This window comes from Siphateles boraxobius, unplaced genomic scaffold (genome assembly GCF_051911475.1).
Source record: "Siphateles boraxobius isolate OS27281-9 unplaced genomic scaffold, OSU_SipBor_1 5, whole genome shotgun sequence".
Classification (NCBI taxonomy): domain Eukaryota; kingdom Metazoa; phylum Chordata; class Actinopteri; order Cypriniformes; family Leuciscidae; genus Siphateles; species Siphateles boraxobius.
Window position 1 is genome coordinate 10,411,380 of NW_027509141.1, and position 72,089 is coordinate 10,483,468.

General features: G+C 43.1%; 2 protein-coding genes across 2 annotated transcripts; both read right to left on the bottom strand.

Annotated features, from left to right (window-relative positions):
* Positions 1 to 6,837: 6,837 nt before the first annotated feature.
* Positions 6,838 to 12,169, bottom strand: ifi30b (IFI30 lysosomal thiol reductase b). Its single transcript, XM_077204253.1, has 7 exons — positions 11,940 to 12,169; positions 10,540 to 10,728; positions 10,382 to 10,450; positions 8,309 to 8,398; positions 7,941 to 8,093; positions 7,764 to 7,832; positions 6,838 to 7,416 (listed from the first exon to the last, which is right to left on the bottom strand). Exons 1-7 carry the CDS (start codon positions 12,078 to 12,080, stop codon positions 7,357 to 7,359), a joined length of 771 nt encoding a protein of 256 aa, XP_077060368.1. The 5' UTR covers positions 12,081 to 12,169; the 3' UTR covers positions 6,838 to 7,356.
* A 21,302-nt stretch (positions 12,170 to 33,471) lies between these two features.
* Positions 33,472 to 51,459, bottom strand: vtg3 (vitellogenin 3, phosvitinless). Its single transcript, XM_077202769.1, has 28 exons — positions 51,384 to 51,459; positions 51,232 to 51,252; positions 50,884 to 51,035; positions 50,479 to 50,730; positions 50,221 to 50,382; positions 49,996 to 50,144; positions 49,761 to 49,911; positions 49,512 to 49,669; positions 49,269 to 49,434; positions 49,065 to 49,190; positions 48,721 to 48,939; positions 40,255 to 40,472; positions 40,068 to 40,165; positions 39,678 to 39,799; positions 39,514 to 39,597; positions 39,310 to 39,429; positions 38,951 to 39,140; positions 38,744 to 38,831; positions 35,873 to 36,058; positions 35,644 to 35,782; positions 35,401 to 35,560; positions 35,209 to 35,315; positions 35,032 to 35,097; positions 34,377 to 34,586; positions 34,153 to 34,298; positions 33,908 to 34,046; positions 33,698 to 33,781; positions 33,472 to 33,615 (listed from the first exon to the last, which is right to left on the bottom strand). The coding sequence occupies exons 1-27, from the start codon at positions 51,421 to 51,423 to the stop codon at positions 33,701 to 33,703; spliced, it is 3,750 nt and encodes a 1,249-aa protein (XP_077058884.1). The 5' UTR covers positions 51,424 to 51,459; the 3' UTR covers positions 33,472 to 33,615; positions 33,698 to 33,700.
* Between the last annotated feature and the right edge of the window lie 20,630 nt (positions 51,460 to 72,089).

Consider the following 72,089-nt stretch of genomic DNA (forward strand, 5'->3'; position numbering starts at 1 on the left):
GCTTCCAAGATCGACTTGTCGACCGCAGTCGACGGGTTGATGATTCCTGTAACGTTACTGTTTTACGGTCAATGACAAGAGTACTAATCATGCACATTTGTGCTAATCCAGCACATTTATCCCCACATAGCAAAGCCATAACAGCGAGGGAGAAGAACTAAGTTACATGAAACAATCCAACTACATATTTTACACCACTGACAAAGGAAAAGACACTACTCACGGTGTTTATGGCTAGCTTCTAGCTTTCTGCTGCTTCTCTTTCAAGGTAGTGAGGAAAAGCGCTGTTTGTTCGCGTTCGGCTACGGTAGAAACATGACGTCACAATATGTCGACCTTCATAGAAGGGGGTGCCTGCGGTTATGTAGATATAAATGTCTCATTCTAAGGTAATAAAAACATTATGGTTTATTAAGTAAGTTCTTTATACACAACTGAAAACATAGCTATGGATGTCATATTGCATTTCTGTTAATAGATACTCAAAATTTTTACACATTGCACCTTTAAGAAACAGTTTTTTTACTTGAGTACAAGTATAAGTAAAATAATATGACTCAAGTAAGAGTATATAAGTAGTTTTTTGAAAATCTACTCAAGTTACTAGGTTACAAAGTACTTTTTTGTTTTTTTGTTTACCCAAAATGAGGCGATGTTAGTAATAGGGAGCACTAATCACTCTCAAATAATTTCTGTTCCATTCATATTGAAAGCCAGAGGGCACCCTCGCGCAAAAAGGAAGATTCATAGACGCTGTGTTTTCACACATAGACGATAGACGAGTGTTTTCACTTCTGGCTCCTAAACTCTGGAATAGCCTTCCTGATCATGTTCAGGGCTCAGCCCAGCTAGAAATTTTACGTTCCCAGAACGTTCTGAGAACGTCCCCGCTGGTGTCAAGGACGTTGCCTCGTAACGTTCCCACAACGTTCCCAGACAGACACGATGTGGAGTTCTTTAAAGGGTTTGGCGACGTTATTTGGAGGACCTTCAGGGAACATTCAGGACATTCTGGGAACGTTTAGAGGACAATATTTAATTCAGAAATCCAATGTTCCCAGAACATTCTGAGAACGTCCCCGCTGGTGTCAAGGACGTCGCCTGGTAACTTTCCCACAACGTTTCCAGACAGACACGATGTGGAGTTATTTAAAGGGTTTGGGGACATTATTTGGAGGACCTTCAGGGAATATTCAGGATGTTCTGGGAACGTTTAGAGGACAATATTTAATTCAGAAATCCAATGTTCACAGAACATTCTGAGAACGTCCCCGCTGGTGTCAAGGACGTCACCTGGTAACGTTCCTACAACGTTCCCAGACAGACACGATGTGGAGTTCCTTAAAGGGATTGGGGATGTTATTTGGAGGACCTTCAGGGAACATTCGGGATGTTCTGGGAACGTTTAGAGGACAATATTTAATTCAGAAATCCAATGTTCCCAGAACATTCTGAGAACGTCCCCGCTGGTGTCAAGGACGTCGCCTGGTAACGTTCCCACAACGTTCCCAGACAGACACGATGTGGAGTTCTTTAAAGGGTTTGGGGACGTTATTTGGAGGACCTTCAGGGAACATTCAGGATGTTCTGGGAACGTTTAGAGGACAATATTTAATTCAGAAATCCAATGTTTCCAAAACATTCTGAGAACGTCCCGCTGGTGTCAGGAACGTCGCTTGATAATTGTAATGATGCAGCGGACGAGGAGAGATCCATTTGCAGGCTTTATTAAATAACAGGGTCAGACAGGCAAGGGTCGAATACCAGCGATATAAGGAGAGCAAACTACACACAATCAGAGTCTAAGAACAGGCAAAGGGTCGGGGCAGGCGGCGAAACAATCAGAGTACAGAGTCCAGGCAGAGAGTAAGGCAGCCAGCAGACAACGAGAGGTAAGGTCCAGATAAAGTCGTAACAGGTAAACACACACAGGGTACAAAAGCTCAGAATAGTTCACTGGGAAAGCAATACTTTGCACCGAGTGAATGTGAAAACCAGGTATTTATGGTGTGAGAGAAACAAGGTGATAAGACACAGGTGAATGAAATGAGTGCTGATGAATCCGGGCAGTGAGTTATGGGAAATGTAGTTTGTGAGGAAGTGATCATAGTCTATTGTGGAGCGCCCTCTGGTGGCTCTCGAGGGCACTCCAGCTGGTGATCGTTACAGTAATGTTCCCACAACGTTCCCAGACAGTCACGATGTGGAGTTCTTTAAAGGATTTGGGGACGTTATTTGGAGGACCTTCAGGGAACATTCAGGACATTCTGGGAACGTTTAGAAGACCATATTTAATTCAGAAACCCAATGTTTCCAAAACATTCTAAGAACGTCCTGCAGAACTTTTAGGGACCAACTTAGAATATTATTTTTTTGTCCTATTAAGGTCTTCTGATATATTTAAAGAATAAGAAGCTGATGCTTCTCCGCTTCAACCTGATCTGCAGGCTCTGTGTGTGTGACAGGAGATTTTTTTTAATATACTGTGTACATTTTGCTGCCATTGTTGCTGAGCTTAAAACGTCTGCATTCTTGATTTTATAATAACAATTGTAAAAGACTGTTTTACATCAACGAGCCAAATAGCGGGATCACCACAACTTTTTTCCCATGGAAAAGTGGTGTAGCCTTTACCAAATAATAGGAAAAAATGACAATAAAAGAAAAGGGACAAAAATAATACAAACATATTCTAAAAACCCTCGCATTGAACTTTATGCCGCTTAAATTTCGTGAGGAGACCCTGCAGGCTATGTAAACAAGAGTTAAAATAAGCATATTGGAATAGGCCTGGCGCTTACGTTAGCTTGTTTATCAAAAAAAAAGCCAATATAGCCTGACCATCTACACGAGAATGGTTCATTAAAACAACTTTACATGATAATCACATTGGCTTTTTCTGGCTCGCTGTCGGTGAAGGAAACAGGAAAAAGACAGCCGTCAGGTGTCTGTCCGAGAAGGGTCCAGCCCACAGACAAACCAGATAAACGTGACAGAAGTTGACGGAAGTTGAACCTCGGTTCGTCCCACGTCACCGCGCACAAAACGGGATGTATATGAGAATGTTCTCATTAAGTTAGTCACAAAACGTTCTCATATGGTCAACAGAGAACCATATGGGAACGTCCTTATTATGTCCTCTTTGTAATGTTGCTATGTGACCATAAAATAACCAATATGGAACGTTCCCCTAAAGTCACATAAAGAACGTCTTGTATGACCAACTTAGAACCATATGAGAACGTTTTGATTACGTCCTCTTTGTAACGTTGTTATGTGACCATAAGATTACCATTACGGAACGTCTCCCTAAAGTCCTATAAGGAACGTTATAATAGGACCAACTTAGACCCATATGCGAACGTTTTGATTACGTCCTCTTTGTAACGTTGTTATGTGACCATAAGATTACCATTACGGAACGTCCCCCTAAAGTCCTATAAGAAACGTTATAATAGGACCAACTTAGACCCATATGAGAACGTTTTGATTACGTCCTCTTTGCAACATTGTTATGTGAGCATAAGACTACCATTAGGGAATGTCTCCCTAAAGTCCTATAAGGAATGTTATAATAGGACCAACTTAGACCCATATGGGACCGTTTTGATTACGTCTTCTTTGTAACTTTGTTATGTGACCATAAGGTTACCATTACGGAACGTCTCCCTAAAGTCCTATAAGGAACGTTATAATATGACCAACTTAGACCCATATGAGAACGTTTTGATTTCATCCTCTTTGTAACGTTGTTATGTGACCATAAGATTACCATTACGGAACGTCTCCCTAAAGTAATTTAAGTAACGTTATAATAGGACCAACTTAGACCCATATGCGAACGTTTTGATTACGTCCTCTTTGTAACGTTTTTATGTGACCATAAGATTACCATTACGGAACGTCCCCCTAAAGTCCTATAAGGAACGTTATAATAGGACCAACTTAGACCCATATGAGAACGTTTTGATTACATCCTCTTTGTAACGTTGTTATGTGACCATAAGATTACCATTACGGAACGTCCCCCTAAAGTCCTATAAGGAACGTTATAATATGACCAACTTAGACCCATATGAGAACGTTTTGATTACGTCCTCTTTGTAACGTTGTTATGTGACCATAAGATTACCATTACGGAACGTCCCCCTAAAGTCCTATAAGGAACGTTATAATATTACCAATTTAGACCCACATGAGAACGTTTTGATTATGTCCTCTTTGTAACGTTGTTATGTGACCATAAGATTACCATTACGGAACGTCTCCCTAAAGTAATTCAAGGAACGTTATAATATGACCAACCTAGACCTATATGAGAACGTTTTGATTATGTCCTCTTTGTAACGTTGTTATGTGCCCATAAGATTACCATTACGGAACGTCCCCTAAAGTCCTATAAGGAAAGTTATAATATGACCAATTTAGACCCATATGAGAACGTTTTGATTACGTCCTCTTTGTAACGTTGTTATGTGACCATAAGATTACCATTACGGAACCTCTCCCTAAAGTAATTTAAGGAACGTTATAATATGACCAACTTAGACCCATATGAGAACGTTTTGATTACGTCCTCTTTGTAACGTTGTTATGTGTCCATAAGATTACCATTACGGAACTTCCCCCTAAAGTCCTATAAGGAACGTTATAATAGGACCAACTTAGACCCATATGAGAACGTTTTGATTTCATCCTCTTTGTAACGTTGTTATGTGACCATAAGATTACCATTACGGAACGTCTCCCTAAAGTAATTTAAGTAACGTTATAATAGGACCAACTTAGACCCATATGCGAACGTTTTGATTACGTCCTCTTTGTAACGTTGTTATGTGACCATAAGATTACCATTACGGAACGTCCCCCTAAAGTCCTATGAGGAACGTTATAATAGGACCAACTTAGACCCATATGAGAACGTTTTGATTACATCCTCTTTGTAACGTTTTTATGTGACCATAAGATTACCATTACGGAACGTCCCCCTAAAGTCCTATAAGGAACGTTATAATATGACCAACTTAGACCCATATGAGAACGTTTTGATTACGTCCTCTTTGTAACGTTGTTATGTGACCATAAGATTACCATTACGGAACGTCCCCCTAAAGTCCTATAAGGAACGTTATAATATTACCAATTTAGACCCACATGAGAACGTTTTGATTATGTCCTCTTTGTAACGTTGTTATGTGACCATAAGATTACCATTACGGAACGTCTCCCTAAAGTAATTCAAGGAACGTTATAATATGACCAACCTAGACCTATATGAGAACGTTTTGATTATGTCCTCTTTGTAACGTTGTTATGTGCCCTTAAGATTACCATTACGGAACGTCCCCTAAAGTCCTATAAGGAACGTTATAATATGACCAATTTAGACCCATATGAGAACGTTTTGATTACGTCCTCTTTGTAACGTTGTTATGTGACCATAAGATTACCATTACGGAACCTCTCCCTAAAGTAATTTAAGGAACGTTATAATATGACCAACTTAGACCCATATGAGAACGTTTTGATTACGTCCTCTTTGTAACGTTGTTATGTGACCATAAGATTACCATTACGGAACTTCCCCCTAAAGTCCTATAAGGAACGTTATAATAGGACCAACTTAGACCCATATGAGAACGTTTTGATTACATCCTCTTTGTAACGTTGTTATGTGACCATAAGATTACCATTACGAAACGTCCCCCTAAAGTCATTTAAGGAACGTTGAACTGCAGCACTTTCATTACCAAAAGAGGACGTTTCAGGAACGTCCCTAATGTTCTGTAAAGGTTCTGAATGTTCGTCACCTTTAGAGAACTTTTAGGAAACGTTACCCATGGTCGCGGGAAAGTCACCTTCTACCTGGGAGACTCACTCTCCCAGTTTGATCATGTTCAGGGCTCAGACTCACTCTCGCAGTTTAAATCTAGATTAAAGACACATCTCTTTAGCCAAGCATTCATTTAATGCATCTCATAACCTTATACTCCAGTTATATCAGATCAAATGCACATGACTATCCTTGCTTAATGTTATGAAGAACAGCTACGCTAATTATTTTCTGAATTAATTATTTGCTGTTTTAATTATTTGTTTTATCCTGAGGTAACTAAAGAGTAGGCTATGTCAGCTCCAGCTTGGATCAATCCTATTCTGAAAACTTCAGATGACCCACCTGTGAAGAGACACTGCCAACTCCTGCGAAGGACTTCAGAAGTCGCAAACTCTGAATCAACACGCACCAATGCTACAAACACTTATTAATTACTTCAATGAGCGCAATGTTTCTGCCTTAAATTATTACGTTGTTTAAATTCTATGGAACGTTTGATTGGTAATAATATATTTTATAATATTTAAAAAAAAAATATATATAGTAGGCCTACACTATTTTCTTAGCAGAAGCTCAAAATAATCTGCAAATACAGTAAACACTATTTACAAATATCGGTAACGTTTCCTTTTACAGTACGTTAACTTACATGTACTTACAGTGTGCTTACCTAAGAAAGTACTGGGTAATAATGCTTTATTTTACAGTACGTTAACTTGCGTGTACTTACAGTGTACTTACCTAAGAAAGTACTGGGTAATATAAGGTAAGTACATAAGTACATTAAGGTTAGGTTTAGCGGTAGGTTCAGGGTTAGTACCTGGTTATTACCCAATTATTGTAATTACTATAAGTGCATAGTATGTACATGGGGAACAGTACTGTAAAAGGAAGCGTTACCCAAATATCATAAAAAGTAAATGTTTATTATTACCAGTACCAACTTTGTTCAGTAGGTAGCCTACCTTAAGTACCATGTCCAATAAAAGTAGCCTAACATATTTTTTTAGACAGTTAAAGCTTTATTTTATTTAAGGAAGGGTATTTGATTAATCAAGACCCCCAGATATGTCAGTATTTTCATGCATAAGGTCTTCATCATGATGCAAGAAAAAAAGAATGTCTGTTACCCAAGATTAAGTGTATTATGTTTGTCACAGAAATAAAAGTCTAAGCCTTCCATTTAGTTTTTCTGTTGACACAGGCTTTTGAAGGCCTTTCTTTTTGTTGAGGAAAAAATTATCTGACACTGTCCTCTGCTGGTGAAAAGAGGCATGTTGCAGTAATTGAAAATATTGGAAAAGAACGGCCCACTAGGAATGTGCTGAGCTGAGCTGAGCCTTAGAGTTAAATAAATGTCTACATGCCTTTAGATATAGATTTAAACATGATGTGATTTAGATCAAATGTGTGATTTCAGATAAAGACAGTCAATATTATAATATTTTTTGTTTTACCACAAACAGCAAAGAGCATCATATACTGTATAAATCTGTATTGTGTAACACTCCTCCCTTCCACTAGCAAAAGCTTCGGTCCAGTTTTTTCAGAGCTCCAGTGCAGACTGGTGGCATGATTCCCTGTAAGAGAAGTACACAAGATTTGTAATTAAGCCTAGTTGGTGAGCATGTGAAGTACTTCAGCAATCCTCCACTGAATTGGCTCTATCACTCTCTCTCCTTTCCACCTGTAGCTGGTGTGTGGTGAGCGCACTGGCGCCGTTGTACTGTGACTGCCGTCGCATCATCCTAGTGGATGCTGCACATTTTGAGGTGGTTGAGGAGAGATTCCCTGATATGATTGTAAAGTGCTTAGGGTGTACAGTAGTACATACGTGCTATTTAAATGCTTCATTCATTCATTCATTCATTCATTCATTCATTCATTCAATCAGAAATGGTAAATGTGAAAAAACACATTAGCATACTTTGTACAAGCTGCATACAAGGTTGAAGAGATTGGACATAGCCTTATCTTCCCATTCACTAGTATATTCCTGAGGAAGAAAACACATTTAGTTCAAACACATCAAAAACTCAAAACGACACATTAGTGTCTTTTATTACAAAGATTAGTGCAAATGCTCTGCTCTAGAAGGCCTCACCCCATTGAAGGTGATCCAGGGCACATGGGTATTTGCAGGTTTAAGTTCTTGCGTCTTCACTCCATTCTGATGCATCAAACTGTGTCCAAGCTCACCTCTGGTACAGGACTCTATGGTCTCCCATTTAACAAATGGTGCATAGAGCTGCAAACACTGGCAACAAAAATAAAATTATATATATATATATATATATATATATATATATATATATATATATATATATATATATATATATATATATATATATATATAGAGAGAGAGAGAGAGAGAGAGAGAGAGAGAGAGAGAGAGACCATTTAAAATGTCTCTCCGTTGTTCAAAGAGAATGCTGTGATGAGGGACAGTAATGTTGGCTCAGAGATTCTTACAGGCTTAGCAGATTTGAGTACATCTGCAGACGACTCCATGCAGTAAATGACAGGAAATGCTGCATGACTGGCTGAATATAAAACACATGCCTATGAAAAAGAGAAGAAAATTAAACAAGGTGTATTGTGTAACTTTGATATTTTTAAATCTTTATTTATTCATTTATTCACAAACAAAACCAAGCCTTGCTGTCTCTGCTGCCTTCACATGGAGTATTATTGATGTTAGCATGTTGCTAAGCTAACAACCCAATACTCCAAGCATAATACACAAAACACACAAATTTGGGTAAAATATTTATTAGACCAATACTTTTTATTAGACCAAACTATTTTAATCAGTGAAATACATGGTGTTAATGGTGAAATACGAGGTATCTGCAGAGATTCAAATTTAAGACTTAGGCTAAGACCTGCACACACACGTCTGGTGCCAGAGAGAAGCTACAATATTTTATATTGAATTATATGCCTGATACAGTTTATTATGTAACCAAAATACCAATTAATTTCTAGGAAAAAAGTTATGCATAATGCAGGACTTTTAATTATTGAAAAGCCCGAAATACACCAGGACTCTTATTGTTAAATGTCTTTACTTTACTATATCTAGCTGCTCAATCAAAAAGTTAAGAGAAAATAGGCATTTCTTCAACCACATACAACAAATTACAATACAAACACCATCATGTAAACCCTTTCATAATTCATTAACCATAGATCATAAATAAATCACTTGGCATAAATGTGCAGTATTGATTGCAAACTGCTTTGAAACGGCGCATTCTACAGAATTGCAACAGCGTTTTGACTTTGAACATGCAACGCTCACTAGGGGTTGAACGACTTCAGATTTTTTAAAGTCGACATTTATGTGATGAAAGTCGAGTCGACGTTGACTAGTCATTGATAATGTCATTAATGACCAAATAGCCTAAGGGTACATTTACATGACAATGATATGCTTAAAGGGTCTCGATATGCTTAAACTCAAGTCACGCAGTACCACAACATCCAATAGGAAAATTAAAATGCAGTAGCCACCATTCAACCTGAAGAGGGCAGCACTCAGACGTTTTTACACAATATATTGTAGGATTAAAACGCTTTATACCCAAATGTCAAAAAATGTACACAAAATCAATGAACAGCATTAATAAAGCCCCAGTCTTACAGATCATTAACTAAAAAAAGTTGTTTTAGGGTTTAGATACCCTTTAAGATGACACGTATGACACATCAAAATTATTCCCATTCACACGGATCCGCGAAAAATGACTAAAAACGCTGTATTCACTGCCAGGCCATTAGATGGTGATGACACACTATAGATTGAACACGTAATATGCATGTGCATGACGTCATCATTTTCAGAGATTCACGTTTTTGTTGTTTACAAGGAGACTGTTTTCAAAAACTTGCACTTTGAAACATGTTTTCAAAAGTTTGGTTTTCAGGCACCTAAATCGCTGTTGTCATCTAAATGAACGGCCAAAACGCTTTAAAAGTTTTACGTTTTTAGTTGAAAACGGTGTCGTGTAAACAGCCCCTAAGCCCGAAGCTTGAGCTGAGACTCGAATGCGGGTCAAGGCTGATTTATACTTCTGCGTCGGACCTACGCCGGAGCCTCTATGCCGTAGACTACGCTTTGATTTTAATTCATACTTCTGCGTCGTTGTCCGCGTTGACGCACGCAGAGGGAGCATATGAAACCCGAGGGAGTGGTTTGAGCAGACCAATCACAGCGCTTGCGTCTGCGTAGAATTGACGCGTTGTTACATTTTTGGAGAGGTGCACATCAGGGTACGCCGAAGGCTACGCGTGCTACGCACAGCCTACGACGTAGCTACGGCGTAAGTTCGATGCAGAAGTACAGTATAAATTGGGCTTTACCTTGTGCACAGCTATGACTATATGACACAGCGCTGTCCATAAGACTATTGCTCCTACATAACAGTTTATATTTTTATCAGCTCTTTTGTCTTTGTGTCGTTATATTTCATCAGCTCACTTTTATCAGCTCATTTGCAGCTCACTAGGTTTTGGGGCATCTGTATTATCTCACAAACTCACCTCAACCATATTAGCAAAGCACTCTGGTTCTCCATGTTGACATGAGAATGAATTCTCTTCAGGAAGCTCCTAAAATGTCAAGTTAACAATCATAATCAAATTCAAGTAGCATCACAACATCTTTATTACAACGCACACACACTCTTATGAAAGTTTACCTTAGCATTGCCAAAAGGCACCAGGTTGACATTCATTATATCTTTCAGTAAAATCCAAGTTGGGAAGAGATGTTCTGTTAGGAACACTCTGCAGCCTGGACACAGGCTCTCGTAGTAGAGAGAGATCTCTACAGGAGGAACCACTGGGTCTAGCCGGGTCGCGTTCAGTTCCATGCATTGTTTCTGCACCTACCACAAACAATACATCGCAAATCATGGAAAAGAATGGAAAAGAAACATGGTGTAGCAACATTAAAGAAAAAAAATCTTCACATTGTCACATTATACCAAGGCTACATTCATGCAATGTGACTTTAGTGTGAACAATCAAGTCACAAAACTACATGCATTTTGTCGGTTAAACCCCTGATAGCACACAATTGTCACCCAGATTCACCTCAGTCAATTTCACAGTTTCCCAAACTGGGATTTCCCCCAGGGCTTCTTGAGTTGATAAAAAGCTAATTAATAATTAAATGATTTTAAAAGAAAATACAACAACAAGTGAAATAATAAATTATTTGTTTATCTGCATGTCATGTAGCAATTAACCACAATCACAGAACCGTAAACATGCAAATGTGGGTATTTTAATTTGGAATATGTCACTAAAGTGTTCCTTGTTGGACAACATTAAGAATTTGTTTTCACAACCTGCTGTCAGATAAAAAAAAGTCATAAATGCATACTTTTTTTACTCTTTGCACGAATCCTAAATTGATTTAGGAATTATACTAAATTTAGTGTTACATGCAAAGGTGGAAAAGAGTAGAGTGTTTTACGCATAAGGGTCACATTTAAAATGTCACATGACCAATGTCACTGCATGGAAGTCATTAATTATGATCATAGTCTGTGACATACCTGTATGTATTCTGTAAAGCCCACCTTTTAGACTAATTATTTACTGGATGAACTTCTGACACTGTACACTGAGTAGGAAGATACAGTTGAAGACATAAGGAGGTTCATCAAATGATGCAAACCGGGAAACCTTGTGGCCCATTTAATTGGAAGCTGTTTGTTCAAAAGCATGACACTAATTTACAGCCACAAAGAAGTCTTTGAAAGTGATGCTGAACACATGTTCTTTATAAGACCAGTTTATTCTGTGCCATATTGCATAAAAAAGTCAATATTCTAAACAGTCATCAAACTGCATATAAATACCAGCAATTATATTGCAAGTTAAAACAGATTAATAATTTAGTATTGTAAGTCACCTTAAACATTTATAAGCAAAAAGATGACCATGCCTTGAGATCCATCAACATTATGTTCAGTAGAATTTGAGTAATTAACAAGCCACAAATGATATTGGGCTGCAGAAATGTCTGTATCATTTAAAGTTGAGGAAAAAAAAGTTTCAAGACTTAAATCAACATTTTCAACAGACTTACCCCACATTCTATGGCGATCTCCAGAGACCTGCACCATTGGGATGGAGGGTATCCACATGAAGGCTTTGGGTGAGATTTACTCTGGATTTCATAAACACTAAGGAATATGACATGAAATACACAAAGCATCCGAGTGTTCATTTTGTGAGTATTTAGAGTCACTGAGCTTTCTTTGAGTGGTATGAGAGCTTATTTGCACTCTCCTCCCATCAAAATAACCTCAGAGCTCCAATTATGTGTGAGCAGCTGCAGCTGAAAAGACACAATGCTCACTGACCTCAGATCAGCAACGAGAAGCTGCTCAGTGATCAAAGAGGGCTCAGAACTGAGATCAGTGATGTGCCTTTGTAAATATTGCAATAAAAAAATAACTATACTATCTAAATAAAATCTCTGAATATCACTTCAGTTTATACCAAAATAAATACCTAAAACTCCAACAGTTAATTTTGTCTAAAAAAGTATTTCACAAACAAATTATATTTTTAAGATATACTTAATATTTGTGTTAAATTTCAATTACTACTCAACTCAATGTCATTAATTTTCATTTTTGTGATGTAGCATAGTGCATCACCGAGTCCATAAATAGACGCCAGAAGTGCACATCGACAAATTCAATTTGTCTGAAGAAGATACACAGGCCTATGCAGGCCTACACAGGCCGGGACATGGAAATGTGACGCAGCGGCAAGGATCAGCCTGTTTCAGCACAAACATCCTGTAAAGGTGGGGTTAGGGAATAAATCTGAAGTTATCATTTTTGGGCCAATTGAGGCTGATAGTGATTTAAAAGATGAAGTAGGTCACCAAATGTGTATTCTCTAGGGGTGTAACGATACACGTATTCGTATTGAACCGTTCGGTACGAGGCTTTCGGTTCGGTTTTCGGTACGCATGTTTGAACCGAACGGTTCGTTGGACCATTTTTCCTGCCGACCAAAATTTCGTTATTTCAAATGTAGGCGCGTCGCGCGTGGCAAGCGCGCTCATAATGTGAGAGACGCTGGCGTGACCACAACATTGCTCAACATCAAATGGCAAATGTAATGTAAGCGGAACGAAACTGAGCTACTCGTTTATTGTGTGGTTGACGGACCGTTTATCAGTCTGGACCAATGCAGCGCGAGCCGATCTTATTCAAGCAGCACTGTTACTACACAGCGCTGAGACATCCAGTAAAGAAAGCATTTGACTTCGCCACTGAAGTAATAACATCGCTGCGAGATCTAGTGAGAAACATTCGCATTTCTCCGTTATTAACGGATCAAACAGCGCTGACGTGGAAACCAGGAAGAAACATTGTGCCATGAATGAACTATCCAGTGTCCACAGATCAGCAATATTCACCATGGATTTACTTTAGTAACACTACTTACTGTAACCATGGAAGTTTGGCAGGAATAGTAGGCTATAATGCTTTCAAGTAACATCACGTCGGTTTTATTTTGACATTATGAATACAATTGCTGCCCTCAAATGTTAATCTGAACTAAAATAAACCTACTACAATATTACATTTAATTTTGTCCAAGGAGCTGTTTTGTTTTAAATGCTCCTAAGAAAAGTCAAGTATAGCTCCAACACTGCTCAAAGTTAAAAAATATCATACTTTATGATGTTAGTTTTAATAAAAATATAATAAAAAAAATTAAATCAAGGAAATTTCTCTGGCATTTCTTTCTTTTTGCTGTATCGGAAACGTACCGAACCGTACCGAACCGAACCGTGACACAAGTGTATCGTATCGAACCGAACCGTGAATTTTGTGAACCGTTACACCCCTAGTATTCTCATATAAGAAATCTGGGTGTAATTTTTGATTCAGCACTTACATTTGATGCTTAGATCAAGTAGGCCTATGTGGTGAAAAGCGGCCTTTTCCAGTTAAGTATTTTTGCAAAAAGGATTTTTTTTATGTCAGATGTTGATCTTAAGACAGTTTCCTCCTACCTGAGTTACTGTAATGCACTTTATTCGGGAGTAACCCAGACTCTTATCAAGATTGCAATTGGTCCAGATTACGGCCGCGAGGCTCCTTACTGGTACAAAGAAAATGGAGCATATTACACCGGTTTTGCCTCTCGATTAAATGTTGGATTCAGTATAAGGTGTTGCTATATGTTTCTAAAGCTGACCATGGAATGCCCCCAGGTTATATTATGAAATAATTCACATGAATTCAAGTAGAACTCAAAGAGCAGTAAACGTCTACGGTTACGTATGTAACCCTCGTTCCCTGAGTAGGGAACGGAGACGTTACGTCGGATGACGACGAATGGGGTTTCGCTTAGAAAGCCTATCAACTTCGAGTATTACAAAACGAGCCAATGGCAAAGAAATGCCATGGGTCTGCGGAATTTGCATGGCGTAACTCCGCCCCACCTCGTGGGTATAAAAGGAGGAAGCCGGCAGCAAGCAGATATGTTTCTTCGCTGAGGAGCCAAGACTGAGCTCAGGCGATCCCCGCGGTACAGCGGAAAGTGGCAGGCAGACGTAACGTCTCCGTTCCCTACTCAGGGAACGAGGGTTACATACGTAACCGTAGACGTTCCCTTTCGTTGTCACTCCGAGTTACGTCGGATGACGACGAATGGGGTTACCAGTCTAATCACGCCACCTTCTCAGCTGTCTTCCAGTGCCCTGCGTAAATCGAGATCCCTGTCAGCCTGGACAAAGGACTCCATATAACACAGGAATACCAAGGTACACTGGGAAGCATATCCCAAGCTAGGGGAAGTATGCAATTAATGCCAGCCCGGAGGGGGGGGACTTAGAGAATACACATATGACCCGAAGGAAGCATATGGGAAACACTGGGGTGTCCAGCCGCAGGTGGAATATTTCAACCCCAGGGGTGGCAAGGTGGCTTGCCAAGGGAAAGACACACGCTCAGAGAGGCTTACAGTGGAAATACACATGTGGGGGTCGCTCAGAGGAGGGACCATGCACACGGGAGGCACCTAGCCGACGCACAGGCAATAGACACTGGCGCCGACGTCAGGAGTGCTGGAGGAGCTCAGGGCTTTCGGAGAAGCTCACCTGAGAAAAATATCGCACGTATCCAGTCCGTGGAGTGGAATGGCGAGCAAGCGAAGACACCTGAGCGGGTCCGGTACTAGCTGGTTGAAGCGAGTACACGAGAGGACACAGGCTCCACTCGGAGATTATAGAATCTGGCGAATGTGTTAGGTGTCGCCCAGCCTGCAGCTCTGCAGATGTCTGTTAGCGAGGCGCCATGCGCTAGAGCCCAAGAGGACGCCACACTCCGGGTGGAGTGGGCAGTCACACCAAGGGGGCACGGTCGACCTTGCTGCTGGTAAGCCAAGGCAATGGTGTCCACTATCCAGTGAGACAACCTTTGCTTGGAGAGAGCCTTTCCCTTCAGCTTCCCACCATAACAGACAAAGAGCTGGTCTGAGGTCCTGAAACACTGCGTTCTGTCTACATAGGCGCGGAGAGCGCGTACTGGACAGAGCAGTGCCAAGGCTGGGTCTGCCTCCTCCGAGGGCAGCGCTTGCAGGTTCACCACCTGGTCCCGGAAGGGAGTGGTAGGAACCTTGGGCACATATCCAGGCCGGGGTCTCAGGATCACGTGAGAGTAAGCCGGCCCAAATTCCAGGCACGCTTCGTCAACGGAGAATGCGTGCAGGTCCCCAACCCTCTTGATGGAGGCCAGTGCAACCAGAAGCGCTGTCTTCATCGACAGGAACTTAAGCTCAACTGATTGCAGGGGCTCAAAGGGAGCACTCTTCAGGGCAGTTAGAACCACTGAGAGGTCCCAAGAGGGAACGAGAGGAGGACGAGGAGGATTTAGTCTCCTCGCTCCTCTCAGGAACCTGATGATCAGGTCGTGCTTCCCTACCGACTTACCTTCGATGAGGTCATGATGTGCGGCAATGGCGGCAACATAGACCTTCAGGGTGGAGGGAGACAGCCTTCGCTCCAGCCCCTGTTGAAGGAAGGAAAGCAAAACACTGATCGAGCATCTCCGGGGGTCTTCTCGGTGAGAAGAGCACCAGTTGACGAAGAGGTTCCACTTCAACGCATAGACGTGTCTCGTGGACGACGCTCTAGCGGAAGTGATGGTAGCCACCACCGCTGGTGGTAGGGTACTCAAACCTGCCTCGTCCCATCCAGGAGCCACACGTGGAGGTTCCAAAGATCGGGACGAGGGTGCCATAGGGTGCCCCGTCCCTGAGAAAGAAGGTTCTTCCTCAGAGGGATCGGCCAAGGAGGTGCTGTCGCGAGGAGTACTAGTTCGGGGAACCAGGTCCGGTTGGGCCAGTAAGGGGCAACCAGAATGACCTGCTCCTCGTCCTCCCTGACCTTGCGCAAAGTGTGCGCAAGAAGGCTCACTGGGGGAAACGCATACTTGCGGCCCTGCGGCCAGCTGTGCGCCAGAGCATCCGTGCCGAGCGTGCCCTCGGTCAGGGAATAGAACTGGGCGCAGTGGGTCGAGTCGTGAGAGGCAAACAGATCTATCTGCGCGTCCCCGAACTGGTCCCAAATCAGCTGAACCGACTGGGGATGGAGTCGCCATTCTCCAGGGAGGGGCTGAAGCCGTGAGAGCTCGTCGGCTGCACAGTTCAGCGCTCCGGGAATGAAGATGGCTCGAAGCGACCTCAGATGCTTCTGACTCCATAGGAGGAGGTGGCGAGCGAGTTGTGACATACGGCGGGAGCGTAGACCACCTTGATGGTAGATGTACGCTACAGTGGCGGTATTGTCTGAGCGGACTAGTACGTGTTGACCCCTGAGCAACGCCCGGAAGCGGTGCAGGGCAAGGCGTACTGCCAACAACTCGAGGCAATTGACATGCCACAGCCGCTGGGGTCCTGTCCAGGAGCCCGCAGCAGCATGTCCATTGCACATGGCGCCCCAGCCCGTGGTGGAGGCATCTGTTGAGACAACAACATGCCGGGAAGCTCGAGCCAGGGGGACACCGGCCCTGAGAAAATCGAGGTTCGACCACGGGGTGAAGAACTGACGGCAGGTCGGAGTAACTGGTACTCGGAACGTGCCGTGTTGCCATGCCCACCTCGGGACTCGGTCGCGAAGCCAAAGCTGAAGCGGTCTCATATGAAGCAATCCGAGCGGCGTGACCGCGGCTGCAGATGCCATATGCCCCAGGAGCCTCTGAAAAAGTTTCAGTGGAACCGCACTCTTGCCCTCGAATTGTCTTAGGCAAGTCAGCAGTGACTGCGCGCGCTCGCTCGTAAGCTGCGCGGACATGGCGACCGAGTCGATGTCCATACCGAGAAAAGAGATCCTCTGCACGGGGCAAAGTTTGCTCTTCTCCCAGTTGACCCGAAGGCCCAGACGGGCTAGGTGCCGGAGCACTAGGTCCCTGTGTTCGCAAACCTGATCTCGAGAGTGAGCTAGGATCAGCCAGTCGTCGATATAACTCAGGATGCGAACCCCTTGCTCTCGAAGGGGAACAAGGGCCGCCTCGACGACCTTCGTGAAGATGCGAGGAGACAGGGCTAGCCCGAAAGGGAGAACCGCGTACTGGTATGCCTGCCCCTCGAAAGCAAACCGGAGGAACGGTCTGTGTCGAGGAAGAATGGAGACATGAAAGTAGGCGTCCTTCAGGTCGATCGCTGCAAACCAATCCTGGGGCCGTATGCATTCGAAAACGCGTTTGGCGGTGAGCATCTTGAACGGCATCCGATGAAGGGAGCGGTTCAGCACGCGCAAGTCCAGGATTGGCCGTAACCCACCGGTTTTCTTGGGGACAATGAAGTAGGGGCTGTAGAAGCCGGACCTCATCTCGGCTGGAGGGACAGTCTCGATTGCACCCTTCGCCAGCAGGGTGGCAATCTCTGCTCTCATGATAGGGGCATTGCCACCGACCAAAGTGGAGCGGACTCCCCTGAAGCGGGGAGGAGACCGTGCGAACTGAATCGCATAGCCGAGCCTGACGGTACGCGCGATCCAGTGGGACAGACGGGGAAGCTCTAGCCAGGCTCCCAGGAACTGAACCAACGGGATCATGCGGGCCACAGGCGTCCCCCCGGAGGGGCAGCGAGGCGGAGTAACTGGCCCAGATGTGGACGGCATAGCGGCCCGGAGAGGGGGCACAGTTAGCAACCGCACCCTGGCAGAGGGGGCCAGGGGAGGACCAGGCTGGTCGTCCCGCGGGGGCCTGCTCTGCCAGGGGTCTGGCGACAGAGGGGGACAAGGGCGAAGCGGTCCGTGGACGGCACGCCGTGTCAACCGCCTCTGGGACAGAGGGGGGCGAGGAGAGCACGGCTTGTGGGCGGCGCTCTGTGTCGCCCGAGAACTCTGTGAGCTCAGGGAAGAGGGGATTGTTTCTGTCTTTAACCACATTAGGGTGCTGCCCACCCGTGGGTGAGCAGCGGGGAGTGGAGAACAAAAGATTCTCCCCCGGCCCTCCACCGGGGGAAGGAGTGGTCCTGCTACCACCTCCTGAGAAACAATCATCATCCCTGAGCAGCCCGTCTCAGGAGCGCCGCTTGGCCCGGCGTTTAGCGGGGGGCGGGGCAGGAGAGGGCTGTGGCGCCTTCTTACGGCTTCCTCCGCGACCGGCCCTGGGTGGAGGCTGCTGCGTGGTCCGGGCGGGAGGGGCGGGAGCCGCAGGAGGGCGCCCTCGGCGGGAAACAGGTCGAGGCGTCTGCCCGGCCGGCAAGGTGGAGGCAGCAGCGGGCCGGCGGGGCAGAATGTGTTTGATGGCCTCGGTCTGTTTCTGGGCAGTTGAAAACTGTTGGGCAAAGTCTTCAACTGCACCGCCGAAGAGGCCGGCCTGGGACAAGGGGGCGTTAAGCAGACGGGTCCGCTCAGCGTCCCGCATGTCAGCCAGGTTCAGCCACAGATGTCGCTCCTGGACCACAGCTGTGGACATCACCAAACCCAGGGAGCGCGCGGTAACCTTCGTCGCCCGGAGAGCAAGGTCGGTCGCGGCGCGCAGCTCATCAAAGAGCCCTGGGTTTGTCCTACCCTCGTGCATGTCTCTGAGCATCTGGGCCTGGTAGACCTGCAGAGTGGCCATAGCATGCAGTGAAGCAGCCGCCTGTCCCGCCGCTCTGTAAGACTTCGCCACCAGGGTCGACGAAAATCTACAGGCTTTGGATGGGTGCTTAGGCTCGCCCCGAGAAGAAGCACTCTGCGGACATAGTTGCATGGCAACAGAGCGTTCAACCGGGGGAAGCCCAGTGTACCCACGGGCAGCTGCCTCATCGAGGGGAGGAAAGGCGGATGAGACCAGCGAGCGGTCCCGAGAAGACAGGGGGGTCTTCCAGGACTTCGAGATCTCATCATGCACATCCGGTAAGAAAGGTATTGGGGTTTGCCGAGGACGAGGGTCGGCGGCCTTACCCAAAAACCAATCGTCCAGCCGCGAGCGCTCAGGACAGGGTGGAGGCCTCCACTCAAGTCCGATGCTCGCGGCTGCCCGGGAAAGCATGGCCGTCATCTCCGGATCAGACTCGAGCACAGCCGTATGCACACCGGAAGGTGGCAGCTGTGACGAGCCCTCACTTCCAGAAGAGTCAAACCCGCCTAGTGATGCTGCAACAGACATGGCATCTTCCTCTGTAGCTTCAACTGAAGCCCGCGGGCCACCAGAGGGTAGACCCGCGGGAATCAGCAGTTCACTAGCGGGCACCGTCATTGAAGAGGGGGGCTGGGGTCGCGGACACATAGTCGGCGCCTTGTTCCAGACCGTAACCCTCAGATCACCCTGGCCACCAGCCGCAGGACGGGGGGTGGATGAGGGGACTCTCACTCTTGCGAGTTCACGGAGTCTCGACCGTAATGACGCGATGGTCATGTTCCCACAGAGAGAACATGAGTCATCCACGAGCGCTGCTCTAGCATGATCAATGCCCAAACATACTATGCAACGCTCGTGCCCATCAGAGTCCGATACCAATCTGCCGCAACCAGAAGTACACGGGCGAGACATCTTTAAAAAGACGTGCCACGTGTAAGCTCTTTTAGTGAGAGAAAACTCAAGTGTTGAAGCACCCGGGGAGAAACGCACCGACTGGCAGACCACTGCAACAGATCAGCAGGAAGCACGCTCTCGCCGTAGATCGCCGTCACACCAACACTCGAGGTACTCGTTTGTAAAGCTGACAATTCAGAGATGGCTTGTGGAGAGAAGAATACACTTGGCTCCGAAGCGAAAACATATCTGCTTGCTGCCGGCTTCCTCCTTTTATACCCACGAGGTGGGGCGGAGTTACGCCATGCAAATTCCGCAGACCCATGGCATTTCTTTGCCATTGGCTCGTTTTGTAATACTCGAAGTTGATAGGCTTTCTAAGCGAAACCCCATTCGTCGTCATCCGACGTAACTCGGAGTGACAACGAAAGGGAACTGTATTTTTTGTTGATCCCCAAAACCTGCCTGAAAACTAAAGGGGATCAGGCTTTTTCTTCTGTTGGCCCGAGATTGTGGAATGCCCTTCCATCTGTATCTTCCGTTAAAATGTTTAAATCTCACTTGAAAAATTATCATTTGTTATTATTTATATTATTATTTGTTTTATATGGCTTTTAATTGTATATATTTGGAAGCTGTATTTTATTTGATCTTTGTTATCCTTTACATTTTTCTTTGATGTTTTATGTTGTCTTATCCATCTGTATTTTTACTGACTGTACATTCCTTTGGTCTACAGATTAGTTGTAAAGAACTCTGTCACCGGGTGACATAGAAGGAACTTTGGGAGCGGAACGAGTTGCCCTGGGGGAGACTTCTGGTGCAACACCAGGCCGCCTGTCATGGCCGACCGTGTTGACAAGCGGCAGCTGCAGCGGCTAATCAAGAGGCCATTGGAGCGCGTGTCTCTAACGGGGGATTTAAAAGTGGCAGTTTGAAGAGCAAGAGAGGGCAAGAAAGCGGGAGGGAAGCAAGCCAGAAGGCGGAGCGGCCGCGGCCAAAGGGCGGAGCGGCCGCGATCAAAGGGCAGAGCGGTCGCGATCAAAAGGGCAGAGCGGTCACGATCAAAGTGCAAGGCACGAGAGCAAGAGAGGCGAAAGCGGTGGGGCAGTAACCGAAGCAGAGACGGGAAGGATAAAGTGCGGCTGAGGTGCGGGGTATGATTAAGATCGAGAACGGAATGAGTGAAAGCATTCTTGGATATAGAGGTCGTTTATCTTGAGAGAAACGAGTGAGCCCCGATCCTCGGATCATTCGTCAAACCTGACGTCCCCCTTTTGAAGAGCACGACGGTGGAATTGCCGGCCCTGATGAGATAGAGTGAAGGTATACCTTTTTACTGTGAAGTTGTGTCATTGCAGTGTCTGAAGATTGAAGTGAGCACGTGGGGAGGTTTACAGTGGTTTGATGTATGCACGAGTATGGGAAAATGAAACACTACCAGCACTCTGAAATCTTTGTCTGGGATCGTCTAGCCCGACGGTGCGTCGGGAAATAATTTGAACTGTTGAGGGTAAAGGTTTGTACAGGTGTCCCAGTTCACGCAGCTGTGGTAAATGAAGGAGAAGTTTAGCTCTGTTTGTTGTTGTGAAGATCTGCATTCTGCCATTACTGCCCTGTGGTAAGAGAAGACTCAGTGGTTAACCTCTGGATTCTGTACTCACCATTGCTGTTCTGTGAACAGAGAGATTCCGCCATCCGCCGCTGCATTCTGCTATTGCTGTCATGTGGTAAGAGACGACTCAGTTATTAACTACTGGATTCTGTACTCACTATTGCTGTTCTGTGAACAGAGAGATTCTGCCGTCCGCCGCTGCATTCTGCTATTGCTGTCCTGTGGTAAGAGAAGACTCAGTTGTTAACTGCTGGATTCTGTACTCACCATTGCTGTTCTGTGAACAGAGAGATCCTGTCATACGCCGCTGCATTCTGCCATTACTGCCCTGTGGTAAGAGAAGACTCAGTTGTTAACTGCTGGTTTCTGTACTCACTATTGCTGTTCTGTGAACAGAGAGAGCCTGTCATCCGACACTCCATTGTGCCATTGCTGTCTTGTGGAAAGAGAAAGTCCACTGTCTGCCGTTACTTGCCTGAAAGTTAACGCCTTCGTTCCTCCACGCTGCTGTTCTGTACAAGGAGATGACCAACTGCCGGCTGGCCTGAGTCTTCCTCTATTGAAGAGTCCTTTGACCTGTCTCAACGAGCGGCTCCTATGAGGAGTCCTGCGCCAGTGACATTTTCTTAAACATTTTATATTTAATAAAAAGAATCAAGTTTTTTTTTATCCCATGTTGTTGTCTGGCCTCGTTGGTGTACTTGGTGTAGCTCCTCCGGAGTGGTGGGTGTCCTCGGCCACAGCGAGGTGTTACAAATTTTGCCGTAGTCGGCAGGATTCCACTCGGAGTTGAGCAGCCAAAGACCCACTATGGCGGACGAAGAGTTGCCGGCTGTCCGGCTCCCGTTCTAGGGACTAGAACGGAATGGCGAGGGAGGGTGTCACCGGTTCCGGCGGCCTGTCATGGCCGACCGTGTTGACAAGCGGCAGCTGCAGCGGCTAATCAAGCGGCCATTGGAGCGCGTGTCTCCAATGGGGGATTTAAAAGCGGCAGTTTGAAGAGCAAGAGAGGGCAAGAAAGCGGGAGGGAAGCAAGCCTGAAGGCGGAGCGGCCGCGGCCAAAGGGCGGAGCGGGCGCGATCAAAGGGCAGAGCGGTCGCGATTAAAAGGGCAGAGCGGTCGCGATCATAGTGCGAGGCACGAGAGCAAGAGAGGCGAAAGCGGTGGGGCAGTAACCGAAGCAGAGACGGGAAGGATAAAGTGCGGCTGAGGTGCGGGGTATGATTAAGATTCAAGAACGAAATGAGTGAAAGCATTGTTGGATATACAGGTCGTTTATCGTGAGAGAAACGAGTGAGCCCCGATCCTCGGGTCATTCGTCGAACCTGACGTCCCCCTTTTAAAGATCACAACGGTGGATTTGCCGGCCCCGACCAGGTAGAGTGAAGGTATATCTTTTCACTGTGAAGTGGTGTGTCATTGCAGTGTCTGAAGATTGAAGTGAGCACGTGGGGAGGTTTACAGTGGTTTGATGTATCCACGAGTATGGGAAAATTAAACACTACCAGCACTCTGAAATCTTTTTCGGGGATCGTCTAGCCCGACGGTGCGTCTGGAAATAATTTGAACAGTTGGGGGAAAAGCTTTGTACAGGTGTCCCAGTTCACGCCGCTGTGGTAAAGGAAGGAGAAGTTTAGCTCTGTGTGTTGTTGTGAAGATCTGCATTCTGCCATTACTGCCCTCTTGGTAAGAGAAGACTCAGTTGTTAACTGCTGGATTCTGTACTCACCATTGCTATTCTGTGAACAGAGAGATTCCGCCATCCGCCGCAGCATTCTGCTATTGCTGTCCTGTGGCAAGAGAAGACTCAGTTATTAACTACTGGATTCTGTACTCACCATTGCTGTTCTGTGAACAGAGAGATTCTGCCGTCCGCCGCTGCATTCTGCTATTGCTGTCCTGTGATAAGCGAAGACTCAGTTATTAACTACTGGATTCTGTACTCACCATTGCTGTTCTGTGAACAGAGAGATTCTGCCGTCCGCCGCTGCATTCTGCTATTGCTGTCCTGTGATAAGCGAAGACTCAGTTATTAACTACTGGATTCTGTACTCACCATTGCTGTTCTGTGAACAGAGAGATTCTGCCGTCCACCGCTGCATTCTGCTATTGCTGTCCTGTGGTAAGAGAAGACTCAGTTGTTAACTGCTGGATTTTGTACTCACCATTGCTTTTCTGTGAACAGAGAGATCCTGTCATCCGCTGCTGCATTCTGTCATTACTGCCCTGTGGTAAGAGAAGACTCAGTTGTTAACTGCTGGTTTCTGTACTCACTATTGCTGTTCTGTGAACAGAGAGATCCTGTCATCCGACGCTGCATTCTGCCATCGCTCTCCTGTGGAAAGAGAATGTCCACTGTCTGCCGTTACTTGCCTGGAAGTTAACGCCTTCGTTCCTCCACGCTGCTGTTCTGTACAAGGAGATGACCAACTGCCGGCTGGCCTGAGTCTTCCTCCATTGAAGAGTCCTTTGACCTGTCTCAACGAGCTATGAGGAGTCCTGCGCCAGTGACATTTTCTTAAACTTTTTATAATTAATAAAAAGAATCAAGTTTTTTTTTTCTCACGTTGTTGTCCGGCCTCGTTGGTGTACTAGGTGTAGCTCCTCCGGAGTGGTGGGTGTCCTCGGCCACAGCGAGGTGTTACAACTATAAACTAGACTTGAGAACCTTGCTAGAACTGCTGGGAGAAGAGCTATCGGAGAAAAAGCGAACAGGCGCAGGTAAGCCTGACTATAGCACGACTGCACCATGGCTTCCAGCCCCAATAGGGCTGGAGGTGTGAGGGCGAACCAGAGGGGAAAGTCAGTTGTCTCCCCAGAGGCAAACAGATCCACTTCCGCTCTGTCGTACCTCTGCCAAATGGACTCTACTACTTGAAAGTGTCACCATTCCCTGGGCCCCTGCCCCGTGTTTGCATGCCCTGGAATGTAAACTGCTTTTAAGGAAAGGAATTTGCTTCTACCCAGAAAAGGATTTGCTGTACCTTCCTGAATCTCGATGTGAACATAGCCTTCCTTTAGATCTATCATCAAAAAACAATCCTTAGATAGGATTTGTGACACTGTGAGTTTGTGAGTAAGCATCTTAAACATGAAGAGTGCGGTTCAAGCCTCTCCGATCTAAAATCAAACGCAGCTCCCGTCCTTTTTGGCTACTATGTAGGGATTGTAGAAGCCTGCCTCACTCCCTGGGAGGGGTACATTTCCTATGACCCCTTTTGCCAGGAGGGAGTGCAGCTTTTGCCTGAGAAATTTCTCGTCTCCTAACTCCTACACTTTTGTTGTAACAACACCTTAGAAACAAAGTGGACAGGAACTGAATTCTGTAACTTTTTCTTGTAGTATTAAGGACCCACTGAGAGAAGTTGGGCTGAAGATGCCACACTGCCAAAAAGTATGAGAAAGGGATCATGTTTTCTATAGTTTTGGTCTGTTTGAGGCCCTGAAGGAAGAACTTGCAGGAACCGTCTGAATTGGCAGGAACCCGTTTGCACGTTAATGCAATGGGCGCCTCCACCTCCCCAAAACACAAAGGATGGCGGGATTTCCCCCTGAAAGCCCCAAAGAAAGTCTATACACATGATGTACTGTAGCAGTGGAAAGGCCCAGATATACTTCAAGTGAAAACTAACTGGTGTGAAATCATTTAGAACAAAATCAGGCCAAAACAAAAAAAAAAACAGCAGTTGCAAACAACTGTTGCAATGGCATTTAAAGTGTAACTATGCAGTTTTTTAGCTTAACTCAACAGTTTCGGAGTCATTGGAATGGTTATATGACTTTTTTCGGGTTGAATGGTGGTCGTCTTGCTCCGCCTGTGAGCGGAAAAAACACCCTTGCAACTTTGGCCCGGCGGGCCGTCGGCCTCAGCTTCAGGAAGTATCGCGTGATATCATCTCTCGCGATGTAACAAATTGCTTTACGGCACTGCACACATACCAATAAGCACATACATATGAAGCACCCTCTATGGAAGACATTACACTAGCGCGCATTTCAGACGTGATGGCAGACTCGACGAGGGTAAAAACGAGAGTCAGAGAAAAGGAAACGAGAATCTGTTCAGGCTTTCACTGTTAAAGTTGATTCCGATTATCATGAGAAAAGTTGTCAATATCTCACATAATTATCAGGACATAAATAAGCCTACACGTTGTAAATGGTGTAAACGAGTGCAATTTCCAAACTATTATGACAAATTGTAATAATCATGTCTAACGACTTCATAATGGACAATGTTATGAAAAAATGTGACGTACATGTAACTTTATTGATGTTATCTGGCATTTTGTAATGTTTACATTACACTCAAAAAACACAAATTAAATCATACAGTATGCCTAGGCTATAGGCTATTTACTTGTAATTTAGCTGCAATCGTGTAAAAACGTTATAAGCCATCAAACACAGTAGGCTACTTTATTATTATAAAGTAATAAAGTGCAGAGCCTCTCTGCGTGAGTGGTATTTAACGTTAAAGGATTAGTTCACCTCAAAATGAAAATTTCCTAATAATTTACTCACCCCAATGACATCCAAAGATATCTATGTCTTTCTTTCCTCAGTGGACGAGAAATTAAGTTTTTTTAGGAAAACATTTCTGGATGTTTCTTTGAATAATGGACTTCAATGGCAACCAACGTTTTGAAGTCCAAATCAATGCAGTTTCAAAGGTCTTTGAAGTGCTTCAACGGACTGTGCACAATCGGCACCGGCGACATCGAGCGTGACCTTTCAACGTGATGATGTAGTTTCCGGCGCGTTGCAGATCAGCTCAATCCGAACAATTGTAGTTAAAAAGTATATATATATATATATATATATATATATATATAATTTTTTTTTTTGAAAATGACCTATCATTTTGCTAGATAAGACCCTCTTCCTCTGCTGCGATTGTGCACAGTCCGTTGATCGCGATGATCACGTTTACAAGCCAGTGTCATTATAGTAGCCTAGTCTATTGGTTACCCTTTTACTGAATCTATATGATACTTCAATGCAATGTTTGAGTGGTAGATAATAACCATATATCGTCAATATTATAATATCAAGCTACCATAAATAAATCTGCAAATTTTACAAATCGATTTCCATTATAGATTGAGGCAAGACAAATAATCATTACCTGAATCTTGAAGCTAAACGGAGGATAAGATAGCTTCCGTAACATAGTCAGGCAGACAAAAAAACACCCCAGACTACGGGGTGTCATTGGTTGTTGCGTTAAATGTTACCCAGATACAATAGTGCTATTTTCTGATTGGCTAACAACACCAGACGAACAAAACCAGAAGAGACGCGCTTGAATTCATGCCTGTTCCACAGTGAGAGCGGCGCGGCCAGAGTTTTGGGCGCTGCGACATATTAAATATATAACAAATACTTTTTCAGCATGAGAAATACAATGTGTGGCGGGAGAGCGTGACAAAAAAACGAAATGAGTTACTGTCACGCTCAATGCGTGACACTTGACAGCCCTGCGATTTTAAGGAAGTGGGGATGGTGGTGGAAGTGACGTATACGCCGTAAAGCAGTCGAGTTTTGTAGTTCTCTTTGTTCGCCGGTTACTACCCGAAACCCCGAAGTTTAAAAGTACGATTAAAAACGCTACAGAACCCGTCAGGCTATGGCAGACGTGTCATTCAACCTATTGAAAGTCGATGTACCATCACAAGAGACTTGGAAATATATTATGAAGGTTGAAAAGTTACCTGGTGTTACTTTAAGTACTGTGGGTTCTCTGAGACATTTGTGAAAGGCTATTTGGCCCACCCGCTTTTGGGATGTGGTGTTCAACACACTTGAGTGTGGATTTGCTTCATTGCATTTGTAGTGAGGGTCACTAGCGTGTGGGTGCAGTCTAATAAGTGGTTACTAACAGAGTGGGTCAGGGATTCCTTCTCCTGTTCGTGTATTTGATGAAGCCCCAGTATTTATTTTCTTGTTTTTTTTCTTTGTTTTATTTATTTAAAATACCTTTTCTGTATTACATCTGTGGGTAATTAAGAGGTAAATGTCTGAAAGGTATTTATTAGTGAATGTGGTGTTTCTCAATGTGAAAAGGTTTTATGTAATAAATTGCTTTTAATTGTCAGAACTGTCTCCTTGGGAAGAACGGACCTGTGTTTGAGTATTACATATCCTTGGGTGAAAATCCTGAGGTGGCGTAGTTGGCAACATTGTAAATCTGAAATATTGAGAGGGCGTTCATGTCCAATTTTTAACATGGAAACTCATATTTACGATTATTCAGATAGCACGTGAAGCCAGGATTATTCCTTTGAATAGGAATTTTACTTCTCATTTATGACTAAACTTAAGATTATTGTGCACAGGAAGGGCAGATCTTTCAGACATGTCAAATGTATCTGTACTATGCAATATTGTGGTCAACACTGAAAAGCTACAACATTAAAGACACTTGCCTAATATCATGTTGGTCCCCCTTTTGCTGCCAAAACAGCTGTGTGTGTGTGTGTGTGTGTGTGTGTGTGTGTGTGTGTGTGTGTGTGTGTGTGTGTGTGTGTGTGTGTGTGTGTGTGTGTGTGTGTGTGTGTGTGTGTGTGTGTGTGTGTGTGTGTGTGTGTGTGTGTGCGTAGCTCTGGGAATGTACCTAGTTGTTTGGCTAATGTTGCAGCTAGTTCACATGCACTATTAAAGTGGGGGTGTATTTGTTGTAGACAGGTTATGGTCAGGATTGGTGCGACTTTGCTTTTGGTTGAAGGCTGTCTTTAATCACAGGAATGTCTATTCCAACGAACTAATGTTTGTTCTGGTGTGACCCCTAGTAACCTATGCTTCCATCGTATTGCAGCTCACGTGAATGATCAGATGGAACAACTGTACATTTGCGGTTTGCCTATTATGATACTGGGTATGTATATCTAACCACTTGAGCATTATGGGGTTGGGTGTTTTTGATTCATTGATTAATTTTGTCTATTTTTAGTGCGTCAATTCGCTCGTGAGCAGTTCGTCTCTGTGGACTGCAGGGCAAATGCTCCCTAGACAACGTTGTGAGACTGCACTGTTTGTTCTGCTGCCATTTATACTACGATGTGACCGTTTCGCAAATTTTTTAATTTTTTTATGCATCCCTTCTGATTTGTTTTTCTTTTGTTTGTTTTGTATTTGTAGATAGCTTTACACTAATGATGGTGGTCTAGGTGAAGAGTGGCTAGTCTCAAAGCCGTCACTTAACGTGAGACGTGCCGGTAATGGTGTACATTAGCCCCACCTTTTGTTATATCGCCACCAGCAGTTTGTTTATTTATTACTTTGGTTGCTTTCTTTGGTCTGTGCTTTTCCTAGTGACTTCCCACAGTGAGTAATATTCTCTAATATAACACCAAATATCTCTTGTTTTGTTAAACGTTTTGATTTGAGTATTTAGTGAAAGCCCTGCCAAATCTGTCAAGTTTCTGTTTTTATTTACTAATTATTTTTGAATTCGTTTCATGTGATTTAATTAGTTTGAAGTCCAATTAATTGTTGGTTTCATTTTGTATTGTTTGACTTATTGTGTTTTGTTCTTTTTTTTCCCTTCTTAAAGCATTTGGCTGCTCCACTGTTTGTGTCTATGTTTTACTGGCAGACCTCTTGGGCTACACCAGTCTGTCTAACTTCTGTGGCCAGTAACTCGACAATTGTTGACCTCCTTTATGGTTTGACCTTGTTCCTTGTTCTTTTTTTTCTTTCAGGAGCTGAAGGCCCCGGTTGTAGGGAAGCTGGCTGTTCTCGCCCTTTTGGAGCTGGTGTTTCCTTCACAGAGTGTTTGGCCGTTGGCACCTGTGTCTTCCTCACTTATCGTGTGTGAGTGTGTTTGTGTGGAGTATAATTGGGTGAGTGGTGTGGTCTTAGGATACTCCTGGGTTAGCTAGCCGTCCTACTGGTAACCCTCAGCCTGAAAGATCCCTTTTGTTTCCTTTTTTTTTTTTTTTTGGTCTGGTGCACACTGAAGTTGTGTAAACTATTGCCCCGAGTCAACAGTTTTAATAAATTTTATATAGTTATTGTTGTGAAAATAAAAGTGTTTTGTATTCATATCCACGTCTCCTGTCCTCCATGGTAGCGAACCTGTGTGCCTTGTGAAATTTTCCCGTTCACGGAAACGGGGTGGCGTAGTCTGCTCTTTCTTGCTCCATTTTGTACATTTGTGTAATATTTTCCCTTCCAGTATCCTGCCACACAGGGTTGAGTCTGGTTAATTCCCTCGATGGGAGACATTCTGGGAAAACTAGGTTGCTGCTGGAGGTGTTAGTGAGGCCAGCAGGGATTGCTCATCCCGTCATCTGTGTGGGTCCTAAAGCCCCAGTATAGTAACGGGGACACTATACTGTCAAAAAGCATCGTCCTTCGGATGAGACATTAAAACGAGGTAATGAGACTCGTATGAGAGGTAATGAGATGGCAATTGGCCTCGGTCCATTATGGCCTCCCTAATCATCCCCATATATACTGATTGACTCTGTCTCCTCTCCACCAATAAGCTGATATGTAGTGGGCATTCTTGCATAGTATGGATGCCATCGCATCATCCAGGTGGATGCTGCACATTGGTGATGGTTAAGGAGATTCCCCCCTTCCCCCCTATGTAAAGTGCTTTGAGTGCAGAGAAAAGCACTATATAATTGTCATGAATTGTTATTATTATTATTTATGGAACGGATTTATTGGTCCAGTACATCCCATAGATGCTCAGTCAGATTGAGATCTGGGGAATTCGGGGAACATGTTCCTCAGCATGAATTGGGACATCTTTTGATTATTGTAGGCACTTTCGGTGGTGGACTGGGGTCATCATAGGCACTCTGATCGATCTAAGCTAAGCAAGCCCCATTCACAGCAAACTGTGATGCACTGTGTTCTGGCATCTTTTTATAATGGGCAGCCTTAAAGGGGTCATCGGATGACCATTTTCCACAAGTTGGTATGATTCTTCAGGGTCTTCATGTAAAGTTTGTAACATACTTGGGTTAACATTCCTCAATGGTTGTGTAAAACAACACCCTTTTTACCTCCTCAAAAACAGCTCTATTCACAGCAACCCATTTCGGTTCATGTCTCTTTAAATGATAATGAGCAACTGCTCAGCCCACTCCTCTCTTTCGAGGTGCGTGTTTACACAAGACACGTAAAGTGCTGCCTTGTCAACCTTCCTTGGCAGACAGTATGCAAATGGCTAAGGGCTGAAATATGATAATACTGGACAGTCCGTCATATTGCTCAGAAAATCCAAACGGGATGATTACTTAGAGTGTTTAGGCTTTTTGAGGATTAAAAAAAAGGAGTGAATGGATTTTTTTTAAAGCAGCACTATGCAGTTTTTTTAGCTTAACTGAACAGCTTCAGAGTTATTGGAATGGTTATATGACTCTTTTCGGGTTGAATGGTGGTCGTCTCGCCCCCCTCTGGTGCCAGTGAGTGGAAAAACCGCACTTGCAATTTTGGGCCGGCAGACCGCCAGCCTCAACGTCAGGAAGTATCGCGTGATCTCAGCTCTCCGATGTAACGAATTGCTTTATGGAACAGCACACATTACACGCATACACGCCCCCATCCAGGATCCGGCTAGCTATAAGAACAACTATTGTCATCGCTAAACCGGCATATAAGAAGCAGAAAGCTAGGAAAGCATTGTCAGAGGAACAGAGAAAGAGGAAACGGCAGACTGACCGAGCAAGGAGTCAGACACAAGTAAATATCGGACCTGAGTTTCCAGAATGAAGAAAAAAATGAAGAAAGCGCGGTCGGAAGAGTCTAGAAAAAGGTAACGAGAATCTGACAGCACAAAGAACCGGACAAGAGTCCTACTCGCTCAGGCTTTCACTGTTAAAGTTGATTCCTGCGATTATCATGAGAACAGTTGTCAATATCTCACATAATTATCAGGACATAAATAAGCCTACACGTTGTAAATAGTGTAAATGAGCGGAATTTGCAAACTATTATGATAAATTGCAATAATCATGTCTAACAACATCAGAATAACGGACATTGTTATGAAATAATGCGACGTACATGATGTAACTTTATTGATGTCATCTGGCAAATAGGCTCAGGTTAGCCTAATGCGGTAGGCTACTTTATTATTATAAAGTGCAGAGGCCATAAGTGCAGATCATAGACTGTCACGCTCTGCGTTATTTGTATTTACGACAGTACAACTCTAGGGGTCGCTGTTTGACAAAAATGGAAATCCTGCATAGTGCCGCTTTAATTGTATGGTGGTTGTGTCCACACACTGCAAAGACAAATTTATATGCAAACACCATATAAAAGTGAGTTTTGCATTCGATGACCCCTTTAAGTTTCTTAGAAATATGAGCTAGATGGGCTCACCTTTGCTCCCCACATGCATCAATGAGCCTTGGGTGCCCATGACCCTGACACTGGTTTACCAGTTGTCCTTACTTGCACCACTTTTGGTAGGTACTAAACACTGCCCACCGTAAATGCCCCACAATACTTGGCCTTTTGGAGAAGCCTTAACCCACTCGTCTAGCCCAGTGCTTCTAAAACCCAACCCCACCACTGCACATTTCGTATGTCTCACTCATCGTACACCGTACATTGTACCCTGTTCAAATCTTGTAGTCTCGACTAATGACCTGGTGAGTTGAATGTGGTCTTCTAGATGAGGAGACATCGAAAATGTGCGATGGTTCCCCAGGACAGGTTTGAGAAGGACTGGTCTAGCCATCACTATTTGGCTCTTGTCAAAGTCACTCAGATCTTTTTGATTGCCAATTTCTTCTGGTTCCAAAACTGTTCACTTGCTGCCCCCATACAGTGGTTCCCGACTATGGCCCTGTGGACACCCGGCTCTGCACATTTTGTATGTCTTCTTTATTAAACACACCTTTTTCAGATCATCAGTTCATCAAAAAAGAACTCCATGAACTGAACAGAGGGTTTCAGATAAAGGCAAGCTCACACCACACAAAATTTCGCTTCATTTTGATATCGCAGACAGTTTTCCAAGGTTCGCAACCAAATCGGTGCTTGTTGCAGTCGCCAATGGGTTAAGTATGAGCCGGTCAGCAACGTGTTCTGAGACTGTCTGGAGCAGTCACAGATGCTGTGATATTTTCAAACCTGTATTGCCATCTTGTAGTGTAACGACAAGGTGGAACTAATCCAGCCAATCACAGTGCAGATGAAATAAATGGAAAAATCTTGTAATTACGTGCGTGAATTTCTCGTGTGAATTTATGTGAGAAATTTGTTTTTCACTGTTGGTTGGGACTAACTCTTGACCAAATGGCTTGTTTGTGCAGCGTTGTTTTGTGTAGTATGCTATGACAAGAAAACAACAGATGGCAAGAAACCTTGTTGAGTAGTGTGAGCACCACAGCAAGTCAGTCTTAACATAGTTTGAGTTTGGGAGACAAAAATATGTAGAGCAGTGATCCCCAGGACTAAAGTTGAGAACCACTGCTCTAATATATCCCACCCATTGACAGGGACCATTTTTATGATATAATCAATATTATTCACTTCTCCTGTCAGTGGTTTTAATGTCGTGGCTGATTGGTGCATATCAGAGAAGAGTTAGGACTTAGAACTTAAGCTGACAAACTTAAATCTTAACAAAAGATTAAGTACAAAGTAAAATTTAGAAATTGCACAAGCATGTTAATTGCACTTTAATTGAAATATTGACTAAGCTAACTAATACAGTTTGTTTGCATTAATATCATTATAATCAATATCAACAGTTGCCTGTTAAACAGCAATAGCAAATTTGGATGTGTAAATGTAACTAGCAAAGAGACTGCCACTATATATTTGCATGTACACAGTTAAGCAACATACATCACAAAGTTTTATAGGTTTTGAAGCCTATCCTTGTCCTAATCACACGCTGTACTCTTCATACTTTAGCCAAGATGACCCTGGAACCTGGGAGGAGATGTCGCTGATGCCCTACAGGTAAATATAACCCACTCTAGGCTAGAATATAAGGATCATTTAGAAGATAATGAATTAATGTCACAGATGAACTCTTAATGCATGCTGTATTTATTGTTGCATAATTTGAAAGTATTGATTTTAGCATATATTTGAATATCCAAATCAGCCGGTAATCAAATGTCCATTTTCCATGTTGTGATTTTGGTATTCCAGAAGTGCTCTTCGACATCAGCCTGTTAAGTGAAAAAGATTAAGATGCTGAATTTACACAAATACACAAGAACAGCTTTTCTGATTTGTAGTTTATAAATTAACCTGTTAGGCTGACATGGTGAGGTTCACAGCTTCAAACCCCACAAGTTCGATTGGTGAGGGTATTGCCTTTTTGTAGATAGTTCGCTAGAGAGGACAAAATAACAATATTAATAATATTTTGTCAGCCTACAGAAGCAGAAAGGCAAAAAGACACATTTTAAATAGAAAAGACATATGAGAACATATGGAATGTGTTAATATGACAACAACCTCTGGAATTTTCACTCTCATGTCAAAGGTCTCTGGTGAGAGTGCTACAACAGTGGCAGCTGCCTGGCGTTCTGGATTTTTCTCATATTTCTGGTAGAAACCCATAATATAAGATATGCCAGGCACATACTCTTGAATTCTGAGGGAAATTCATGTGAAATTAGAAAATAAAATAAGGCAAGAGATTTGAAATCTTATAACAAATAGTAATCTCAAGCTGTGCATTGGTATTTCAGGACATTTACCTTTGACCAATCATTGTGAACACTGAGGGCAGAGCTCCCCAGTTAATCTTGGTGTTTATGGAAGGTTTAGACTCTGAGTGGCACGCTGAGGACACCCTCATAGATACATCATATGCCTGACACTCTGCACCCCATTTGAGATGGGCCTAAAAACACAAGACAAAAATCAGTGAGGCAATATGGAAACCAATGAGAATAAGTTGCCCAAGAAAAAAGTATTTTACCTTTGCTGATGAATGACTCTTATCTATGTTTGCATTGGCACATATTTTCCAGTTTGCTTGTTCACCAACTTCAGAGACTATCATTTCAATGTCGTCTCTTTGGGCTGTGGGCAGATAAAAGGCCACACCTTCATAGCCCAGCGGTTTTGCTGGCGGACTTAGACCAAGTGCTTTTACTGCAACTACAGGCTCTGGAGTGTAATCAAGAACCTACAGCATGAAGAAAATGGCAGAGCTTAAATAAGTTGACAAGCAATCCCTAGATAGTTACTATCTAGTTAGAATATTAAAGTGTTAACATTAGTCATGTTCTTACAGTCATGTTACATTACTTTTGCACAAATATATCACCGCTGCTCTTTAAAAAAAAAATGTTTTACTACAAATGAGTACATCTGGATTCTTTGGAATCACTCAAATTTAAATTCATTTACAAGCAGTTTTACAATATAAATCTCTGGCTGGACTGAATGAAAACTTTCCTGTATATCATGCAGCACATACAGTGTGTACAGTTGTAAGCTAGTCTTCATCTGTCTGTCCAAGTATACACAACATAATACATAATTGAAATTTTAAAGGTTTAAGGAGGATTAAGTCCTCCCTTTATACATAGAAACATCTGAAATCATTGATTCAAATGAATATATTGCACCTGATATGCAGGGAAGGAACTGGATAGATTGTGTTCTCCACAGGAGGTGGACTCATCTCTTGTGTTCTACATAGAGGGAGCATGGAAAACAAAATGGCTGCACATTTATTCTCAGTTCACTACTGGGAATGATTGAGCCACTATAATTGATAAAGAGTTATGGCTGAGTCATCATACCTTGAACACTCTGCGGCTGAGATCCATCATTTCACTGACTCCTGGAGTGTGTTCTCTGCCTGCAGTAACCTGAATCTGAATCTTTTCAACAGGGTTTGCACCCTTTGCTTTGGAAAAAGCAAGAAGCTATTTATAGGAGTCCTTAATTATTATTTTTGCATTAAATCAATAATTAAATCAGGGTTCTGGTACCTGGTTCTAGTTGATATGAAAAGCGGGTATGCCCCAGGAAGTAATACAAAGGATATTCATGAAGGTAATGCGATCGTTTGGCTTCTGCCTCAATACAGATCGCAGTTCCATAAATCTTGGCCTCAGCACATTGCCTGAATTTCATCGCAGAGTCCTCAGTCTACCATAGTAAAAGACAGTTGTTTAGACCACAGGATTTGCTAAACATCTCCATTTTGTTCAAGTGTTTGAGGGCTGCTATACCTGTTCATCCCTTGAAGTGGGTAAAATTCTTCTGGCCAGTGGCAAACCCTGCCGGAAGTTCTCTGTCTCAGGCATCATGGGAGTAATTTTGGACAAGGATGGATCCTCAATGTTTCTCAAAACAGCAAACACATTAGAGCTGTTTGATGAAGAGTAAGAAATCATTAGGATATTTGGTGACACTTTATTGCATATTACAATGGTGTGATAGAAATGTTAGAAAACGTACTTGACTGAAAATAACTCAGTGACTGTTTTCTTCGGAGTCAAGTTCATTTCATACTTTTGCTCTTTCACGTTTATTTTCAAGTCAAATGCCCATGGCAGGCCAGTTATTGTCTTACTCTTCAGCTCAACACCACACTGGAAAAGATCTGTGTTGATTCCATGGAAGACAAAATTATCCTTTGTCACTCTGTAGAGAGGAGAAAAGTCAACTTTAAGCAGAGAAACAATGAAGAATAAAGAAATAATTGACCCAAAAATAAAAATTATGTCATTATTTAGTTACACTCATGTGATATAAAAGAGGGGCTAGGATATTCTTCACAAAGTGGCCAGAATATTCTTTTACAAAATAAAGAATGTCATTCCATTTAGATGAACTGTTTCTTTAACATCTTATGTGATCCAGGTGAGCACAGCCATAAAGGTGCAGACAGTAACCTTTCCCTCATTAAATAATTTTTACTCAAAGAAACGAAGAGCACTTTGGGAATGTTTAAAATCATGCACACTGACACAGAAACTGTAGTTATATCAGTAGTCTAATAAATGAAATTTAATTTTACATTGAGCGGGGTGTCTCATGAAAGCTGCCATGTTGATCACATGACCTCTAGGGGTGGGAATTGGCAAAAATGTGACGATTCGATAGTATTGTGATATTTGGGCCACGTTTCAATATTATTGCGATTCTCAATAGATTGCGATACAGCAAGTATTGCGATTCGATTCTGCGATATTGCGATTTATGTCCCCCATATTATTCAAAGGCATTACAACAAATGAGGAAAATAAGACCGCTCAACACACTTTAAATGTCATATTTAATTCTGTAAACATTATCTTCTACACATTAACTGAAGTGCAAAAAGTTAGGAGGGTAGTGCAAAAACTTGAAAATTTGTTCTTGAACATTCAGGACATAGGACCTTATTACAGGACAGGACGTAATTATTCTCTGAAAAGGAGACCTCTCACATGAATGGTGAGCTCTAGACTTGCTACGATAGTTGGTGTTACACGGTGTCGCAACAACGGTTTCATCACTTGCCCACCGCGGCACCGCAACAACAACAAAAAAGTTTAAAGCGTTAAAAATATTTAACGCAATTACGCAGTATCCGTTTATTCCTGCCTGTATTACACACACACACACACGACCCACAGAAAAGACGCGCATCAGTATCGAGTTCTCTTTCGGGCTTGAACAAAACATAACCACAAATTATGCCAAAATGTCAGTTTTGTCGAGTGTCCTCATAAGAGCAGTCTTAAATGATTTAAATAAAGTCTTAAATGAACATAGAGATTTGTGAGAAAATGGGACGCGTGTCAGATCGCGTCTCTGTCTCACATTGCACTGCATTAACAAATGTACAGATAATGTAGCCTACGCTCAACGGCTGTCCGAATTCGCTAATTTGTTTTCATTCACTCCCTCAAGTGAACAGTATTAGTGGACTAACCTAGGGAATAGGCCTAACTTATTGAATGAGGATTTAGGGGGCGATTTAAAAAATAAAAGATCAATACTTGGCACCCGTGTATCAATACAGTATTGCCACAGAAAATATTGCGATACTATGCTGTATCGATTTTTTCCCCCACCCCTAATGACCTCTGAATAATACTCACTTTATCTCAGTAACCGTGGAACAAAATCAAGGCCGACTGCAAATGACAAAATTTTACAACGGCATGGGTAACTGAATTGGGTTACGAATATATCCCCAGTTCCCTGATAAGGGAACGAGATGCTGCGTCAGTTTCTGGTGCTATGGGGACACGTTCTCACGGAACCCGATGTCTGAGACATGAAAATTTGTATGTGACACATTCCATGAATCTGACACCTCAGTGTGCAGATCCGGTAGAAGGCTCACCAGAGCTGACCTGACAGGAATCGCTCATCTAGACGACCACAATTGATTTTCTGTTTCAGATCTGACCAGTCTAGCCTTAATCTGGTGGTAGCTCAAGTCATGAACTCCACAAGCTCATCAAATGCGGGGCTACAATAGGAGATGATGTAGATTAGGATGTAGATGGAGAGCAGATGTAGATAAAATATCTGCCTCCATATCTATTTTCTCTGTACTAGAGGCGAGCATTCCCCTAACCAACCCAGAAGAAGCTACAGAGCAGGATTACGGATCAGCCATTAGAGCCACGGAGCAAGAGGGAAACCCCTTCAAGCTCCTTTGCTAGCTCTATCAGTGATTCCTATGATCACGGCCACCGATCTGCCTCAGCAGACATGGGGCTGGAACCATGATGTACAGAGTCTTGACTCCCATCGCTCGCAAAGACAGCAAAAAGGGAAGCGAAGCTATCTTATCGGAAACTGGTCACATTGAGCACATCCAGCAACCCCGATGACTGAAAGTGCGTGCTCCACTCCCAGACAAACAACACACATTGTGTCCATCACCATGCGTTATAAAACATACATTTTGAATTGTCTGCTTTTGTCTTGCCATTTCTTTCTCTTTCTTTTCATATTTTCTACACACACATTGCTCTGTGTTTTACACAGCACTAATACAAGTGGCTTCCTGAAGATAATTAGGTTGATTATGTGTCTGCAACCCTATTTATACACTCGGGTGCTCCGTGTGACGTGATCGCACTGTGTCGACCAAAGGTATTATTGCAAAGTTACACCAGGTTCCATGAGGACTCGTCCCCATAGCATCAACAACACACAGTATTGAGTTCCATCAAAAGGAAGCTATTGCTTGATGTTGCTACATCCACACCACTGGGTGTCAGTGTCCAAGTTTAAGATGACCGTCACATCAGCCTTTCCTAACATAAACCCAAAACTACTGAGTCCACCTTTAAAGAATCACAGCTGAAAACATTTTATCATTACCCAGCAAATCCATCTGTCTGCAGGGAAATGTCTGAGCTTAGCAGCTCAGCCAGATGTTCCTTGAGAGGAGGATTAATTTCAGCTTTAGCTGTAGACATAGAATATGTTAATATTTTGTATTTAGCCCCATATTTTCCAATATTAACAGAAGTCTAATGGGAAACTGACAATAAATGGTAAAGAAAGAAAGAAAGAAAAAAGTATCACCTTTCATTGTAAAAGCATTTATTATGGAATAATATTTGCTGATTTCAACTGGGAGACCCAGACAAGTTGGCTGTATGAATCGAGCTTCATACACAAGGTGAGGCTTGGTCCAGTGCCAGGAAAACCCTCTTTGAACATCCTGAATCTTTTCCCAAACTTTACTCTCCTTCCCTGCAGAAGGACTAAATGACTGAGGAACAGAAAATAATGCTTCCTGTTTCAATTACATTTTAAGAATCAAATTAACATTTTACATTTTAAGAACATACATTAACATACATTTTAAGAATCTTAATTAAGAATCAACAACAACAAAAAAAGTCTCTATCTTCTGTAAAAAAATGCAGATTGTGGAATACCTTTATGATGCTCTGAATGGATTCTCCGCTTACATCCATTAAAAAGGCCTCCTGTCCAAATAAGCGTACATATGCCGTCAGTAGAGGTCTGTCTTGCGGTAAGTTCTGCCAGTCAGTGAGCTTTAAATGACCAGAGCATAACCATTAACATAATGCTTGACATACGTTGTACATTTAATATATCCTGAGACCAAAGATGCTCACAATTTTCATTATAGAGGCATAATCTGTGAATTGAGGGATTTTTCCTGCAAACAGCTCTTTGATTCCATCCACGTGGACACCAAGCTGAAAACATATTAAATATTACATATAAAAACATTGTATACATCAAATTACACTGAATATTATAGATTTGGTTTGATTACCTCAAGAAGTTGCAATATTCTCCCAATGAAATGAATTTTCCCCTTTAGCATAAGCTTTGAGGGTATGAGACTTTCATTTTTCAGCATATAAACATCAGTGGATGTCCCAAATAAAAAGTCATCTGCGAAGACAAGAAACAGCATCAGACCAACACCAGCACCACAAAAGGCTGCACTACAAAGCTATCAAATAAAGGCCTGGTTTCACAGACAGGGCTTAGATTATGCCAGGTTTATGCCTTAATTAAATTAGGATATTTAAGTAGCTTTTATAAGCGTGCCATAGAAAAAACATTACTAGTGTGCATCTTGAGACAAAACAATGGCACTAACATATTACTAGGGTTAAGTCTTGTCTGTGAATCCTTGGGGGAAGAGATGTAAACCCACCATGGAACCAGTCAAAATGCATGCTCTTGCTGTAGCGATAACTGAGGTGGCCAAGTCTGCGGGTAAGAATCTTCATGGCAATGTTACAGGCAGTAGATCTGTTTAGAAGAAGCAAAGAGGAATGAGGACAATTCAGATGCTCTGAAAGGAGATGAGGATAACACAATGGAAAATTTAGCATGCTTACAGAATTTGATTATCAGGGGTGCGGGACTTGGCAATGCCTTTGAGCAGAGAGTAGGAGAAGCTGGCAACCTGCAGGTCAATCTCCTCCAAGAGGACCTCAGATATTACTGAGATCAGAGCTATGGATGGCTTGGTCTCTAGAAGCACCATGCAGGCCAGCATGCGGATTTCAGCAGGAAGAGTCTTGTGTACAAATAGGTTCAAGACAATATCCTGTACCTGCGAATATACAAGAAGTAGAGAGATGGTCTGCATCTCCTGAAAAGGGTCCTGGCTGGTGGAGACCTTTGTGCTCGTGATTTTACACATACACGAGGGTCTGCGTACATTGCACGAAATGCAAATAGATTGAGTAGATTGACTCCATCAATACCCTCAAAACTTGCACAGTCGTATGCCTCTTTGTGGGATCTAATTTTTTTCTTTATAACTTTTGTCAGTTTTGATTTATATGCTGTTGAATATTTGGTTATCACGTTCGCTTACTTGTGCATAAACAACTTCTATCTGATCCTTCTGATTAACTCAGATTTTCTTCTTCACTTGTTTTTTGATCCAGAGATGCTGTACTGTTTCAGAAGATATGTAACAGCGCCCCCTACCATATAATAGTCAAAACATGGATTGCCAGAAAAAAAGTCATCAATGGCTGGGAAGCATTTAATCATGAATGACAGAAAATCTTGTCAATGGCAGGGAAAGAGTTAAGCTATATGTGTCACGGTTTATAAATTCATTGTCTCCTAGTCTCGTGTTTCTGTTGTTAGATGTGTGGGTGTGCGTGAGTGGGTGGCTCCACTCTGATCAGGTCGATTAGCGATCCAGCTGATCGCAATCACCTCCCCAGCTGCTGCCTATCATCTCACCTTTAAATGTTCACTGAACTTTCGTCTCTTTGTCAGATCGTTGTTTGATGTCCCTCGTGTGTGATCCTGTTCCAGTCTTGTTCCACGGTTCATCACTATTCTGGATTATCCATCATCTCATCATCACGGCACTTCACTCTGGATTACTGACCATCTTGTCCCTGCGTCACCAGCTTGTTGTGTGTGCTCTGACTGAGTGTGAATACCCATTAAAGAGTTTTACTGACATTCTTGCTTGCGCATCTTCTATCGTGATAGAACGATCTGACCAACGATGGAAGCAGCAGGTGAATCTCCGACGTTGGAAGGATTCGTCCAGTCCAGTCTTCAGCGTATGGACAGTCAAGACAGAAACCTGAATGATCAGGCGCTTGTGACGCAGGTGTCCGAGCTCACCCAGCAAGTACAACAGCTACGAGCTCCCACTGCGCCTCCCACACCAGCCGTTCCCCCCGGACCATCAGAGAGTGCATCCCAGTCAGAGCCTCGACTACCAGTCCCGCAACCTTATGACGGTGAGCCCAACTATTGTAGAGCATTTTTGAACCGTTGTTCCATGCACTTCTCATTGCATCCACGGACTTTTGTACACGAACCCGCCAAAGTGGCATTCGTGTTGACCCTGCTGACTGGGAGAGCAGCACTTTGGGGAACGGCTGTGTGGGAGAACCAGGATCCATGCTGCGCCTCGTTCCTGACACTCGCCGCCGAGATGAAACGAGTCTTTGACCGCACGGTCGCAGGGAGAGAGGCGGCAAGGATGCTCGCAGAACTCAAACAGAAAGAGAGGTCGGTGTCTCTATTCAGTTCAGGACCTTGGCGGCAGAGTGTCATTGGAACGAGGAGGCGCAGTGGGACATATTCCTGAATGGGCTGGCTGACCGCGTTCAAAAAGAGATCTACGTCCTGGACCTGCCACCGTCTTTAAACGGACTTGTGGACCTGGCGCTTCAAGTAGACGCACGACTGACCAGAAACGAACGTCGGACTCTACACAGCCGGGTCCCGGAGGGTACTGAGATCCAGCGGTCCAGTGGCGGTAACACGGTCAGCCCCACCTACGATCATGAGCCCATGCAGGTGGGGCGAGCTGGGCTTTCCCGGGAGGAGAAGGAGAGGCGGAGATCCCAAGGTCTCTGCCTTTACTGCGGGGTCGCGGGACATTTCGCCTACAGTTGTCCGGTAAAAGGCCAAGCCCGGCAGTAAGTATGACGCTACTGTCGGGTGGAATCTCCGCCGAGAAGACCTCATCTACATCTACGCTCCTCCCGGTAAGACTAAGATGGTCAGTACACAAGCAGGACTGTCAAGCACTGGTGGATTCTGGGGCAGAAGTTAACTTTATGAACCATTCATTTGCACGCAAACTTCAGATTACCCATTTACCCCTCACCAGTAGAATATCTGTACATGCACTCAACGGTCAAGACCTTCCCACCATCTCTCTCATCACTGGACCAGTCACACTCACCACTTCAGGCAACTACACCGAGACACTTTCCTTCTACATACTGGACTCTCCACTCGCACCTGTTGTCTTAGGATACCCCTGGCTCATCAAACATAACCCAAGAATTGACTGGCAGCAGAAATCTGTGTTGGAGTGGAGTAGTAAATGTTCTGAGTCCTGTCTGGTGTCTGCCTGTCCGTCTGTTACTGTCTCAGGAGGAGGCCGTGGATTTATCAAACGTGCCCGCGGAGTATCTAGACCTGAAGGAGGTGTTCAATAAGTCTCGCGCTGCTTCTCTCCCTCTGCATCATCCATACGACTGTGCCATAGATTTATTGTCAGGTAAGTCTCCGCCTAAAGGCAAGTTATATTCGCTCTCCTTCCCGGAGAGGGAGGCTATGGAGAAATATATTTCTGATTCTCTAGCAACGAAGTTTATCCGCCCTTCCTCTTCTCCAGCGGGGGCGGGGTTCTTTTTTGTAGGGAAGAAGGATGGATCACTGCGACCTTGTATTGATTACCGAGGGTTGAACAGCATCACGGTAAAGAATACCTATCCTTTGCCGCTGATGTCTTCAGCCTTCGAGAGGTTGCAGGGAGCAACTATCTTCACTAAATTGGACTTAAGAAAGACTTATCATTTGGTTCGCATTAGGGAGGGGGGTGAATGGAAGACTGCTTTTAACACCCCTAGGGGGCACTTTGAATACTTGGTCATGCCTTTCGGGTTGTCCAACTACCCAGCAGTCTTCCAGGCACTCGTCAACGACGTGCTGAGAGATATGGTTGACCAGTTCATATATGTTTACCTGGATGACATATTGATATTTTCATCTTCTCTCCAGGAACACATTCAGCACGTCCGACGAGTGCTTCAGAGGTTGCTAGAGAATGGGCTTTTTGTCAAGGCGGAGAAATGCGTTTTTCATGCACAGTCTTATCCGTTTTTAGGATTCATTGTGTCGACTGAGGGAATTCGCATGGATCCTGAGAGGGTTAAGGCTGTGGTGGATTGGCCAAGTCCAGAATCCCATAAGGCCCTATGGTTTCTGGGGTTCGCCAATTTTTACCGGCGATTTATTCGCAATTTCAGCCAACTGGCCGCTCCTCTGACCACCTTGACCTCCCCCAGAACTACGTACAGGTGCTCAGACGCTGCTGAGGCAGCGTTTGCCAAGCTAAAAAGACGCTTCGTTTCGGCTCCCATCCTCATCGCCCCTAATACATCAAGTCAGTTCGTGGTGGAGGTCGATGCGTCAGAGGCTGGGGTAGGTGCAGTGATATCCCAGCGTTCTCCCACAGACGACAGGATGCATCCGTACGCGTTTTTGTCACATTGCTTATCCCCTGCCGAACGTAATTATGACATTGGTAACCGAGAGTTGTTGGCAGTCAAGTTAGCGTTGGAGCAATGGCGTCACTGGTTAGAAGGGTCAGGGGTACCTTTTATCGTCTGGACTGATCATAAGAATTTGGAATACATCAGAACTGCTAAAAGATTGAACTCCAGGCAGGCTCGGTGGGCACTTTTTTTTCGGACGTTTTGATTTTACTCTCTCGTACTGCCCGGGTTCTAAAAACATCAAACACGATTGTTTGTCGCGCATTTTTGATCGCTCCGAACGCCCGTCTACACCCGAGTGCATTTTGCCGGAGAATCTATTCATCTCCACACTCGTATGGGAAGTCGAATCGAGGGTCAGAACGGCCCTAGAAGGGGTAACGCCTCCGCCCGGTGGCCCACCGAATCGTTTATTTGTGCCGGAGGGATTACGGTCTGACGTTATTCAGTGGGGTCATTGCTCCAACGTGGCTTGTCATCCAGGAGTTAATCGCACTAGTTTTTTAGTCAAGCAACGGTTCTGGTTGCCACTCATGGCTCGTGACATTCACAGTTTTGTTTTGGCTTGCTCGGTTTGTGCCACTGGTAAAACTTCCAATCGACCCCCAGATGGGTTACTTCAACCGCTACCTGTCCCTTCGAGACCCTGGTCCCATATCGCTCTAGATTTTATCAACGCCCTCCCACCCTCCCAGGGTAACACGGTTGTTTTAACTGTGGTGGGCCGATTCTCGAAGGCGGCAGACTTTATCCCCTTACCCAAATTGGCCTCAGGTAAGGAGACAGCGTTGACAGTCGTTGATCATGTCTTTCGCTTACATGGCCTCCCGATAGACGTGGGCTCCGACAGAGGACCCCAGTTTGTGTCCAAATTTTGGCGAGAGTTTTGTAGGCTACTGGGAGCGACTGTTAGTCTGTCCTCAGGGTTTCATCCCCAGAGCAATGGCCAAACCGGGAGAGCCAACCAGCATTTGGAAAGGGTGTTGCAATGTTTGGTTTCCAAGAACCCTTCCTCATGGAGTCAACAACTGTCTATGGTGGAGTACGCCCACAACACATTACCAGTGTCATCCACGGGTCTGTCTCCGTTTGAATGTAGTTTAGGGTACCAGCCACCAGTTTTTCCCAGTCTGGAGTCCGAGGTCGCGGTTCCCTCCGCTCACGCTTTCGTCCAGAGGTGTCACCGCACATGGACTAGAGCCCGTGAGACTCTACTCCAGGTGGGGGCGCGCACCAAGGCCAAGGCCGATAGCCACCGGTCGAAGCCTCCCGTATACGTTGCCTCCCGTATACGATCGCAATCACCTCCCCAGCGCCTGCCTATCATCTCACCTTTAAATGTTCACTGAATTTTCATCTCTTTGTCAGATCGTTGTTTGATGTCCCTCGTGTGTGATCCTGTTCCTGTCAACGTCTTGTCCTGTTCCAGTCTTGTTCCACGGTTCATCACTATTCTGGATTATTCATCATCTCATCATCACGGCACTTCAATCTGGATTACTGACCATCTTGTCCCTGCGTCACCAGCTTGTTGTGTGTGCTCTGACTGAGTGTGAATACCCATTAAAGAGTTTTACTTGCATTCTTGCTTCCCCATATTCTATCGTGATAATATGAGGTTGAATGGGGACTATCTGCGGGCAGCCATTTTCCGGTATCTCCAGAGATGTTTGACTGGATTTGGTCCGCACAGTGGCTGGGCAACTTAAGGACAATTACTAGTTGAAGTGAATATAAAAAGTCTTTAAATTGCACATTAACATATAACATTGGCATATACTATCATCTTATGAATAATTAAATGATACATCTCAATATCGCCTATTATCTACCTTTAAGAGATCATGATCATGTAATCAATCAGATATGTTGACAAATTCTGATATTAGTAAAAAAGTCTGGTTTTATACAAGGCTGTTTCCCGTGCAGAAGTTGTGCTGCATGCCAGAATTTGATCAAATTTAATAAATCGATATGTCCGAAGACAAAAAATGCTTTAAAAGGAATACCTATATCACCTGTACTACTCGCAATGTGATCTTTTTGCTAAAGTGTCCGTGCCAAAATATATATATATTGGAAAATAATCACAACAATTGAAATCACATATTATTGAACATAAATCAATTATTTGTCAAGACATAACTTCTCCAGTAGCAATTGGGGTGTATATGGACTTAAAGGAGATGATATAAATAAATACAAGTAATTACTGAAACGAGAAGCAGCTCTTTTTGGCAATTATGATCAACTACATGTGACAACTGTCTCCCACATTCTCCATCTGTCTGAGCTATGGAGCAGGGTGGCAAGACGCAAGCCAAAAACCCAGCTAAACTTTGCAAATATACATATCAAATCTCCCGAAACCATGTGGAAAAATGTGTTATGGTCAGAGCAGACTGATATTTTTGACAAAATTGTAAAAGGTATTTTTGCCGAAAAAACAAAACATCAGCAAAAGAACCCCCCTAGGCTCATTGAAAAAATGTAAATGTGGCAACATTTTGCAAAATGATATGCATTGTGCACTTTTCGTGACAGTTTCAAAGTGAAATGCCCATTGTGAGTGGCGCTAAAAGTTCAGTTTTATCTGAAATAGATGAGCGTGATTCCGTTTGGTGTACATATTTGCTGTTTTACTGCCTCTAGTGGTAATTTCTGTTGGAAACTTCAGTGATATGAATGTATTGGTAAATATTTTGCGTTTTTCCCAGAAATGTTGCCACAGGTAAATTTTTCCAATGAGCCTTTGTTGAAAAGAACACCATGCCCAAGGTGAAGCATGGTGGTGGAGGCAGCATCATGCTTTGGGGCTGCTTTTCTTCAGCTGGTACTGGGGCTTCAATGAAGGTGGAGAGAATGAATAGCTCATGTCTGTATTTCTCTGCATTCACCTTTTCTTTTGCCTTGACCAGTAAGGAGTCCCTGCCGCTGAGAAACACACCCACAGCATGATGCTACAACCACTATGCATTACCTGTGGGATGGTATTGCATAGCTAATGAATGGTGCCTGGTTTCATCCAGACATGATGCTTGGAACTGATATTCATTAAACTGGAGAAAGGTGTTTCTTACAGTCTGAGGGCCCTATTTTTATGATCTAAGAGCATGGTCTAAAGTGCACGGTGCAAGTACACTTAAGGCGTGTCTGCATTCACTTTTGCACGGCGCATGGTCTAAAAGGGTTGTCCCCATTCTTTTAATGTGTAATGGGCGTAATGTGAAATAAACCAACCAGAGTCTCATCTCCCATTACCTTTAAAAGCCAGTTGAGCTCGCGCCATGGCGGATTGCTATTTACATGACGGAATTTGCAAGCGGAAAGACTGAAAGCATCTCGAGAGAGGTAATGGATCTGCTTGTGCGCGAGGTTAAAGAACACAATTAGACCATCTACGGGACAAGCTGGATTACACAATATCATATGTTCATAATTATAATATTTTACATTGTACTCCTTTCATTTTTTAAATTTGGCTAGTTTGTGTGCTGCTGCACATCCCTGTGTGTGTAATAAGGAGAATGTATGTGCGTTGTGCAACCGCCTATAGGCTCATATTACTAATGCTCCCTTTAAATAACAAAAGAAAAAAACTGCGGCATTTACTTTATACCAGGTTTTTGTTGGTCATTGGCGCAGTCTATTTCAGTTGCCTCAAAATAGCAACGTGCCAACAATGCGCCTGAACACACCTCATTTTCAGACCAGCATGCCTATGGGCGCACAAATGGGTGCAAATGCATTTGCTATTTAAACAACGTGGCACAGGACGTGAAAATTATATCTGTGTCGGGTTGAAACTAGCAAAAAACACTTGCGTTGCGCCTGGTTCTGCAGATAGAGCCCTTTAGATGTTTCTTTGTTTTATTTTTTTACTTACCAGTTCCAAGCAGGCTTCTGTCTCAACACTCACAAAGCCCAGATCAGTGGAGTATTAAAGGGATGGTTGTCTTACAAGTTTCTTCCATCTCTGAACATGATCTCTGGATCTCAACTAGAGTGACTACTGGGTTCTTGGTCACCTCTCTTAGCTAACCCTTCTACCCCGATTGTCAGTTTGGCCAGACAGCCACCTTTGGGAAGAGTCCCGGTTGTCTTAGCCTGGATTTAAGAATTATGAAGTCCACTGTGCTCTTGGAAGCCTTCGATAACTAGAATTTTTTGTAGCCTTTTCCAGATCAGTGCCTTGACATGATCCTTTCTCTGAGCTTCATGGATTGGTTTTTGCTCTGATATCCATCAGCTGTTAGACCTTATACGTATAAGTGTGTGCCTCTCTAAATGATGTCTAACAAAATTTCACAGGTGGACTCCAATCAAAGTGTAGAAATGGTCCAGATAAATGTGATGCAATTTCAAGTGTCTGAACACTGATATCAATGTGAAATTTCAGGGTTTTTTTTCCTGTTAAATACATTTATATTTGCCACTTTTCTTGCCACTGTCTCCTTTTGGCTTGCTTAGTTGGGGACACTTAATATTATTTATTTGACTGAGACTATTGGAATAATAACTGAACTGTTTTCTACAGTCATTAATGTTTTCTGCAGAGCTGCTTTATAACTGAATTGAACTAATTTAATATTTAATTATCTTTACACAGTTATTTAACCTGAATCTGAATCAACACTGAACCGACCTCAACTGAACAATGACATTATTTTATTTTTTAGAGCTGCTTTAGGCAGAATCGAACTTTGTTTGCATCATTGAATCATTATTTCCCTTTTTATACCTGTAAAGCTGATGTGAAACAACCTAAAAGAGCTATATAAATAAAGGTGACTTGACTTGAGTACTTACACTGTGAGGGTCCCTGTATGCAAGCAGTCTGAATGCCTGGACTGCAGCACCCTGTACTCTGGTTGGAAGTTTTTCAGCTGCAGCTGAGTAGCCTGGAAGGAACTTTAGGAGAGTCTTGATGCTGGAGGGATGAGCTGCATTTGCCAAGGCCTTTAGTGCAAGGACCATGTCCGCCTCAGAGTTTTTACTAAGGCTACTTGCAGCCATATCCAGTAATGGCTGGACAACAAAGAACAAGAAAAGGGTAAATATCAGAGAAATAAGTTATACATAATACTAGCAGATTATAAAATAAGATATTGGTACAAATCAACCAGTATACAGAAGTGGGAGACCAAATATACCTGCACCACAGTGACAGGGCAGGGATCAGTATACACACAGTATCTGTATAAAAGAGATCCATATGCCAAAACCACAGTGTTCCACAGGAGAGTTGGGGATTTACTGAAAGGAATTGTCAAGAACTCCTGGAAAGCAGAACACAGTATCAAAAAACCAGCAAAATTAATGATTGTAACAAATATTTCACTAGGTCACTGACTCACCTGAGCTAATGCCACTGACACAGGCTCAGCAGACAAGTGGTTAAATGCCACTACAAGTGCCTGTCCTGCCTCATTCGCTGTAATGTCTCCTACTTTGAATCTGGTCTCAAGGAATTTGAGGATCCTCTCATCTGTTACCTCCACAACCAAGTCCAGGAACCACCTCCTGAAGACCAAAAAAAGAAGAGTCAGTGGAAGAAGTTCTTCGATTGTATAGTATTTAGACAAGTGTAAAGAAAATACCTGTGCTCATCATTTCCTGAGACCTGCTTCCATAACTGCTCTAGATTTTCAAGTGTTGCCACACGTAGCAACTGGATTAGATCCAGAATATCCGTGCTGCTAGTGCTGTCCACATGATATATGTTAGCCTGAGCTAAGTGCTTAATTAAATCTAAAATCTGTGGAGTACAGAACAATTAAAAATGTTCACAAGTTAATCTACTACACATCTATGGTTGAATAATTATGTGTATAATCTTGGAGGTTTGCCTTTGGTGCTGGGTCGTTCAGGTTGATCATCACAACAGGAATTGGATTAAGGTCCTTCTCTGTCTTGTACATTAGGTTGCCTCTGCTTTGCACCTGTCCTGTCACTATTTTGTCAGCTGTGTCTGAAACTTTGAGAAGCTCAATGTCCCGTCTGCAGAAGGGAACACAACAGATGTCATGCACAATCAGCAGTCTTGCAACAATTTGTTAGCTGATGACTATATAAAGCACTTACAATGCCAACATTCGAGAGTTTCCTCCCTTTACATTGAACGGAGATAAATATTGGCGCTCCTGAGTGGATGCTTTAGTGATCAGACCACCACCTGCCGTGGACTTCACTGTGTAGGTGTGTTTCACTGTGGAAACAACACTCTCACCCCTCTGTAAGTTCAAACAGCTTTCAAATCAGTTCAAGGTTGAACTTTCAGATTTTTAACTGAAATTAAATGAAACACACCTGTTTGCTAAGTTTGTCTTCAGGGGCGTGAGCCATACCGCTGTACAAAGCAGCTGGCTGTTGACAGTTTTTGATATCAACCATTTGGGTCACTATCATCTCTTTGGCATTGGAGTCTTCTTCAACAGTGTAACTGCTATGACATACACCATGAATTCCCAACTAAAGACATACAAAAATACATTTTGTATTTTCCATGAGGTCATTCTCTTATTAAAGGCTGTTTTGTTCAATTAACATGTAGATTTCATACTGTACCTCCACCAGTTCGTAAAAACTTTTTGTGGTTTTGACTGTGACTTGTAGAAAACCAAGGATCCCTCTCACTATATTTACAACTGCGTTTGAGACCCCAGGTGCTGTCCGAATGTCAGAAATTTGTCCCTTGAAGAATTCAAAAACCATTGGCTGGCTGAACTCGGCAGATAGACGCTTAGTGAGCTTGTCGGAAGGGCTAAATACACTTTTTCCAGGGATGCCATTAAAGTCTTCAAAGTCTACATTTGAAATCTTCAAAGGAAAAGCACATTTTATAGTATGATTAGACATTATATAATTATTCTTAATATCCGCTGAGTCAAGAATAAATATATCATGCATCTTAGTTTAGAATAGATTTAAAAATATTAAAATGTGATGGAATTGGAGCAAAAGTGTTAGTACCTGAAGGACAAAGGTTTGTGGCGATTCACCAATGATTTTAAAAGTGCACCTCAGCTTCACCGCTGACTCAACCAGGTCTGGCATTTCCTGTCCCACTCGTACCAATCCCTCATATTTATACTCGTAGGTTTTTTTAGAGTTCAAGAAAGGCTCTAAAATGTTGGCCATTGAGAAATAATGAAACGGTATGTATCAGAGTCCTAAATAACTTGTTTTTAAAATATTTATTATTTATAAATTATTTATAGACATATACATCACGTATAATATTACAAATACTATTATAGTATATCTTAGAATAAAGAGGCAATCTCTGTAGGTTTTTGTACATTATTTTTGTTTACATACCATAATTTTCAGTCTCGCTGGCTAATGGAGGAGAAAGAAAAACATTACTATTCTACTTTAAGCATTAAAGTACAAGTTTAATGGGAAAATATTCATTTCTAAATGATATTTAAATAGAAATTATTATTACCACACTTTTTTTTTGTACTTACCAGCCAGGGCTACCAGGAGACAAAGATACATCCGCCACATGATTAAGTCCCAATGTGGTATCAGTCACTTGGACATCATCTTTTATAACAGGGAGCTCTCCATCCTACTCTCTTATCTGATGCAGTTAGTGAGGTAATGTGACCCTGTGGTATTGATAATACCTAGAATATCGTAATCATCTGCTGGTGGTAGATCCTTTTACTATTTAGCACCTAAACTCTGAAACAGTCTTCCTAGAATTGTTTGGGAAGCAGACACACTCTGTCGGTTTAAATCTAGACTAAAACACATTTCTATCACCTGGCATACTCGTAGCACATTATCAATTTTCTATTCAAATCATGTAAAATTATTATTAGGCTGCATAAATTAGGTCAGCCGGAACCGGGAACACTTCCCATAACACCGGATGTACTCGTTACATCATAAGAAGAATATCATCTACGCCACAAATTAGTCTCTCTGTTTATCCAGAGGTTTACCATAGTCAGCTGGATCCGGGCTGTATCCAGATCTGATGAAGGACCTGCGCCTAGACATAACCACAACTCAGCCCTGAAGTGTCAACAGAAACCGTGTCAACCTCTGTACAGATGAAAACATTTTCAAAATAACTAAACGACTAAAAGCGCTGTACAAGTAATTGTCAGTCTCACTTTGTAAAGAAAGACATAGCGCACATAAGCGTTCAAATGTGCATGCCTAAACACGTAATACGAAAATGCTGTCCCCGTTTACACAGATTAACTTTTTTGAAGTTTACATGGAGATGATAAAGGTATCGCTTTCAAAGCTTATTTTTAAAAACTTGCAATTTGAAAACATACTTCAACGTTCTTGTTCTCAGGCCACCAAAGCGCTGTTGTTGTGTAAAAGAACGGCCAGAACACACTTAAAGTTTTCTGTTTTCCGTTGAAAACGGTGTAGTGTAAGCGGCCCCTAAGTTGATAACTAATGATTTACAACCAAAATTAATCAATCAAAAACTTACTTAAGCTAGGCAATGACTTTCTTCTAGAGCTGTTTTACTGCCAAAACAATCTTTGTTGTATTAATTTCCTATTATCAATGTAAAGATGCTTTGAAACAATCTGTATTGTTAAAAGGGCTATATAAATGAAGGTGACTTGAAGAATATACAATATAAAGTAGCCTATATGTTACTTACGTCTTATGCCTGGTCAACAAGGATTTTGTGTAATTGTATGAGTGTGGCGAACAGGACGGCCGAGGGACGTGAGAGAACGGCGCGAGGCCGGTGGTACGATTGCTAATGAGCAACACCTGTGAAGCACAACGGTCTCGCATCTCTCAAGGAGGAGCGGAAGCATAAAGGAGGAGCGACGACGTTGAGGATCGAGAGAGGAACAGGCCTGTATTTTAGTAGAGTTTTTTTTTTTTTTACATTCAAATAAACTTTATTAAAATAAAACAAACCAAACTAAAATACCGCCAGCAGCCCCTCACGGACGACTGCTGGCTTACCTAAAATAAACATAACGGCCAGCAGCCCCTCGCTGACGACTGCTGGCTAAAATAAAACACAAATACAAAAAACAAACCTCAACTAAAATACAGGCCTGTTCCTCTCTCGATCATCAACGTCGTCGCTCCTCCTTTATGCTTCCGCTCCTCCGTGAGAGATGCGAGACCGGTGTGCTTCACAGGCGTTGCTCATTAGCAATCGCACCACCGGCCTCGCGCCGTTCTCTCACGTCCCTCGGCCGTCCTGTTCGCCACAATGAGTATTGCAGGAATATTTTGCAACAAAAAAAGTAGATATTGTTCATCACATTGGCAGTATGCACATATGTATGTTAAGTACATTGCTACATAACCTATTTATGTAATTTAATGGAAAATGTTATGTAATGGAAAATTATTCTGTAAATGCTAGTCTATGCGAATGAAACACACTGGTTTGTGTTGTAGAAATAGTTTGAGTAAACAGAACTAGGGGACAAAGGTGCAAGTCAGGTCAGTGTGATCACAGACAGTATCATCACAACCTATTAGGAGAGCATGTGACCTGCTAAACAAATAACAAGATCACACTACAAAATTTTAGAAGTTGGATCCCCTCCCAAGGTTTTTTTTTTTTTTTTTTTTGCCTGACTGCTTTAAAATGGCTTTTTAGACAGACAATTTAAAGAAATCGACTCATACAAAAATGACAATTTAAATATAATTTCTTTCACCTAGCCTATTACTTGAAGCAAAAATCCATCATTCTGTTCTGTAAATGTCCGTGTTAAAAGAGCATGTTTGGCCATTTAGTGAAGCTGATTGTTTTATAGCCTATAGTCTATATCTTAGGTGTGGGGCCTTTTTTTATTTTGTAGCGGTTGTTCAAATGGTAGTGTAGCACAGCAGTCTAGTTGTGACTTGTTGTTTTCTATAGAACCAGCATTTACGGGGTTTAATGCAGAGAGATTAGGAAGTGCTGTATGAGAAAATATAATTGCTGCGTAGGCTGCTATGCCGGTTGTTATGGTTGTTCTGTGTTCTACATTAAAGCTTTCAATGAAAAGCTCCTTTGTTTGTCTTTCTTAAGACATTACAGCAGTTTGGTAAATTTGTTTGCAATCAAATTTTCAATATCTGATCCATATGTAGTTGGTATAGCAGTGGTAGCAGTTCAAACTAATTGTTACGATTCTTCTCAAAGATCGCAACAAAGATCGCAAACGCTACACAATCGCTGCATAAACCATAATATTTATTTATATAAAGTAATTAACATGTGGTGTCAAAGGATCAGTATAAATGTTAGTTAGTGTGTCAGCATGTATTTGTACGTGGCAAGCTCAAGTGATGTCAGTTCAACCAAACATAACCAAAACATAATCAAAAAGTCCAAATCAGAAGATCGTCATCAGGGGAAGTACATCACATCAGCTCTCCGAAGCAATTGTGCTCTCCCGTGACCCATATGTCCTGTGAGCTCTTTGGAAGTTCCCAGAGCTGCAACAACACCCGCGAGCCATCGACCTCCCATCTCTGTTTGACCCAGTGTCTTTTAAAACACCATAATCTGGTTCAGGTGTAAAGCCACGCCCCCCAGCAATCAGCCTATAACTCAGGGACAAAACACACGAGCACTCACTGCACAAACACTCATTGAACCGTCACACAACCCCCTTTAAAAGATCCGATATCTTATGAGGATCCTCAGAACTTCTCAACAAAAAAAAAAATCTGAAAAATAAAATAATCATACTTTCCTTTCAAAACATTCTTTATGAAGTCCGATTCCCGTGTTACCAGTGTTTTCCCACAGTCACCTCTAATCTCCTAGATTACTCAATTTATTTCCAGCAATCTGGATCCTGAAAGCATAATAAGGCAACAAACAGAGCGCACAGAAAAATAGTAACAACTGTTAAAACACCTACAGTACACCATTCAATCTACTCAGGAACACGAGATAACGCATCTGCCACTACGTTATCAGTTCCCTTGATGTGTTTTACAGTTAAACTGTAAGGCTGCAAAAAGAGAATCCAGCGCTTTAACCGCTGACTCGGAGACTGTAAAGAGTGTAAAAACGTTAAAGGGTTATGATCAGAATAAACCTCCACAGGTAATCCGCCCCCCACGTACACATCAAAATGCTGAAGAGCCCAAATTAAGGATAATGCTTCCTTCTCTATTACAGAATAGTTCCTTTGGTAAGTATTAAACTTACGAGAAAAAAAACTTACAGGATGGTCAAGTCCACTCTCACCAGTCTGTAATAGGACGGCTCCAGCACCAATCTGGCTTGCATCTACTTGTATCTTAAATGGCTTATCCAGCCTAGGGGCAGCTAAAACAGGAGCAACAGTTAATAACATTTTAACATGTTCAAACGCCTTCTGACAATTTTTACTCCAAACAAAATTGACAGCACCCTTAAGGAGAAACAACAGTTGAAAAATTTTGGCAAAAACCCCGGTAATACCCAACCATCCCTAAAAAACGCATTAACTCCTTTGTTGACGGAGGAGGAAATTGTTGAATAACCGCCACTTTAGCTTGAACAGGACGCACCTCACCCTGTCCAACTTCTTTTCCCAAATATCTGACAGTACCCTTGGCAAACTCACATTTTGCCAAGTTAACTGTCAGACATGACTCAGCTAAACGCAGCAGAAGCGTACGGAGATGTACCAAATGTTGTTCCCATGTATCACTGAACACAATAACATCATCCAAATATACCGCACAACCCTCCAGGCCGAATACCACTTTATTCATCAATCTCTGGAAGGTTGCGGGTGCATTTCTCAAACCGAAACTCATAACAGAGTAAGAATATAACCCTGATGGTGTAATGAATGAAGTTATCTCTTGAGCTCTGGGAGTTAAAGGCACCTGCCAATATCCCTTTAGAAGGTCTAATTTGCTCACGAACTTCGCAGACCCCACCTGATCCACACAATCCTCCATTCGAGGAAGTGGAAAAGCGTCAGGTTTAGTAATAGCGTTTAATTTGCGGTAATCAGTGCAAAATCTATAAGTATAATCTGGCTTTTTTACCAACAAGCATGGTGAAGCCCAACTGGAGCATGAAGGAACAGCAATCTCATTCTCAAGCATATACTGAACCTCTGACTCCAACACATTCCGCTTGTTGATAGGAACCCTATAAAAACGCTGACGGATAGGTCTCGCCTCTCCCACATCCACATCATGCTGGATCAAATGCGTACGGGTGGGCACATCTGCAAACAAACTAGGAAAATCAAACAACAACTCTATCAATTCTGACTTTTTTAACTCTGACAAATGTGCCAACAATGCATCTAGACTCTGAAGGGTCTCTGTACCTGGAGACTGTGTTTTGCTTCCAAGGTTAAAGAATTCAATCACATCCTCCCCTCCCTCTACAGAAAAAGGTTGAGAAGTATCCAGAGGGACAGCAGCAACAGTAACAGCTGGCTTAACCAGTTGAGTGTCAGATTTACGAGAATGATAAGGCTTAAGTAAATTTACGTGAAAACACTGTTTAGCCTTACGCCGATTTGGAGTTGCAATTTGATAATTTTGGTCAGTCATTTTTTTAAGAACAGTATACGGACCAGTAAATCGTGCGCAAAACGGAGATCCAGATGAAGGTAACAAAACCAACAGCTGATCACCCGGCATAAAAACACGGCATTCGATATGTTTGTCAAAGTGTTTCTTAATCTTATCTTGTGCTCCGACAAGATTTTTCTGAGCACTCATACCAGCTAAAAATACACGTCTGCGGAAACCATCTACATATTCCAACAAATTCTGAGGAGGATCCTTTTCAACCAATCCTTCCCTCCAAACAGAAAGAGGACCCCGTACACTGTGACCAAATACAAGATCATTCGGGCTAAAACCCAAACTCTCCTGTTGTACCTCTCTAGCTGCAAGTAATAACCAGGGTAAACCCTCCTCCCAGTCACGATTCAACTCCACACAGTAAGCACGTAGTAACGCTTTCAATGTTTGGTGAAACCGTTCAAGCGCACCTTGACCTTGGGCGTGATATGGGCTTGATTGATTGTGCTTGACCTTAATCACTCTCAAAATGTCAGCAAACATACGTGAAGTAAAATTAGACCCTTTATCGCTCTGAATAATCTCCGGTGTCCCAAAAATAGAGATGAATTGGGTTAACGCTTTCACAACTGCTTTAGTTGTAATTCTTCTAATCGGATACGCTGCCGGGTATCGAGTTGTTTGGCACATCACAGTCAGCAAATATACATTACCTGATTTAGATTTAGGTAATGGACCCACGCAGTCAAATATTAGGTGCTCAAAGGGTTTACTTGTGATCACAATAGGACACAAAGGCACCGTTCTTAAATTGTTCTAAAATAACCAAGTTACGCAACTTCTCGAAATTATCAACATCGGAAGCACTGCACCAAGGATCAAAATGTGAAACAAGTTCTCTTACCACCTCAGAATGTGTTTGCCGTTCACCTTTTCTCCAACTTCTAAAACGCTGGCGGTATGCCTCAGGAACTAACTCATACGCTTTTAGAATAGTCACTTTTACCTTATCATAGTTCCTTCTGTCCTCCATCGTAAGCGCTGCGTATGCCTCCTGTGCTTTGCCTGTAATGACAGTTTGAAGCATAATAACTCGGACTGCACTTGGCCATTTGCCTTCTTCCGCTACAGTCTCAAATAAAGAGAAAAAAACATCAGGGTCATGTTCGTTAAATTTAGGGAGCAGTCTTAAATTACCAGCAAAGTCAAAACTGCCAGACAAATGTAACCTTTCACCACCCTCTGATGGTAATAGACCATCCTTTATTAATTGCAAACGTTCCGCCTGCAGCTCAAACTCCCGTTCCGATTGTTCAAGCTCTATTTTCTTCTGTGCCAATTCAAGTTCACGTTGTTTGAGTAAATTATCTGTTCTTAATCTTTCCATCTCCAACTCATACCGTTTAGTTTCCAGGGCCGAATCTCTATCGTGAGTCTGTTGCATTTGCAAAATCTCTTTCTTCTGTTCGAAAGACAACCCTGAAAATATATCTAACTGAGTTTTCTTTTCAATATCATGTTTTTTCTTTGCGGGAATAATCAGAAGATTATTTGATTAAACAATCTCTCACAATAAAACGAAGTTCGTTCTTCTTTATCTTTTTATCCACATCACCAATTTGAAAATGCTCTACAAATTCCCACAATTGTTGCTTCACGAACGAATTTAACACGTCCTCTGACGGAGCTTTAACAAATTCTTCAACGGATGTCATTTTAACTCTTAAACTCGTAGAGTTAATCTACACTCTCAACTTAAAGTGAGTGCATCTACAATTCCAGTAAGGCACAAATACAACACTCATTCACCGTCTCCCCTACTACCCTGCCTATCAACCCACTAAACTGCATTTATGCCTAATCTTCATGCAGCTTTCAAGAGCAAAGCGACATTAAACACCAGATACCGATGGTTCCGAACTGAGCAGTACAGCCCAACCCGTAGCCACGGCGGTGTGCTTCACCCAAAAGCCTGCACAAAAATAAAAAAGGCAAAATAACAAATCAACGCAAAGCGTTGCTAATACCTACTAGGGGAAAAATGAATGAGGTTTCATCTGTACCCCAATAAAAATGCACTTACCTTCAAATGACGACTACCTTTAACTCACAAAACAAATTTACATCTATCTCAAAAAATAATACGAATAATCAAGGATTAACTTTTCCAAATTATCATTCAATCGAGCACCTGATCAACCAAATGAGCTAAACAATATCTAATCGAACGAACTCTCATTTGTTATCGAATTACTCTTTTGGACGAGCCCCCATTTGTTACGATTCTTCTCAAAGATCGCAACAAAGATCGCAAACGCCACACAATCGCTGCATAAACCATAATATTTATTTACATAAAGTAATTAACATGTGGTGTCAAAGGATCAGTATAAATGTTAGTTAGTGTGTCAGCATGTATTTGTACGTGGCAAGCTCAAGTGATGTCAGTTCAACCAAACATAACCAAAACATAATCAAAAAGTCCAAATCAGAAGATCGTCATCAGGGGAAGTACATCACATCAGCTCTCCGAAGCGATTGTGCTCTCCCGTGACCCATATGTCCTGTGAGCTCTCTGGAAGTTCCCAGAGCTGCAACAACACCCGCGAGCCATCGACCTCCCATCTCTGTTTGACCCAGTGTCTTTTAAAACACCATAATCTGGTTCAGGTGTAAAGCCACGCCCCCCAGCAATCAGCCTATAACTCAGGGACAAAACACACGAGCACTCACTGCACAAACACTCATTGAACCGTCACACTAATATAACGTAATTTACATCTCTTAATTGATTGGTTGATATACCAAGGGAGGCTAGTGTAACGACGTAGGCCAGTAAGAGCTGTGCGTGTAAACCTCACTCGCCTGACCTCAAGAGGCGGGCAAGCAACTGACATTAACGGTCTTTAGTGCCTTTGTTAGTGCACCCGCCTCCCACACCAGAGACCCCGGAATCCTGCACAGAGCAGGTTGAGTAGGATCAGTATCATTCTTGCTGTGTCCCAATTCAGGGGTCCGCATTTAAAGGCCGATTGCATCACAGCGGCGCGACGAAGGGAGTCCCAAGCCCTACCGTCAGTGTTGCCAAGTCCGAGGTTTTCCCGCGCAATTGGGCTGCTTTTAAGTTGTTGCCGCGGTTAAACATATTTTCCGCTGGTTAATTTCCATCCCCGCAAGTACGATTTCGAGACTCCAACACCCCCAAAACATCCCTCAGACATACAATCCAGTGGAGAATTCAGCCGCCCGATGGAGAAGAGCCGATGGGCTTTTTGGGCTACTTTTGTTGCACAGACCGGGCAACCCTGCCTACCGTCCTCTTTTACCCGAAGGATAGAACGAGGAACCAGCAGCAGCCAAGAGAAAACGAGACAGAGAGGATGTGCTGATCGATATGTTTAGGGAGGACATGAAGTTTTAGAGGGACAGAGCAGGGAGAGAATGGACAGATTGTTTTCACTTCTTGACAGATTGGTAGAGAAATAAACTTTTGGTTATGTGAATTAAAATTTGTAAATAAAACAATCGTATACATTATTTTTTTTGTAAGTTATAATTTGTAAATGAAACAAAAACAATATTTCTGTGTATTGTTTATTTTTGTAATGCAAGTTATAACTTTTATATTCTGTATGTACAGAATTTATTCTGTACATTTATTTTTGTCATGTCAATTCATTTGTACATTTGATACAAAATAAATTGTTTTTACAAAAAATATTTTTTACTTATAGTACTTTTTACAACTATTTATAAGATAAGTTACGTTTAAGATAAGAAAAAACAGAATAAAAGTTTAAATTAACAGTATACATAAAACAGATTGGAAGAAAATATTTTTCTGTAGACTTTTATTGAGCTGAGCAGGAGACCCTGATGCTGCACAATAGAGACGCTGGTAAGGCCTCTGCCAGCGGGACATCATCTGGGATGAGTGCATATTTCCTTTGTCTACCAACAGGTTTGTAGGGCTGACTCAGGCGTGGGCTGCCAATCGCTGAGATTTTCTCAGAAAGAGGGAAGAATAATATAAATTAACTCACATACTCAAAAATCAAACCATAAAATATTGTAACATGCAAAACATCTCGGGTTACGACTGTAACCCTTGTTCCCTGAGAAAGGGAACGAGAACTGCGACACTTCGGTGGAACGCCCCTCAGCGTAGCGCCTCTGAAATATGAATGAAACTAAGACAATCTTGATTGGTGTTGCGTCATGACGTAACATGTCACGGCATACATGGAAGCTACAAAGGGACGCCCGCACACAACAGCGTCAGCTTCTGTGATGAAGCAAGTCAACAGAACTAGGGGACAAAGGTGCAAGACAGGTCAGTGTGATCACAGACAGTATCATCACAACCTATTAGGAGAGCATGTGACCTACTAAACAAATAACAAGATCACACTACAAAATTTTAGAAGTTGGATCCCCTCCCAAGGTTTTTTTTTTTTTTTTTTTTTTGCCTGACTGCTTTAAAATGGCTTTTTTGACAGAAAATTTAAAGAAAACGACTCATACAAAAATAACAATTTAAATATAATTTCTTTCACCTAGCCTATCACTTGAAGCAAAAATCCATCATTGTGTTCTGTAAATGTCCGTGTTAAAAGAGCATGTTTGGCCATTTAGTGAAGCTGATTGTTTTATAGCCTATAGTCTATATCTTAGGTGTGGGGCATTTTTTATTTTGTTGCGGTTATTCAAATGGTAGTGTAGCACAGCAGTCTAGTTGTGACTTGCTGTTTTCTATAGAACCAGCATTTACGGGGGTTAATGCAGAGAGATTAGGAAGTGCTGGATGAGAAAATATAATTGCTGCGTAGGCTGCTATGCCTGTTGTTATGGTTGTTCTGTGTTCTACATTAAAGCTTTCAATGAAAAGCTCCTTTGTTTGTCTTTCTTAAGACATTACAGCAGTTTGGTAAATTTGTTTGCAATCAAATTTTCAAAATCTGATCCATATGTAGTTGGTATAGCAGTGGTAGCAGTTCAAACTAATATAACGTAATTTACATCTCTTAATTGATTGGTTGATATACCAAGGGAGGCTAGTGTAACGACGTAGGCTAGTAAGAGCTGTGCGTGTAAACCTCACTCGCCTGACCTCAAGAGGCGGGCAAGCAACTGACGTTAATGGTCTTTAGTGCCTTTGTTAGTACACCCGCCTCCCAAACCAGAGACCCCGGTTCGAATGAAACTAAGACAATCTTGATTGGTGTTGCATCATGACGTAACGTGTCACGGCATACATGGAAGCTACAAAGGGACGCCCGCACACAACAGCGTCAGCTTCTGTGATGAAGCAAGTCGCTCCCAGGCAGTGGAAGGCGTGGCGAAGGGATGCAATTATCGTTCCCTTTCTCAGGGAACAAGGGTTACAGTCGTAAAACGAGACTGCGTAACTTAAACTGCGTCGAATGACACTGGGGGAACGAGTACCCACTATGCCACAATGAGCCCTGCCTGTCCCAGTGTGAAGCTGCACACAGGCACACTTAGGACGAGAGCACAAGGGTGCCAGGCATAGATGGAATGTCCAGGCTATAAAATCTGATGAAAGTATGAGGGGTGGCCCATCCTGCTGCATCATATACTTCTTGGATCGGGGCCCCTGAAAGGAAGGCTCTAGAGGACGCCATGCCTCTGGTTGAATGAGCCCTCACGGCCAAACGTGAAGGCAAACTGCGCACCTTATAGGCCATAGATATAGCTTGAACGATCCAGTTGCTAATGGTCTGCTTGGAAACGGGAAGCCCCTTCTTGGGAGATCCAAAACCAAATAGCAACTGGTCTGACTTCTGCCATGAAGAGGACCTCTGAATATATAATTTGAGAGCTCTGACAGGGCAGAGCAGATGAAGTCTCTCCTCATCCGCCGTCACTTGATGTGGAGGATGAAAATCCTGCAGAACAATAGGGCCGTGCCACATTGGATGGCACCTTAGGCAGATAGCCCGGCCTGGGGTGCAGGATAGCTTTAATGTCCCACCCATGAAACTATGAGTATCTTGAATGGTGTTGTGTCATGACGTAACGTGTCACGGCATACATGGAAGCTACAAAGGGATATAACAAAGTGTCAGCTTCTGTGATGAAACAAGTCGCTCCCAGGCAGGGGAAGGCGTGGCGAAGGGACGCAGTTCTCGTTCCTTTATAAGCAACTGGCAACTGTCTTTAAAAACTGTTTCTGCCGTCAGATACTGGAGACAGATTTTTATTCAACTTTTGATGTACAACTCTTTTCATTGGATCAGGCAAACTCACTAGTAATTGCAGTAGTGTACCGTCCTCCGAAGACAAACAAAGATTTTTTTAATGAGTTTTCAGACTTTTTAGGGGGTATTACTCCCAAATATGATAGACTTTTAATTGTTGGTGATTTTAATGTTCATGTATGTTCTGACTCTTCAGCACTAGCAAAAGCTCAATCTGGTTTTATCCCATGGTTTCTCCATATCAGATGTTCAAAATGGTGATTTAAGCTTTTCAGACCACAGACCTGTTGTTTTTAGTGTTGATCTTTCATGTTAGACCTAGAAAGTGGTCACGTGTAGGCTTATCCTGTCCAACGTCTGCTTTTTCTGATGCTGGTCAGGTGCTTTCTATTGAACATCTAGCAAATTCAGTAGATATTGATGAGCTACTAAGTTTATTTAATTCTCTGTGTAGCAACACTCTTGGGACTGTTGCACCGTTGAAACTTAAATGTCAGAAAACTAAATTTGAACCTTTGCTAAATAGTAACACTCGCCACCTTAGACAAATTTTTCTGCAGAGCAGAGAGAGGATGGAAAAAGTACAAGCTACATGTTCTATGAGATACTGCGGGAGTCTTTAATATCATACCAAAAAGCTGTTAAAACCGCTAAGTCTCATTATTTTTCTGAGATAATAGCGAAAAACTCAAACAATCTAGGATCTTGTTTAATATTTTAAACTCTGTTTTTAACCCTGTAGGTAATAATTATCTTACTGAATCTGCTTCTACGTGTGAACAATTTCTGAGATTTTTTGTGGAGAAAATAGTAGCAATCAGACAGTCTACACCACCTTCTACTACTGACCCTGCTGATACTCCCATGGCCATCAGGTTTTTAAACTCTTTTGAGCCAATTACTATATCCTGTTTAACAGATATAGTTGCTAAGTTGAAGCCTACTGTCTACTCATCTCTTGATATTGTTCCTACATGGTTTTTAAACAGATATTTCATAATGTTGGGTCATGAATTTTGTCCATCATAAACGTATGCCTTCTCTCAGGTTTTGTTCCAGCTCTATGCAAACGTGCCATGGTGAAACCAATATTGAAAAGGCAACATTTGGACATTACTAATTTATCAAATTTTAGACCCATTTCAAATTTGTATCTTTGAATCTAAGATCTTTCATATCTAAGATCCTTGAGAAAACTGTGTTACTGCAGCTACAGAGCTTCCTTGATGTGAATGGTATCCATGAAAAATTCTAGTCTGGTTTTAGGATTAACCAAAGTACTGAGTCTGCTTTATTAAGAGTTTTGAATTATATTTTTTTATCTCTTGATTCTGGGGACTCTGTCATTTAATTGCTTTTAGATCTGAGTGCAGCGTTTGACACTATTGATCATAGAATTCTACTGTCACGCCTTGAAAAGTTGGTGGGCATCCGAGGAAGTGCTCTCAGCTGGTTTAAATCTTATCTTACTAACAGAACTTTTTCAGTTGGCATTGGAGGCTCTGTTTCTGGGAGTTTTCCGGGAAAAGTTCTGGGGTCAATTTTTAGGAGGCACGGAGTGTCGTTTCACTTAAATGCAGACGATACACAAATCTATCTGCCTTTTAAGCACACAGACAAAGAAGGCCTAGATACCTTATTTGCTTGTTTGAATGACATAAAATCCTGGATGTCCTCAAATGTTTTACTTTCAAATTCGAGCAAAACTGAGGCTTTTGTGTTCGGGCCCTCTGGAGGAAATGGTAAAAACACTTTTAATGTTGCAAACATATACTCCGACATAAAACCTACAGTCAAAAGTCTGGGAGTTACCTTGGATTCCTCCCTTAGAAAGGATAAACACATAAACACAGTAGTTAAATCAAGTTTTTTTCATCTGAAACTTTTATCTAGACTAGAGTAAAGTCTTTCCTATCACTGAAAGAGCTTGAAAGAGTCACACATGCTTTCGTTCTATCCTGTCTGGATTACTGTAATTCCTTATATGCAGGAATATCCCAGTTTTCCATCACAAGGCTTCAAATGGTTCAAAATGCTGCAGCCAGATTCCTAACTGGGGTTCGCAAACATGAACATATTTCTCATATTTTAAAGTCTCTGAACTGGTTGCCGGTGCGTCATAGAGTCGATTTAAAAATACTGTTGTTTGTATTTACATCTTTCATGATTCCTGTCTGGTGTTCTCCTTGTCTCATGTTGACTTTTGTTATTTCCTGTTCCCTTTCGAGGGAACTTGTGATGCGTCGATGACGCTTTGGGAACGCCTTTGCGTGACTGAGTCTGAAGCACTACTGTCAACTAGTCCAATGGAATGAATGAAGTGTCACGGGCGGGTGACGTCATGACCAGGAAGATATAAAAGCACATCCGGTGCAATGCTCGCGTTAGCTTTTGTGCCTCAGCAAAGCGCTCTGTGTCAAAACTGTCTGTTATATTTATTGTTGTCTGTCTCTCATTATATTGTATTATGGCGAAACAACTATTCAAAGCCTGTGCTTCTCCTTGCCCTCGTTATATCACGGGTGGAGATACACATGAGCTTTGTGTAGTTTGTTTTGGAGTGGAGCATGCTATGTCAGCCTTCGAGGGGGCTGACTGTCAGCATTGTGAGCGTCTCCCGCTCCGCATGCTCCGCTCCCGTCTGTCCACATTTGAGGATGATGGACAGGCTCGCGAACCTCGGGGTTCTGGACCCGCGGCTGCCGAGGCAGCTCGGAGAAAGCTCACTTGGGGTTCGCAAATGGATCTTTCGGCGGGGTTAGGGACGGGCTCTGCCTTATCTCCTCCTTTACCCGAAGGATCCATTGCTCTCTTGCCGGTGTCGGAAGCCTGCGCTGCGGCTTCTTCCGCCCGGGAAGAGAGCCCGTTGCTTCAGTGCTCTAGCTCTGAGGAGGTAGAGTTACTGAGCATCGGTGAGAGTGACACAAACACAAATAAAGAAAGTTCAATAAGGGGAGAGGATTCGCCATCCCTCTCCCCAGCACATGAGGAGCTTATTGAGGTGATAACTCGTGCTGTAGATAAGTTGAGTATTGACTGAATAAATCTTGGGGACTGAGCCAACATTCTCAGACGAAGTCGGCTAAGTCTAAGCCGGATCTGGGGACCGTACTTATGGCTAGGAAGGCTTCGGCTCAGAAAAGGTCCTGACGCAATGTACGTCAGACCATCGAGGACAGCCCCAACCGGGGTGGAGCGGTGTACACCTCAGAATACGGTGCCCGCTCCACTTCGGGGTCCTCATGGGACCGGTCTGCCAACCCCGCCACCCTTGGTGCTTCGTGGTGCAGTGGTATCCAGCGAAAGTTCGGCGCAGTGTCGACTCGACATTCCGTCGGACGTGTGCCCTCTGAGGGGGGTTCAAAAACAGTCAGTTCGGTTGTTTCCTGCCAATATGCTTCAGGTCGCCGAAGTGGCTGTTCCTTTGACACCAGAGGCCAGTCTCGAGAGACTGGTACCCTTAGTAGATTTTCTAACAGAGTGGAAGAATCTGTCGAATATATCTCCTTGGGTCCTGCAGATAATAGAGAAAGGTTACAAAATCCAATTCGGTTCTCCTCCGCCTCGTTACAACGGGGTGTTACTCACGGTAGTACATCCCGAGCAGGCTCTGGTAATGGAGCAAGAAGTTCATTCTCTCTTAGCAAAGGGAGCTATAGAACAGGTGTACTCCCCCGACAGAGAATCGGGGTTTTACAGCCGATACTTCATTGTTCCAAAAAAGGATGGGGGGTTGCATCCAATTTTAGATCTTCGTTTGTTGTATCGTGCGGTCATGAAATTGAAATTCAAGATGCTCACACTCAAACAGATAGTGACTCAAATCAGATCCGAGGACTGGTTTGTCACGATAGATCTGAAGGACGCTTACTTCCATATCTCCATCCACCCTCAACACAGGAAGTTCCTGAGGTTTTCTTTCAGGGGCAAAGAATACCAATATCGGGTGCTTCCATTCGGTCTAGCTCTGTCACCCCGCACGTTCACGAAGTGCGTAGATGCAGCTCTGGCCCCGCTCAGGCTGCAGGGCATACGCATTCTGAACTACATCGACGACTGGCTGATTCTGGCGGAATCAGAACAGTCAGTGGTTCGGCATCGAGATGTCGTTCTCGCTCATATGAAGAAATTGGGGTTGAGACTCAATGCCAAGAAGAGTGTGCTTTCTCCACTACAGAGGACCACTTTCCTTGGTGTGGTATGGGATTCAGTCACGATGCGGGCCACACTATTGCCCGTTCGTGTAGCTGCTATCAACACAGCCACAAAAGAGTTGAAGCTAGGCCAGTCACGCACTGCAAAACAGTTCGAGAGACTGTTAGGCCTCATGGCAGCGGCGTCCAATGCGATCCCCTTTGGCCTGCTGTACATGAGACCTTTGCAGTGGTGGCTCAGGACCAGAGGGTTCTCCCTGAGGGGAAACCCACTTCGTATGATCAAGATCACGCGGCGGTGCATCCGCGCCTTGATTATATGGAGGAAACATTGGTTCCTGTCCCAGGGTCCGGTGTTGGGAGCTCTTTGCCATCGAGTTGCTATCTCGACAGATGCTTCTCTCACCGGCTGGGAAGCGGTAATGGAAGGCCGCTCAGCTCAGGGTCTGTGGGGGAACCATCATCTCTCTTGGCACATAAATTGCCTGGAGATGATGGCCGTCTTCAATGCGTTGAGACATTTCCTCCCAGACCTGAGGGGCAATCATGTGCTCGTCCGTACAGACAACACTTTGGTGGTCTCTTATTTAAATCGACAGGGGGGTCTGCGTTCATGTCCACTCTGCAAACTGGTGCACCAGATCCTCTTGTGGTCCCTAGGGAAGATACTCTCCCTGAGGGCAGTGTTTATCCCAGGGTACCAGAATATAGGAGCAGACACCATGTCGAGGCAGGGGCTGAGACCAGGGGAATGGAGACTCCACCCCGAGGCGGTGGAGCTCATTTGGGAATTTTACGGCCAAGCAGAAGTGGATCTGTTTGCGTCTCAGCATACGACGCACTGTCCACTTTGGTTCTCCCTTACGCAACCAGCCCCCTTGGGGTTGGAAGCTATGGTACAGACGTGGCCGAGGCTACGTCTGTACGCATTTCCCCCTGTTGTTCTGCTCCCAGGAGTTCTGGAGAGAGTCCGCCAGGACGGAGTAAGTCTATTATTAGTAGCTCCACGCTGGCCGAGTCGTTTTTGGTTTGCGGACCTAATTCATCTCCTAGACGGCCCTCCTTTCGAGATTCCTGTCAGGAGAGACCTTCTGTCTCAGGCAGGGGGCACAAAATTTCACCCCCGAACGGAGATTTGGAACCTATGGGTTTGGCCTCTGAGGGGGCCCAACTTCTAGAGAGTGGTCTCTCGACTGAGGTCGTTGAGACTATTCTTAGCTCCAGAGCTCCAGCCACGAGGAAATTATATATACTTAAGTGGAAAGTTTTCACGTCTTGGTGTCACCAACAGCAGCGAGATCCAGTTAACTGTTCAGTCAACACAGTACTTGAGATTCTCCAGTCTCGTTTCACGTCAGGTTTATGTCATTCTACCTTAAAGGTTTACGTGGCGGCCATTGCGGCTTTCCACGCCCCTGTGGGTATTACATCTTTGGGTCGAGAACCCCTGATTATTCGTTTCCTTCGTGGCACCTTGAGGTTGAGGCCTGCAGTTCGAACTAGGGTGCCGGCATGGGATCTGGCGATAGTTTTGGAAGGCCTGTCTGGGGCTCCCTTCGAGCCCCTAGATTTAGTTTCAGAAAAATTTTCTACTTTCAAGACTATCTTTCTGTTAGCCATTTCATCCCTAAAAAGAGTCGGAGACCTTCAGGCTCTTTCTGTGTCTCCCACCTGTTTGGAATTTGCACTGGGTATGGTTAAGGCGTTCTTATACCCTAAGCAGGGTTACGTCCCTAAGGTGCCAACCAATATTCCAAGGCCTATTGTACTGCAGGCATTCTGTCCTCCTCCGTTTACATCTTCGGACCAGGAAAAACTGAATCTCTTGTGTCCAGTGCGAGCACTGGACACTTATGTCCACAGGGCTGCCCCGTGGAGGAGATCTGATCAGTTGTTTGTCTGTTTTGGTTCACCTAAGAAAGGTCTTCCTGCTTCTAAACAGACAATCAGTAAGTGGATAGTCGAGGCTATTTCTCTTGCATATGAGTCCTCTGGCCAGCCATGTCCTTTGGTGGTCAGAGCTCACTCTACCCGAAGTATGGCGGCCTCTAAAGCCCTCTTATCAGGAGTTTCCCTTCAGGAGGTTTGTGATGCGGCGGGTTGGTCCTCGCCGCTAACATTTGTGATTTATAGCCTGGACCTGGAAGCTGCCCCAGGATCCCAGGTGCTTTTTACTTAATTTGCAGACAGTTTTATCATCTGGCATTTTGTAATTATGGCGTATTGGGTATTATCGTTCCCAAAGCGTCATCGACGCATCGCGAGTTCCCTCGAAATGAAACGTCTCAGTTTACGACTGTAACCCTAGTTCCCTGAGAAGGGAACGAGACGATGCGTCTCCCTGCCATACTTCCTGCATCCCTGCGATCGACTTTGCTTCGGCTCTATAAGCTAACGTGAGCATTGCACCGGATGTGTTTTTATATCTTCCTGGTCATGACGTCACCCGCCCGTGACGCTTCATTCATTCCATTGGACTAGTTGAAAGTAGTGCTTCAGACTCAGTCACGCAAAGGTGTTCCCAAAGCGTCATCGACGCATCATCTCGTTCCCTTCACAGGGAACTAGGGTTACAGTCGTAACCTGAGACGTTCTGTGCCATGTTTTGTAGTCCTTTGTAGTTTTTCTTGTTTATTAGTCTCTCCAGGTTTTTCTAATTAGCCCCGCCCCCTTGTTATCTTGTTTAGCTTGTTTGCCTGTGTAAACCCTGTGCTTCAGTTGTTGGTTGTCCGTCGTTGTATTGATGTGGTTATGTTGCCTGTAGCCGTCTCCTTGTTCCTGTTCTGAGTTTCTGTCGATTACCCTGGATTACCTGTTTGTTTAATTAAATTTGTCCTACTGGATTCATTGGTGGTCGGTCGTTCTGTAACGAGGGGGCAGGAATGAAGCAGAGAGCGAATCCAAATGCAAGCACAAATTTAATTAAACAAACAGGTAATCCAGAGTAATCGACAGAAACCCGCATTTTGAAGTGAGGTTAATGTCAATTAACAGTAAGGATGAAATACTACAAATATGGTAAAAAGAATATAATTTTTTTTAGGACAGAAAAATAGAATGAAAAGTTAAGAATAGAGACGACAACAATAGTCTATCATATTATAGGCCTATGTGGGCGACATAAGCCTATTCCTAGGGGAGCAGCGCAATAACAAAAAACAAAAACAAATTAATAACAGAAATAACAAACAAAAATAAATTAGGTGCAATGAAGCTGATTATTTTTACTATTATATTGAGGAATGACTGAGACGAATGAAGAGCGCTTCTCGCTCATGTGAGCGAACACACACTGGAGAAATTAACGTTTGAGCAATTTTCAGTGAGTGAATTCATGGCCGAGTGGTAGAACTTATGTTTCGATCATTTAGATGTCATGGGTACAAGTCCCGAACAAACTGTACTTTGTATATTAGCCTATTAATGCATTTTATAGCCTATTATTTGAGGCCTATATATTTTTTTGGATTCCCCTTAGCCTACATAGAGTTTTAAAAAACATGGTTTTAAGAAAGGTTACTTAGGCTACTTCACCAATATAAAATAAAGATATGCAACAGGCACGCACGTTTAAACGGCAGACAATAAAATCAAAACCAGCATTTCAGTTACGTTCATGGTTCCAGTGGCCTTAATGCATCTAAGGCTTTTCAAAATGTCACAAAGCATTTTGAGATTATTTTGAATGAAATATTCAAGTTTATAATTAAGTGTTTTGGCACGCCACACAATGCATTGTTCTAAAGTCGGGTTTAATTTTGGCATGTTGAGTTCGACAAACGCAGCGGCGCGTTCATTTGGATTTATTTTTCTCTTAACAGCTAAAATAACTTAATAGGCTACTCTTTAATTACTATTAAAGATGATCCGGGAACTGCGCGTCACAAAAATGAACCGAAAATGCACTTGCCTCAGCTCAGTCACGATAAGAAATCGGATATGTCTAAAGCATTTAAATGTCTAAATATTTAATAAATGTTATCTGATTATGTAATATGAAACCGAGAGGTACAGAGGATCTACCCAAACATGTTTAGTTATCATGTGAGCGATTCCCATTGAGGAAAGGACAAGGCAAGGGTGAAAATCTCACTCCAATTAAATGTAGGCTAAATCGCCCTAAATTAAAATGTAAAAACAGATCAAATAATCTATTTGTCGAAATGTTGCGATATTGTTTAATTTAAGTTAATAATTATTCTACAAATGTTATTAACAGCAGCACCACGAAGCACTGTGGTTCGATATTTATTTGAATAAATTTTTTTTTAAAAATTAATTCACAAATCCCATGCACCCTGGTTGTAAGCATCCAAAGATCCCTGTGGAATTTAATATTGAGTTGAACATTTTGTTCATGACAACAAATGAACATGTGTTTGAAGATTGTATTTAGTTTTGCTTGGAAAAAGCTGGCCCAAATTGAAGTAGCGTTTTATTTATTCAATTATTGAAATAATGAAATATTAACTAATAAACCCTCTATGATAGAAATATCACTACAAGTACCTTAAATTATGGGTTATCTCATCTCGGCAACTCGTTTATCAAAATATTCTACGAGCTGCCCAGTGGAAAATACCACATGAGGGGGTGTTATCGTGCATTTTCCACGTCGGCTTTTGGTATTTACCATAATACCAATATTTGCCATAATTACCATAGCACGTGAACGCACCATCAAACTCAGATAGCCTGTAGGGAGTTTGGAGGCGCAGTTCAGTGCTTTATGGTGCGTGCAGGACAATAGATGTTAATGTTCCGTCTTTCATATGGAGAGTGTCGGATAGCCAGCCTGATGAGCAGGCAAAGGCAAAATTCTTTTAAGGATAAATCTCTCGATGTAGGCCCTCCCTGCTGAAAAATCCAGCCTGTCTCCCAGCCTGGTCATAGTTGGTTTATCAGGCTGGTTTTAGAGGGGTTTTGAACACTTTTTTAGCTGGTCAGGCTGGTCTTAGCTGGTCCGGCTGGTCTTAGCTAGCCAGGCTGGGTTTTAGCTGGACAGCCTGGCTGGTTTTAGCTGGCCAGGCTGGTCTTAGCTGGTCAGTGTTGCTCTTAGCTGGTCAGTGTTGGTCTTAGCTGGTCAGTGTTGGTCTTAGCTGGTCAGTGTTGGTCTTAGCTGGTCAGTCAAGTCAAGTCAAGTCACCTTTATTTATATAGCGCTTTTTACAATACAGATTGTATCAAAGCAGCTTCACAGTGATAACATGAAAATAATATAACAGAGTTTGTTTCTAAAAGAAAATTGAGTCAACGTCCACCTTAAGCAAGGCAGATCAATAATATTATTGAATATTAAATGTCCCCAACTAAG

What these genes read in the sequence shown, in the direction of transcription:
- ifi30b (XM_077204253.1), bottom strand. Translation starts at nt 12,080, where the DNA reads ATGAACACTCGGATGCTTTGTGTATTTCATGTCATATTCCTTAGTGTT. An exon ending in AGATCGCCATAGAATGTGGG is followed by an intron (nt 10,729 to 11,939) that starts GTAAGTCTGTTG and finishes TGTTTGTGGTAG; the next exon opens with GTGCAGAAACAATGCATGGA. An exon ending in GCTTTGCTAATATGGTTGAG is followed by an intron (nt 8,399 to 10,381) that starts GTGAGTTTGTGA and finishes TCTTTTTCATAG; the next exon opens with GCATGTGTTTTATATTCAGC.
- vtg3 (XM_077202769.1), bottom strand. Translation starts at nt 51,423, where the DNA reads ATGTGGCGGATGTATCTTTGTCTCCTGGTAGCCCTGGCTG. An exon ending in GCCCTGTCACTGTGGTGCAG is followed by an intron (nt 48,940 to 49,064) that starts GTATATTTGGTC and finishes TTTGTTGTCCAG; the next exon opens with CCATTACTGGATATGGCTGC. An exon ending in TCAGCCGCAGAGTGTTCAAG is followed by an intron (nt 35,098 to 35,208) that starts GTATGATGACTC and finishes CCCTCTATGTAG; the next exon opens with AACACAAGAGATGAGTCCAC.